The sequence below is a fragment of the Oncorhynchus gorbuscha genome, linkage group LG21 (genome assembly GCF_021184085.1).
Source record: "Oncorhynchus gorbuscha isolate QuinsamMale2020 ecotype Even-year linkage group LG21, OgorEven_v1.0, whole genome shotgun sequence".
Taxonomy (NCBI): Eukaryota; Metazoa; Chordata; class Actinopteri; order Salmoniformes; family Salmonidae; genus Oncorhynchus; species Oncorhynchus gorbuscha.
In genome coordinates, this window is record NC_060193.1 from 9,325,251 (window position 1) to 9,397,339 (window position 72,089).

Consider the following 72,089-nt stretch of genomic DNA (forward strand, 5'->3'; position numbering starts at 1 on the left):
TGTTAACAATTGTTGGAAATATGCCTTGTGTCATGCACAAAGTAGATGTCCTAACCGACTTGCCAAAACTATAGTTTGTTTACAAGAAATTTGTGGAGTGGTTGAAAAATGAGTTTTAATGACTCCAACCTAAGTGTATGTAAACTTCCGACTTCAACTGTATGATCCAGATACCTACATCACATCTTACACCCTGGGGTTCGACACTTCCCCTACACTACCACCACACCATGTCTTGGAGGATGTATATTGGTGTAGAGTAAAGTTTCCCCTAGAAGCTGATCCTGTGTCAGTGTTCTATTTTCCCCACTAATGGTTAAGGTGATGATTTGGTGACGGGAAGCTGATCCTAGACCTGTACCTAGGGGAAACTTCATCTCGGAGTTTTAACACTACCACACCACGTCTTAAGAGTGTATATTCATGCATTTGTTGTTGTTGTTTATTATTACATGTTGTGTACAGTGATATCCATTTGGTATAACTGGAATCCATCCTTGTGGTGTAAATATGTCCTGAGAAGTTCATCCATATGTCAAATAATGTCATCTATATGTCAACTAATGTCAACTTTATGTCAACTAATGTCAGAAGTAAGAGCTGTGAGAGGGGCAGCAACTTGACGAAATTACGAATGAAACGCCGATAGAAATTAGGAAACCTAAAAGCGCTGCAACTCGACATGACAGCTTGGACCTTAGAATCCATCTGACTAATGTCAACTTTATGTCAACTAATGTCATCCGTATGTCAACTAATGTCATCCTTATGTCAACTAATGTCAACTTTATGTCAACTAATGTCATCTGTATGTCAACTAATGTCATCTGTATGTCATCTACAGTATATGTCATATGGCAAAGTTCATCCAAATACAATTGTGACCATTTTTTTATTTTTAAAAGTGTCTTATTGCCTGTTTGACCAAAGCTTGCACGAGGACACACAAACAAGACAGCGCTGCTCCGTTGATGAAAATATTACCGCTTAAGAAGAGCTGACCATACTTAGTGTAGATTGCTGTTTTAATTTCAATGCCAAAGGAATATGTATACTTGTTTTGTTGAAAGCGACACAGAACATCCATGCGGTGTTGGGTTTTACTGTATGTGTCCCAAACGGGACCCTCTTCCCTACATTGAACACTACGGGCCCTGGTCAAAAGTAGTGCACTATGTAGGGAAAAGGGTCCCGTTTGGGACGAGGCCTGTGTATATTGACATGTATTACAGCCTACTGTACTGTTTATCGTTGTATTATAAAATCTCGCAATTATAGGGTTGGGACCAATCCAAACGTACAGTTAAATTGAAAATTAACTTAGTCAGGTTAGGATTTACTCCTGAATCTAGAATTATACGGCTGTGTATTTTGTTTTCTATGTTATTTTTATTTGATTTATTGCAAAAAATCTTTTTGTAAAAAAAACATGTGAGACGAGTACCATAATTAATAATACTATTTCAACTACCGTGTGTTCCGAGTCGTGTGTGTGTTCATGACTGTTTACCTAACTTATAGTTAGGTAAACAGAGTGGAAATGAAGAATAGTGAGAGAGACTGTGTGTGTGTGTGTGTGTGTGTGTGTGTGTGTGTGTGTGTGTGTGTGTGTGTGTGTGTGTGTGTGTGTGTGTGTGTGTGTGTGTGTGTGTGTGTGTGTGTGTGTGTGTGTGTGTGTGTGTGTGTGTGTGTGTGTGTGTGTGTGTGTGTGTAATACACTGAACAAAAATATTACCACAACAAACAAAAATGTCAAAGATTTGACTGAGTTACAGTTCATATGAGGAAATCAGTCAATTGAAATAAACCCATGAGGCCCTAATCTATGGATTTCACATACAGATATGCATCTGTTGGTTACATACACTTGGGGCAGCAGGGTAGCCTAGTGGTTAGAGTGTTGGACTAGTAACCGAAAGGTTGCAAGTTCAAATCCCCGAGCTGACAAGGTACAAAATCTGTCGTTCTGCCCCTGAACAGGCAGTTAACCCACTGTTCCCAGGCCGTCATTGAAAATAAGAATTTGTTCTTAACTGACTTGCCTAGTTAAATAAAATAAAAAAAATACACTACATTACCAAAAGTATGTGGACACCTGCTTGTCAAATGTCTCAATCCAAAATCATGGGCATCGATATGGAGTTGGTCCCCCCCTTTGCCACTACTACAGCCTCCACTCTTCTGGGAAGACTTTTCACTAGAACATTGCTCTGGGGTGTGTGTGTGTGTGTGTGTGTGTGTGTGTGTGTGTGTGTGTGTGTGTGTGTGTGTGTGTGTGTGTGTGTGTGTGTGTGTGTGTGTGTGTGTGTGTGTGTGTGTGTGTGTGTGTGTGTGTGTGTGTGTTGCTTCCATTCAGCCACAAGCATTAGTGAGGTTGGGCTATATGACTAAAGTATAAAGTATATGGACACCTGATTGTTGAACATCTCTTTTCAAAAACAGGGGCATTAATATGGAGTTGGTCCCCCCCTTTGCTGCTATAAAAGCCTCCACTCTTCTGGGAAGACTTTCCACTAGATGTTGAAACATTGCTGCAGGGACTTGCTTCCATTCAGCCACAAGCATTAGTGAGGTTGGGCACTGATGTTGGGCGATTAGGCCTGGCTCGCAGTGAGCATTCCAATTCATCACAAAGGTGTTCAATAGGGTTGAGGTCAGGGCTCTGTGCAGGCCAGTCAGGTTCTTCCACACCGATCTCGACAAACCATTTCTGTATGAACCTTGCTTTGTGCATGGGGGCATTGTCATGCTGAAACAGGAAAGGGGCTTCCCAGAACTGTTACCACAAAGTTGGAAGCACAGAATCATCTAGAATGTTTTCTGTAGTGTTAAGCTTTCCCTTCACTGGAACTAAGGGGCCCAAACCATGAAAAACAGCCCCAGACCATTAGTCCTCCACCAAACTTTACAGTTGGCACTATGCATTGGGGCAGGTAGCGTTCTCCTAGCATCCGTCAAATCTAGATTTGTCCGTCCGACTGCCAGGTGGTAAAGCGTGATTCATCACTCCAGAGAACGCGTTTCTACTGCTCCAGAGTCCAATGGCGGCGAACTTTACACCACCCAATGCCGACGCTTGGCATTGCACATGGTGATCTTTGGCTAATCGGCCATGGAAACCGATTTCATGAAGCTCCCGATTTAACAGTTCTTGTACCGACGTTGCTTCCAGAGGCAGTTTGGAACTCGGTAGTGAATGTTACAACCGAGGACAGATGGTTTTTATGTGCTTCAGCACTCACATTCTGTGAACTTGTGTGGCCTACCACTTCACGGCCAAGCCGTTGTTGATCCTAGACATTTCCACTTTACAATAACAACACTTACCGTTGACCGGAGCAGCTTTTGCAGGGCAGAAATATTTTTAAATTTATTTTACCTTTATTTAACCAGGCAAGTCAGTTAAGAACAAATTCTTATTTTCAATGACGGCTTAGGAACAGTGGGTTAACTGCCTGTTCAGGGGCAGAACGACAGATGTATACCTTGTCAGCTCGGGGGTTTGAACTTGCAACCTTGCAGTTACTAGTCCAACGCTCTAACCACTAGGCTACCCTGACTTGTTGGAAAGGTGGCATCCCATGATGGTACCACGTTGAAAATCACTGAGCTCTTCAGTAAGGCCATTCTACTGCCAATGTTTGTCTATGAAGATTGCACGGTTGTGTGCTTAATTGTATACACCTGTCAGCAACGAGTGTGGCTGAAATAGCCAAATCCGCTAATTTGAAGGGGGGGGGTGTAGCTCAGAAGACCAGTCAGTATCTGGTGTGACCAGCATTTGCCTCATGCAGCGCAACACATAGAGTTGATCAGGCTGTTGATTGTGTTACAGTGGGGCAAAAAAGTATTTAGTCAGTCACCAATTGTGCAAGTTCTCCCACTTAAAAAGATGAGAGAGGCCTGTAATTTTCATCATATGTACAATTCAACTATGACAGACAAAATAATAAGAAAAAAATCCATAAAATCACATTGTAGGATTTTTAATGAATTTATTTGCAAATTATGGTGGAAAATAAGTATTTGGTCACCTACAAACAAGCAAGATTTCTGGCTCTCACAGACCTGTAACTTCTTCTTTAAGAGGCTCCTCTATCCTCCACCCGTTACCTGTATTAATGGCACCTGTTTGAAATTGTTATCAGTATAAAAGACACCTGTCCACAACCTCAAACAGTCACACTCCAAACTATGGCCAAGACCAAAGAGCTGTCAAAGGACACCAGACACAAAATTGTAGACCTGCACCAGGCTGGGAAGACTGAATCTGCAATAGGTAAGCAGCTTGGTTTGAAGAAATCAACTGTGGGAGCAATTATTAGGAAATGGAAGACATACAAGACCACTGATAATCTCCCTCGATCTGGGGCTCAACGCAAGATCTCACCCCGTGGGGTCAAAATGATCACAAGAACGGTGAGCAAAAATCCCAGAACCACACGGGGGGACCTCGTGAATGACCTGCAGAGAGCTGGGACCAAAGTAACAAAGCCTACCATCAGTAACACACTACGCCGCCAGGGACTCAAATCCTGCAGTGCCAGACGTGTCCCCCTGCTTAAGCCAGTACATGTCCAGGCCCGTCTGAAGTTTGCTAGAGAGCATTTGAATGATCCAGAAGAAGATTGGGTGAATGTCATATGGTCAGATGAAACCAAAATAGAACTTTTTGGTAAAAACTCAACTCGTCGTGTTTGGAGGACATCATGCTTTGGGGCTGTTTTTCTGCAAAGGGACCAGGACGACTGATCCGTGTAAAGGAAAGAATGAATGGGGCCATGTATCGTGAGATTTTGAGTGAAAACCTCCTACCATCAGCAAGGGCATTGAAGATGAAACGTGGCTGGGTCCTTCAGCATGACAATGATCCCAAACACACCGCCCGGGCAACGAAGGAGTGGCTTCGTAAGAAGCATTTCAAGGTCCTTGAGTGGCCTAGCCAGTCTCCAGATCTCAACCCCATAGAAAATCTTTGGAGGGAGTTGAAAGTCCGTGTTGCCCAGCAACAGCCACAAAACATCACTGCTCTAGAGGAGATCTGCATGGAGGAATGGGCCAAAATACCAGCAACAGTGTGTGAAAACCTTATGAAGACTTACAGAAAACGTTTGACCTCTGTCATTGCCAACAAAGGGTATATAACAAAGTATTGAGATAAACTTTTGTTATTGACCAAATACTTATTTTCCACCATAATTTGCAAATAAATTCATAAAAAAATTTTCTGGAATTTTTTTCCCTCATTTTGTTTGAAGTGTACCTATGATGAAAATTACAGGCCTCTCTCATCTTTTTAAGTGGGAGAACTTGCACAATTGGTAGCTGACTAAATACTTTTTTGCCCCACTGTATGTGGAACGTTGTCCCACTCCTCTTCAAATGGCTGTGCGAAGTTGCTGGATATTGTTGGGAACTGGAGCATCCCAACCATGCTTAATGGGTAACATGTATGGTATGCAGGCCATGGAAGAATTGGGGAATTTTTAGCTTCCGGGTACTATGTACAGACCCTTGCGAAATGGGGCACATGCATTATCATGCTGAAACATGAGGTGATGGCAGCGGATGAATGGCACAACAATGGTCCTCTGGATAGGCCAATGGGCCTCAGGATAGGCCAATGGTCCTCAGGATAGGCCAATGGTCCTCAGGATAGGCCAATGGGCCCCAGGATAGGCCAATGGGCCTCAGGATAGGCCAATGGGCCTTTCCATCTCTGCGTTCAAATTGCCATCATTACAATTACATTGTGATTGTTGTCTGTAGCTTTTGCCTGCCCATACAATAACCCCACCATGGGGCACTCTGTTCACAACGTTGACATCAGTAAACTGCTCGTCCACACAACGCCATACACGCTGTGTACCATCTGCCCGGTACAGTTGAAACTGGGATTCATCCGCGAAGAGCACACTTCTCCAGCGTGCCAGTGGACATCAAAGGTGAGCATTTGCCCGTTGAAGTCGGTTACTACGCCGAACTGCATTCAGGTCAAGACCCTGGTGAGGAAGACGAGCACACAGATGATCTTCCCTGAGATGGGAAAATCATTATTATCTGGCAAAAGCTCTGGTGGACATTCCTGGAGGCAGCATGCCAATTGCACGCTCCCTCAAAACTTGAGACATCTGTGGCATTGTGTTGTCACAAAATGGCACCATTTAGTGGCCTTTTCTTGTCCCCAGCACAAGGTGCATCTGTGTAATAATAATCATGCTGTTTAATCAGCTTCTTGATATGCCACTCCTGTCAGGTGGATGGATTATCTTGGCAAAGGAGAAATGCTCACTAACAGGGATGTAACTTGTGATAGTTGTATCCTCTTTAGATTCTCTCCTCTGTCAACATTTCAGTGCATTTTAGAATGGTGTTTTCCCGTAAAAATGCATTCTGGAACATTTGTGCGTTGTCCTTCCGCCGTGTTCACATTGCTGCGCCTAGAATGTGAAGAAATAACAGTTGATCAACATTCTGATCTGTTCCATCAGCCTTATTAATTGATTCAGTCTATACCTCCCACGACACTATTTTGATAATGCATCGTGGGGATTAAGAAGTGAGAATACGCAATGCCCATAAAAGGGTACCCAGTATACCTTCAACTAGTGGTGTCAGCTACTACAGGACTAGTAAAGGCCTAGTGCACTACTTTTTGCGAGGGAAGTATTTTGTATGAATATTTGTTTTAATTCAACACCTCTACTTCCCACAGCTATGGAATCACTATTAGTGTAACAGGGTTCTGCCTGATTAGAGAAAGAGGTGGAGAAAGAAGGGAAAAGACAAATGAAAGAAGCCCCCCTTGGACTAGTTTGACCCTGCAAGGCAGAAAAATATGTTAGTTTTCCTAAATGTGGGTGGGGGAGGGTAACGGGAGGGAGAAACAGCTGATTATACTTCCACAGACATGATGAACCTGACACACACTCTCTCTTTTCACTCCGTCTCTCTTTCTTCTCCTTCATCCATCTATCATACAAGCCTTAATGAAACACTTATGAACATCGGTCTGCTATGAGGGGGTTGTGGAAAGGAAGTGGTCTGACCTAACTCAGGAGGGAGGGAAAGAAAAATAAAGAGGGAGAGACGACAAAGAAGAGGCCTAAAATCCCCACAAGGTGTCCCTATTTCGCGCCCACGTGCAGTAAGAACGGGAATCAACAGTTGTGTTGGTAGGCAACTGCACAGAAGTTATTGTAAGTACAGTATGTTAGTTCCCTTATAGAAAAGTTATCATGTTATTATATTCGGTGAGTTCATATTCAATACAGTAGAATAGGATATTGAGGGGGAGGGGGGGGTATTCAGTATGATAAATGTGCTTTGCCAACAGTTGCTTGTTGCATGTTTGTTGTAAACGGGGTAGGTCAGAAGATCAGATAAGTTGAAAGTTGATCCTTTTAGCGGACCTGGGGATCACCGATAACCTACTCTGTGCCACTAACACGGTTTCTTCAGCTGGTAGCTTGAAACTGTCACGTCAACATCAGTCGGTGTCATGTTCATTAGAAACCAAACAGAATGAAACGGGGAGGGATTTAGCTGAACATGTCCGAAACGTTTATTTTCAGTTACAAAACGTTTTGTTACATTTAAAAACGGTGTGCTCTAGGCTATGAACTGAGCTGTCTGAACAAAAGACATACAAACAACCAACGGGAACAACTTCTATTCCAAAGAAGATGACACAGGTTTATGGAAAGCTCTGAACATTCTGCATATGTTTTGAATCTTAACTTGTAAGAACTGAAGCGTCGTTTTCCGTAGCGGTAGGATTACAAAGAAACCAACCACTTCAAACAATTACAAAAGAAACCAACCACTTCAAACAATTACAAAAGAAACCAACCACTTCAAACAATTACAAAAGAAACCAACAACTTCGAGTTCGCATGAACGTTGCCTAACGGGTTGTACTCGACACGTTCCACCAAAACGTGATTGTACATTATTGAACTTTTGATGTACGGTTTGTCCCGTTTGGTGGGTGGGTGCGACGAGTGACGTGTTTAACACTGCAGTGGCCATGCTGACCAGCCAGCAGCTGACAGCGTTCCCCAACCACTCCCAGTTTTTCAAACGATTGTTTAGTGCTACAAAAGCGAACGCAAAAAACGTACTGAACGCAGACCAGGAAATGTAGTCATTTGTCCACTGTCAACAGAAATAATTAATCAATCGTTGTCACAACTTGGCTAAGCGCACACATACAAAGGTATTGCTGTGATTGTATTTCGTGTAGGGAATGTCAATTTAGTAAAATAGACTTACCTAGAATTTACCATAATTATAACCCGATCCGATCTGGGGGGATTACCATACAATGTTAACACTAGACTAAACGGTAAAGCGTTTAAACTGTGTAACAATAATCAACTGTTGCAGACAATGTTACAAATGTAGCAACATCACTTAGCTTACTGTATCCGCTTATCAGTTGATCATGTGTCTAGAGTTACATTGTAACTTGCTTACTGACTCATTCACGAATGTTGGTACATCAGCAGTTACAAGGTAGCAGCAGCCAGACGTGTGAGAAGCTTCGTATAGATCGATAGATGTTGGTCTCCTGTGAAGTTTAGCCTACTCCGTTATAAGGTAAACGTGTAACATATGTTAACAGTTTCAGGGAAGGGACGTTGTTATTCGTTAGAAAAGTGGAGAGAGTGTGTGGATAATCGATTATCTCGTTGTGTTTTGTTATCGTTTGCCTTTAGCATAGGATATCAAGAAATCTATTGATTGAGCAAAATGTTTTGACTTCTCTATAGCGATATATAGGGCATTGGGTTGCAATTGCTAAATACTTCCCGACAACTACATTTGTGTAAAGGGGAAGTAGCCTACGATATGTCAAACCGTATTTAACTTCGTTCTCTTGTCTGGTGAACTAGACATTAGTCCAGCCGGGGAGAACAGTTGTAGCGAGATTATCATTGTTTTTCAAGGCAATGTTTCGATATTGGAAGAATTTATATAGAAAATACACCTCGAATAACGACCGAGGTATATGCAACTTTAAGTTAATACTTATGGAGATGTTAATTGAAAGAAACGTATAATCGAAACATTTTTTACTCCATTTATAGGCGCTAGAATGGACAACGCCGGGTTTTGCAACGAGACCTATGAAAGCCTTCACAACCCGGCAAGCGATGATGAGTTGGTCGATATAGCTGGAGCCACGCTCGATTTCTCCAGCACGGAGGACGTGCCACCTCTAGACCCCGAATACGGCTCAGGTACGCGCCTACACTACCGGGGGAGAGAACTAGACGCTATGAAATTATATTAGGGGAGTCATTGCTGTGTCTGTTTGTGAGTTACAACTGTTTGTATTTTGGGTCTTCTCAAGTGGGGTTAATTCAAGACATGACAGTTGTCTACAGAGACTACTTTGATAAACTATCGACCTCATGAAGCTCAGCTGCATGGTTCTTCATTCAAATCCATGTGTAACCTATCTCCTCTCTGACAGTAGCCTAACGCTGCCTGGATACTGGTGATTCTTTGATGATATCACAGCTCCTATTAAGCCTTATTTGAAACGTGTCTTTCTGTTTCTGTGGTCAGGCCAGGGCTCATATCCATAAAGCATCTCACTCCGAATAGGACTGCTGATCAAATTTTCTTGATCACGTACACATGATTAGAAGATGTTATTGCGAGTGTAGCGAAATGCTAGGAGATGTTATAGCGAAATGCTAGGATCAGTGGACGGGACGTGGTGTGTACCTAACATAGCAGACATAAAATAAACTCCTGGAACTAGGTCCCCCACTTTCTGGGCTGCGTTCAGTACCTTTTTTGCTTTCTGGAACATTAAATGGAAAGGAAATGGCGCTGTACAGAACGGCCAGTTTAAAAAAAGAACGTGGAGAGGTTGGGGAATGGTGTCCACAAGGCCCATACATCAGCACTCCTACTCTGAGGCTTTGTGGATAGTACCCATGTGTCTGGTCTGGGGTCAGATTCTAACCCTTTCACCCCACTCATTCACAGAGAAGCTTCTCTCCACTATGTAGTATTGTCTTCTGTCCTCACATGAATAATTTAGTGTCTTCTGTCCTCAGATGAATCATTTAGTGTCTTCTGTCCTCAGATGAATCATTAGTGTCTTCTGTCCTCAGATGAATCATTAGTGTCTTCTGTCCTCAGATGAATCATTTAGTGTCTTCTGTCCTCAGATGAATCATTAGTGTCTTCTGTCCTCAGATGAATCATTAGTGTCTTCTGTCCTCACATGAATCATTAGTGTCTTCTGTCCTCAGATGAATCATTAGTGTCTTCTGTCCTCAGATGAATCATTAGTGTCTTCTGTCCTCACATGAATAATTTAGTGTCTTCTGTCCTCACATGAATCATTTAGTGTCTTCTGTCCTCAGATGAATCATTTAGTGTCTTCTGTCCTCAGATGAATCATTTAGTGTCTTCTGTCCTCAGATGAATCATTTAGTGTCTTCTGTCCTCAGATGAATCATTTAGTGTCTTCTGTCCTCAGATGAATCATTTAGTGTCTTCTGTCCTCAGATGGAATCATTTAGTCTTCTGTCTTCTTTAGTGTCTTCTGTCCTCAGATGAATCAATGAATCATTTAGTGTCTTCTGTCCTCACATGAATAATTTAGTGTCTTCTGTCCTCAGATGAATCATTTAGTGTCTTCTGTCCTCAGATGAATCATTTAGTGTCTTCTGTCCTCAGATGAATCATTTAGTGTCTTCTGTCCTCAGATGGAATCATTTAGTGTCTTCTGTCCTCAGATGGAATCATTTAGTGTCTTCTGTCCTCAGATGGAATCATTTAGTGTCTTCTGTCCTCAGATGAATCATTTAGTGTCTTCTGTCCTCAGATGAATCATTTAGTGTCTTCTGTCCTCAGATGAATCATTTAGTGTCTTCTGTCCTCAGATGAATCATTTAGTGTCTTCTGTCCTCAGATGGAATCATTTAGTGTCTTCTGTCCTCAGATGGAATCATTTAGTGTCTTCTGTCCTCAGATGGAATCATTTAGTGTCTTCTGTCCTCAGATGGAATCATTTAGTGTCTTCTGTCCTCAGATGGAATCATTTAGTGTCTTCTGTCCTCAGATGGAATCATTTAGTGTCTTCTGTCCTCAGATGGAATCATTTAGTGTCTTCTGTCCTCACATGGAATCATTTAGTGTCTTCTGTCCTCAGATGAATCATTTAGTGTCTTCTGTCCTTAGTATTTCCAATATATATTCCTAATAAAATATTCCTTGCTCTCTGATATGTAAATCGCCAATTTAAACTGCTCTTTAAACTTCATACTCCTTTGGAATAAATGTTCATCTGCGTAGCCTAGCGACAGCTCCCCTATCACCCGTCTGTTACCGTGGTAATTGTCAGTCAATTACACCAGATTACGCTGTTACAAGACCAAGACTAAATGTTGATTTCCACGGGGTCAGGTGAGGGGGAAGGTTGGAGAGAGATGGTGAGGGGGACAGAGGCAGACCGATAGAGGCTGAGTTTAATGCAGTACTTTTTCTCTCTCTATTAAACTCAATTCAACATGCTTTATTATTGGCAAGAAATAAGTATATATTTGTGTTGCCAAAGCAGCATTTTGAACTGTGCGATTTGTGGCCTTCTCATTCATCTAAGCCTGTACAAATCACCCTCCTTCCTTCCTCAGTTCAGCATGACCTCCCCTCTTACGACATCTCTTACTGGAACCTACCCCTCCCCTTGTTTCTCTGGGATCCTGACTAACACATTGGACTCGTTTCATTTTAGGGGCTACAGGCTGTTATATGAGGGAAATGTAATCAATACCATATTTCTTACTCGTCCATTTATAGATCTGTGAACACTGACTGTAAAGGGCCTAGAAAGCAAGGGACTGGTCTACCAAGAATCAAAATGAAACTGAGCCAGGCAACCACATGAGCCTCCCCACGTCTCACTAGTGTCACAGCTCACTGGGTCACACAGCCCATGTCACACAGCAGCCATTACGCAAAACCCCAACCTTAATCTATTAGAAGCTATTTCCCAAGCCCCTCAACCTATCACAGGCTGGTTCCCAAGCCCCTCAACCTATCACAGGCTGGTTCCCAAGCCCCTCAACCTATCACAGGCTGGTTCCCAAGCCCCTCAACCTATCACAGGCTGGTTCCCAAGCCCCTCAACCTATCACAGGCTGGTTCCCAAGCCCCTCAACCTATCCTGGTTCCCATCAACCTAGGCTGGTTCCCAAGCCCCTCAACCTATCACAGGCTGGTTCCCAAGCCCCTCAACCTATCACAGGCTGGTTCCCAAGCCCCTCAACCTATCACAGGCTGGTTCCCAAGCCCCTCAACCTATCACAGGCTGGTTCCCAAGCCACTCAACCTATCACAGGCTGGTTCCCAAGCCCCTCTCACCAACACACGTTCTATACTATGAGCATGTTTTCCAGTGTAGCGAAGTGTCTCCCAGTTAGTATTAGCCAGAGTGTGGCTGGTGGATTCCCAGGGAGATGGATTGGGAGTCTTGGGGATAGAAAGCATATGAGAACCTTTTGATGGAAGGGAGTAAGATTAAGGACCCTGTCTTTCAAAGATCATTCGTAAAAATCAAAATAACTTCACAAATCTTCATTGTGAAGTGTTTAAAACACTGTTTCCCATGCTGAATTAATGAACATGCACCCGTGGAACGGCCGTTAAGACACTAACAGCTGACAGACGGTAGGCAATTAAGGTCACATTTATGAAAAAACTTAGGACGCTAAAAGAGGCCTTTCTACTGACTCTTCAAAACACCAAAAGAAAGATGTCCAAGGTCCCTGTTCATCTGCGTGAACGTGCCTTAGACATGCTGCAAGGAGGCATGAGGACTGCAGATGTGACCAGGGCAATAAATTGCAGTGTCTGTACTGTGAGACTCCTAAGACGGCGCTACAGGGAGACAGGGCGGACAGCTGATTGTCCTCGCAGTGGCAGACACCTGTAAAAACACCTGCACAGGATCGGTACATCTGAATATCACACCTGCAGGACAGGTACAGGATGGCAACAACAACTGCCAGGAACGCACAATCCCTCCATCAGTGCTCAGACTGTCCAAAATAGGCTGAGAGAGGCTGGACTGAGGGCCTGTTATAAGGCAGGTCCTCACTAGACATCACCATCAACAATGTCGCCTATGAGCACAAACCCACCAGACAGGACTGGCAAAAAGTGCTCTTCACTGACTAGTCACGGTTTTGTCTCACCAGGTGTGATGGTCAGATTCATGTTTATCGTCGAAGGAATGAGCGTTACACCGAGGCCTGTACTCTGGAGCGGCATCGAGGTGGAGGGACCGTCATGATCTGGGGCGTTGTGTCACAGCATCATCGGACTGAGCTTGTTGTCATTGCAGGCAATCTCAACGCTGTGCGTTACAGGGAAGACATCCTCCTCCCTCATGTGGTACCCTTCCTGCAGGCTCATCCTGACATGACCCTCCCGCATGACAATGCCACCAGCCATACTGCTCGTTCTGTGCGTGATTTCAGTGTTCTGCCATGGCCAGCGACGAGCCCGGATCTCAATCCCCCCCCCCCAAGAAATATTGCTGAAAATAAATGCAGACGACAGTGAGAGGATGTTTCTTCTTTTTTTTTTTTGCTGAGTTTATTCTTGTTTATGCCCTTAGCTTTGGCTTCTAGGTCAGTTGGACGCTACTTCTAATTTTTTACTTCCTTGGCTAGTTCCTCTTTTCTACCTGACTGGATCTTGTAGAAAAAGCAGTTTATTCCTCAGTCACATGTTTTGCTAAAGTGGACAAATAAGAATTACAGTAGTACGCATGACTTGGGTAGTGTCCCAAATGGAATCGGACTCCGTGATTCGTGCACTACATTTGACTAGAACCCTGTGGCTTCACTTGTAACCAGGTCCACTACCTAGTGCATTGTTACTAAAAGGCCATACAGTGTCAGTTGAGACGTGATCCTGTTTTGTGAGAGGTGTAAAATAAAAAGGATAATTTTCTAACTAAAATCTGATCTTACTGTCCTACATACTGACCACATCGCTCCCGCTCCATCGCTCGTATGTTTGATTTTTGTCCACCCACACCAGATGAGATCAGGACACGCAGGTTGAAGTATCAAAACAAACTCCGAACAAACTATATTAATTTGGGTACAGGTCGAAATGCATTAGCAATTTAGCGAGCTAGCTTGCTGTTGCTTGCTAATTTGTCCCGGGATAAAAACATTGGGTTGTTATTTTACCTGAAATGCACAAGATCTTCTAATCTGACCATTAATCCACTAATTAAAGGGTACACTGTGTTTGTTTTCTCGCCATCTCTCCTCCTTCAGGCTTCTTCTTCTTTGGAATTATACCTCACACTAATTATCAATGAACCTACCAGGTACAACCCCAAATCCGTTAACACGGGCACCCTCATAGATATCATCCTAACCAACTTGCCCTCAAAATACTCCTCTGCTGTTTTCAACCAAGATCTCAGCGATCACTGCCTCATTGCCTGCATCTGTAATGGGTCTGTGGTCAAACGACCACCCCTCATGACTGTCAAACGCTCCCTAAAACACTTCAACGAACAGGCCTTTCTAATCGACCTGGCCCAGGTATCCTGGAAGGATATTGACCTCATCCCATCAGTAGAGGATGCCTGGGTAGCTTTTTCAAAGAGAAATTTGCATCCTGTAGCACAAACTCAAAAGTTCTGGGACACTGTAAAGTCCATGGAGAATAAGAGCACCTTCTCACAGCTGCCCACTGCACTGAGGCTAGGAAACACTGTCACCACCGATAAATACACTATAATTGAGAATTTCAACAAGCATTTTTCTACGGCTGGCCATGCAATCTGGTTTCTGAGCTAGTCATGGGTGCACCTCAGCCACGCTCAAGGTTCTAAACGATATCATAACAGTCATCGATAAGAGACATTACTGTGCAGCCGTATTCATCGACCTGGCCAAGGCTTTCGACTCTGTCAATCACCACATCCTTATCGGCAGACTCAACAGCCTTGGTTTCTCAAATGACTACCTCGCCTGGTTCACCAACTACTTCTCTGATAGAGTTCAGTGTGTCAAATCGGAGGGCCTGTTGTCCGGACCTCTGACGGTCTCTATGGGAGTGCCACAGAGTTCAATTCTCGGGCCGTCCCTCTTCTCTGTATACAGCAATGATGTCGCTCTTGCTGCTGGTGATTCTCTGATCTACCTCTTCCCATTCTGTAAACCTCTGGCCCTTCTTTGGACACTGTGTTAACAAACCTCCAGACGAGCTACAATGCCATACAACTCCTTCCGTGGCCTCCAACTGCTCTTAAATGCAAGTAAAACTAAATGCATGCTCTTCAACCGCTCGCTGCCCGCACCTGCCTGCCCGTCCAGCATCACTACTCTGCACAGTTCTGACCTAGAACTACAAATACCTAGATGTCTGGCTAGACTGTAAACTCTCCTTCCAGACTCGCGTTAAGCATTTCCAATCCAAAATTAAATCTAGAATTGGCTTCCTATTTCGCAACAAAGCATCCTTCACTCATGCTCCCAAATATACCCTCGTAAAACTGACCATCCTACCGATCCCCGACTTTGGCGATGTCATTTACAAAATAGCCTCCAACAATCTACTCAACAAATTGGATGCAATCTATCACAGTGCCATCCGTTTTGTCACCAAAGCCCCATATACTACCCACCACTGCGACCTGTATGCTCTCGTTGGCTGGCCCTCGCTTCATACTCGTCGCCAAACTCACTGGCTCCAAGTTATCTACAAGTCTCTGCTAGGTAAAGCCCCGCCTTATCTCAGCTCACTGGTCACCATAGCAACACCAACCCGTAGCATGCACTCCAGCAGGTATATCTCAACTGGTCACCCCCAAAGCCAAATCTTCCTTTGGCTGCCTTTCCTTCCAGTTCTCTGCTGCCAATGACTGGAACGATCTGCAAAAATCTCTGTAGCTGGAGACTCATATCTCCATCACTAGCTTTAAGCACCAGCTGTCAGAGCAGCTCACAGATCACTGCACCTGTACATAGCCCATCTGTAAGTAGCCCATCCAACTACCCCATCCCTATACTGTATTTATTTATCTTGCTCCTTTGCACCCCATTATCTCAACTTTTACATTCATATATATATATTCTGCACATCTACCATTCCAGTGTTTAATTGCTATATTGTAATTACTTTTCCACCATGGCCTATTTATTGCCTTTACCTCCCATATCCTACCTCATTTGCATATACTGTATATAGACTTTATCTACTTTATTATAGACTGTATGTTTTGTTTATTCCATGTGTAACTCTGTATGTGTTGAACTGCTTTGCTTTATCTTGGCCAGATTGCAGTGGCAAATGAGTACTTGTTCTCAACTGGCTTACCTGGTTAAATAAAGGTGAAATAAAATAATAAATGGTGTTTGGCAACCAACTTTAACCTGCGGAACCCCTCGCCAACAGCCAATGAAATTGCAGGGCGCAAAATACAAATCAACAGAAATCTCATAAATCAAATTTCTCAAACATACAAGTATTAGGCAACATTTTAAAGATTAAAATTCTCGTTAATCCAGCCACAGTGTCTGATTTCAAAAATGCTTTACAGCGAAATCTCTACAAACGATTATTGTAGGTCACCACCAAGTCACAGAAAAACCCAGACATTTTTTCAGCCAAAGAGAGCAGTCACAAAAAGCACAAAGAGATACAATTAATCACTAACCTGCTCTTCATCAGATGACACTCATAGGACTTCATGTTACACAATGCATGCATGTTTTGTTCGATAAAGTGCATATTTATATCCAAAAATCTCATTTTATATTGGCGTGTTATGTTCAGTATTTCCAAAACATACAGTGATTTTGCAGAGAGCCACTTCAATTCACAGAAATACTCATTAGAAATGTTGATGAAAATTCAATTGCTATGCATGGAATTTTAGATCCACTTCTCCTTAAAGCAACCGCTGTGTCAGATTTTTTTTAAAAACTTTATGGAAAAAGCATCATCCTAGTACAGCGCTCAGAGCACAAAACAGCCAAATGAAATATCCGCCATGTTGCACAGTCAACATTAGTCAGAAATAGCATTATAAATATTCACTTTCCTTTCATGATCTTCATCAGAATGCACTCCCAGGAATCCCAGTTCCACAGTAAATGTTTGATTTGTTCGATAAAGTTCATAATTTATGTCCATATACCTCGTTTTGTTAGGGCGTTTGGTAAACAAATGGAAATGAGGGTGCAACTTTCAGCGGAAAGGTCAGACAAATTCCAAAAAGTTATATTACTGGTCGTAGAAACATATCAAACTATGTATAAAATCACTCTTTAGGATGTTTTTATCATAAATGTTCAATAATGTTCCAACCGGAGAATTCCATTGTTTGTAGAAAAGCAAAGGAACGAGAGCTACCTCATGTGAATGCGTGTGACTGAGATCGAGGCTGCTGCCAGACCTCTGACTCATTCCCCTCTCATTCGGCCCCACTTCACAGTAGAAGCATCAGACAAGTTTCTAAAGACAGTTGACATCGAGTGGAAGCCTTAGGAAGTGCAACATAACCAATATCCCACTGTAACTTCAATAGGGTCTGAGTTTAAAAACTACAAACCTCAGATTTCCCACTTCCTGTTTGGATTTTTTTTTCTCAGGTTTTTGCCTGCCATATTAGTTATACTCAGACATCATTCAAACAGTTTTAGAAACTTCAGAGTGTCTTCTATCCAATACTACTACTAATAATATGCATATATTAGCATCTGGGACTGAGTAGGAGGCAGTTCACTCTGGGCATGTCAGTCGCTCTTCATCCAGATGTGAACATGCTGCCCCCTATCCCAAAGGAGTTTCAAGGTGCTTTACCACCACCAACTGGACTTGCAGCGCGTCACAAATAGAACCGCGTTTTATTTTAGCGCCACGCAGACGTTCGCCAGCGTGCAATGATTGAATAACATGTATGTGTTTATTTTGCAAACGCTCGCACGCGTAACGCTAGCTGTGTGGTATTCATGTTATAGAACGCTCGCACGCGTAACGCTGGCTATGTGGTCTTCATGTTATAGAATGATAATTGCCTGAAATGGTTGTTTTCTATAATATTTGTCATTACACAACTGCATTATTGTATTTTATTATGTCTTATCAGTAGTGGTACATAGATTGCATATTGCTACCATTTACAGTCCATTATCCACCCATCTCGTGTGTGTGTGTGTGTGTGTGTGTGTGTGTGCTGGAGGTCCGGAGTCCATGTGAGTCACTGCTGCACTGAGTTTTTTAGGTTGTTGCAATGAGATGAATTGTTAATTTTTAAACTTCTCTTCTGTCAGCTGATTCAGCATACTGAGCTGATGTTACTGAGGAGCTTTATCACTCAACTCATTGGGGCTGTTTCGCCGGAACACATTTTGTTGTAAAACTGACTTTGAATGGAGAATCTATTCAGGCTCAGCCTGTGCCGGGGAAACCTGTAGGGTTTCACTTCAAGTTAGAATCATTAACACAAAAAAATAGTTTATTTTTTAAGGTCGTGTGTGTGTGTTTGCTCATCTGTGGTCCTGGACTGAGCTGTGGCTTTCCTATAACCTAGATTTTGGGGTTCAGATCAGCTATTTTAAAACTGTGGGTTGAAGCAGAGGCTGCTGTGATGCAGGTCTTCTGCTGGGTAGCCCTTCATCTGGTGTGTGCAAGCGTGGGATTTGATTTCAGGTACTGTAGGTGGGTCTCTTCCTTCAGCTAACCTCCTGTAAAGCTTGGTCTGCTATACTGTAGGTGGGTCTCTTCCTTCAGCTAACCTCCTGTAAAGCTTGGTCTGCTGTACTGTAGGTGGGTCTCTTCCTTCAGCTAACCTCCTGTAAAGCTTGGTCTGCTGTACTGTAGGTGGGTCTCTTCCTTCAGCTAACCTCCTGTAAAGCTTGGTCTGCTGTACTGTAGGTGGGTCTCTTCCTTCAGCTAACCTCCTGTAAAGCTTGGTCTGCTGTACTGTAGGTGGGTCTCTTCCTTCAGCTAACCTCCTGTAAAGCTTGGTCTGCTATACTGTAGGTGGGTCTCTTCCTTCAGCTAACCTCCTGTAAAGCTTGGTCTGCTGTACTGTAGGTGGGTCTCTTCCTTCAGCTAACCTCCTGTAAAGCTTGGTCTGCTGTACTGTAGGTGGGTCTCTTCCTTCAGCTAACCTGTAGTAAAGCTTGGTCTGCTGTACTGTAGGTGTGTCTCTTCCTTCAGCTAACCTCCTGTAAAGCTTGGTCTGCTGTACTGTAGGTGGGTCTCTACCTTCAGATAACCTCCTGTAAAGCTTGGCCTGCTGTACTGTCTCTTCCTTCAGCTAACCTCCTGTAAAGCTTGGTCTGCTGTACTGTAGGTGTGTCTCTTCCTTCAGCTAACCTCCTGTAAAGCTTGGTCTGCTGTACTGTAGGTGGGTCTCTACCTTCAGCTAACCTGTAGTAAAGCTTGGTCTGCTGTATTGTGTGTCTCTGTGTATGTAACTGGTTTAGGGTAGTACTTGAGTTCTCCATTCAAGTCTGGTTTACTAATGATCAAATACATGTACTTGCAATTTTACAAATGAAACTATTTAGCAGGTCACATTTGCAAGCACTGACAAAATGTCAAACTCTTAAGATGCCAGCCAGGCAGACAGACATACTTTCTCTTCCCTTTAGAAACCAGCCAGGCGTGTCCTGTCATCACCTGATATAGTTGAACCCCACAGTGACAATAGAACCACAGCGTGTTTCCATCTCCACGTTGTTAAGCTACAGCCTACCTTTCTTCAGCCTCATTGTGATCTGATCATGGATATGACACGTTTGTGTTCCTCTTTATTACAGTAGAATCAGGTTGTAGATGAGGTATGTTCCAGAAGATAATACCCACGGACAGTGTTGAGCCCTCAGCTTTATACAGTGTCTTCAGAAAGTATTCAGACCCCTTTTACTTTCTCCACATTTTTGTTATGTTACAGCCTTGTTCTAAAATTGATTAAATACATTTTTCCCCCCTCATCAATCTACACACAATACCCCACAATGACATCACAATACCCCATAATGTCATCACAATACCCCATAATGACAATGTCATCACAATACCCAATGTCATCACAATACCCCGCAATGTCATCACAATACCCCGCAATGTCATCACAATACCCCGCAATGTCATCACAATACCCCGCAATGTCATCACAATACCCCGCAATGTCATCACAATACCCCATAATGACAAAGCGAAGACAGGTTTTTAGAAATGTTTGCAAATGTCTTAAAAATAGTAAACATTTACCTCCAGAGAAGACTGTGAGAAACTCCCCAAATACAGGTGTGCCAATAAGACTCCAGGCTGTAATCGCTGCCAAAGGTGCTTTAGCAAAGTACTGAGTAAAGGGTCTTAATACTTATGTAAATGTCATATTTCAGTTTAAAATTGTATAAATTTGCAAAAAAATGTCTACAAATTGTATCATGGGGTATTTTGGAATAAGGCTGTAATGTAACAGAATGTGGAAAAAGTCAGGGGGTCTGAATACTTTCCGAATGTACTGTTGAAAGTAATTACAGCCCTGTCTGTCCACTATAAGTTCAGTCCATGGCCTGAACGTTTTGTTTAGATTCCTAGACAGGAAGTATATAGACGACACAAAAGACCGTAAAATACACCTGTGAACATAGTGCATTCAGAAAGTATTCTCATACCCTTTGACTTATTCTATGATAACAAACTGAAAACATGTTTTACAAATTTACTGAAAATGAAAAACATTTACATAAGTGTTCCCACCCCTGAGTCACTACATGTTAGGATCACCTTTGACAGTGATTACAGCTGTGAATCTTCCTGGGTAAGTCTCTTAAGAGCTTTACATACCTTGAATATACAATATTTACACATTATTCTTTAAAAAAACAACAAAAAAAATTATGTGAAGGTGGTTGTTGGTCATTGCTAATCAGCCATGTTCAGGTCTTGCCATAGACTTTCTAGCAGATTTAAGTCAACTGTAACTAGGCCACTCAGGAACATTCAATGTTGTCTTGGTGAGCAAATCCAGTGTATATTTGGCCTTGTGTTTTAGGTTATTGATCTGCTGAAAGGTTAATTTGTCTCCTAGTGTCTGTTGGAAAGCAGACTGAAACAGGTTTTCCTCTAGGATTTTTGCCTGTGTTTAGCTCTATTTATTTTTACATATCTTTAAACTGCCTAGTCCTTGTTGATGCCAAGCATACCCATGACATGATGCAGCCAACTCCATGCTTGAAAATATGAAGAGTGGTACTCAGGGATGTGTTGTGTTGGATTTGCCCTCAACATAATGCTTTGTATTCAGGACATAAAGTTAATTTATTTGCAAAATATTTTACTTTAGTGACTTATTGCAAAACAGGATGCATGTTTTGGAATATTTTTATTCTGTACAGGCTTCCTCCTTTTCACTCTAATTTAGGTCAGTGTTGTGGAGTAACTACAAGGTTGTTGATCCATCATCAATTTTCTCCCATCACGGCCATTAAACTCTGTAGCTGTTTTAAAGTCAACATTGGCCTCATGGTCAAATCCATGAGCAGTTTCCTTCCTCTCCGGCAACTGAGTTAAGAAGGACGCCTGTATCTTTGTAGTGACTGGGTGTATTGATACCCCATCCAAAGTGTCATTAATAACTGCACCATGCTCAAAGGGATATTCAAAATCTGCTTTGTTTTATTTTTTACCTTTCTGCCAATCGGTGCCCTTCTTTGCAAGGCTTTGGAAAACTGCTCTGGTCTTTGTGGTTGAATCTGTGTTTGAAATCCACTGCCCAACTGAGGTAACTTACACTTCTCTATATGTGTGGGGAACAGAGACCACTGCCCAACTGAGGTAACTTACACTTCTCTATATGTGTGGGGTACAGAGACCACTGCCCAACTGAGGTACCTTACACTTCTCTATATGTGTGGGGTACAGAGACCACTGCCCAACTGAGGTACCTTACACTTCTCTATATGTGTGGGGAACAGAGACCACTGCCCAACTGAGGTACCTTACACTTCTCTATATGTGTGGGGAACAGAGACCACTGCCCAACTGAGGTACCTTACACTTCTCTATACGTGTGTGGAACAGAGACCACTGCCCAACTGAGGTACCTTACACTTCTCTATATGTGTGTGGAACAGAGACCACTGCCCAACTGAGGTACCTTACACTTCTCTATATGTGTGGGGAACAGAGACCACTGCCCAACTGAGGTACCTTACACTTCTCTATATGTGTGTGGAACAGAGACCACTGCCCAACTGAGGTACCTTACACTTCTCTATATGTGTGTGGAACAGAGACCACTGCCCAACTGAGGTACCTTACACTTCTCTATATGTGTGGGGTACAGAGACCACTGCCCAACTGAGGTACCTTACACTTCTCTATATGTGTGGGGTACAGAGACCACTGCCCAACTGAGGTACCTTACACTTCTCTATATGTGTGGGGTACAGAGACCACTGCCCAACTGAGGTACCTTACACTTCTCTATATGTGTGGGGAACAGAGACCACTGCCCAACTGAGGTTACTTACACTTCTCTATATGTGTGTGGAACAGAGACCACTGCCCAACTGAGGTACCTTAATCTTCTCTATATGTGTGGGGAACAGAGACCACTGCCCAACTGAGGTACCTTACACTTCTCTATATGTGTGGGGAACAGAGACCACTGCCCAACTGAGGTACCTTACACTTCTCTATATGTGTGGGGAACAGAGACCACTGCCCAACTGAGGTACCTTACACTTCTCTATATGTGTGGGGTACAGAGACCACTGCCCAACTGAGGTACCTTACACTTCTCTATATGTGTGGGGAACAGAGATGAGGTAGTAATTTAAAAAATCATGTTAAACACTATTATTGCAAACCGAGTGAGTCCATGCATCTTATTATGTGACTGGTTAAGCACATTAAGTACATTGTTACTCCTGAACGTATTCAGGCGTCATAACAAAGGGGTTGAATACATATTGACACATGTTTCAGCTGTACATTTTGTGTTTAATTTCTAAAAAGACAGTTCCACTTTGACGTTATGGGGTGAAGTCCGTTGAATCCGTTCTTCAGGCTGTAACACATTAAGTCATAGTGTACTTTCTGAAGTGCACTAGTTTTGACCCAGAGCCCTATGGGTCCTGGTCAGAAGTAGTGCACTATAAAGGGAATAGGCTGCCATAACTTCCACTCTGTTGACTGACGATGGTGGTGGTGTTTTCAGTTTTTTTTATTTTATTTTACCTTAACTGACTTGCCTGGTTAAATAAAGAACATATTCTTATTTTCAATGACTGCCTGGGAACAGTGGGTTAACTGCCTGTTCAGGGGCAGAACGACAGATTTGTACCTTGTCAGCTCGGGGGTTTGAACTCGCAACCTTCCGGTTACTAGTCCAACGCTCTAACCACTAGGCTACGCTGCAGTGGAGTAACCACTGTGCTTTCACCAGGGACCGTATTGTGTTTCGCACAACAAGCTGAAATCGGGCTGCATCCTGTGTCACTTCCTGTTGCCGTTAGAGAGATGTTGATTAGAGTTGTTGTTGTGGTTATTGTCGCGGGCGCTAACTCTGTTGGAAAAGGCACTCTGTTCTTCAAAAGGGCTGTGGTTTAAAGAGAATCTCCTCGACGCCTCCTCTAAACCCATTGGAGGAGAAGGTCAGAGGGGTGGGAGCTCTGGCTTTCTCATCCAATGGGTTTTGAGAAGGAGGTGTGAAGACAGACCGAGGACTTGAGATTGTCCCGTAGGGAATAGGGCACCGTGTGTGACACATCCTCTGTCTGTGGTTTGTGGAGTTTTTGTGTCTTGGGAAATGTGTCTTGGGAAATGTGTCTAAGGTCAATCACACACATGTTATTCTAATAATGTGTCGTATTGTTTTATTATAATTGCGTTATTGATATGAGTACAAAACACATTATTTTCTAATAATGTTCTTTCACATTTTATTTAGTTGGTAACGTGTGTGTGTGTGTGTGTTAACAAATCCCTCTCTCCCTCCCTCCAAGGCTACGGTAATACCGGTTACTCTAATGGTATGACCAGTAACGGGGCTGGTAGTAACGGTAAGCTGATGGACCTACTAGATGAGCCGGTACTGGGGGTAGGGACCTACGAAGACTTCAATACCATCGACTGGGTCAGAGAGAAGAGCAAGGACCGCGACCGCCACAGAGAGGTGGGTTCATGGTCACAGCTCTCTCAATTAATCTTTCATTGGTTCCTCACAGCCATCTTCTCAACACTCATTGGACAAGGAAGCCCATGGCCCTTCCCCTCTGACCTTCTCCAATGAGTGCTGGGAAGGAGGTGAGGAGAGACAGTGAATTGAGGAAGAGACCTTTCAATTTAAAAAAAAAATTAAATTACATTTAACCAGGTTAGTCTCACTGAGATTAAAATCTATTTTACAATAGATACCTGGCCAATATAGCAGCACTCTGAGTGTGACACATTTACAACACAAAACAGTTTTAAGAACATCAATTTCATTGAGCAGGCGAGATGCTTTGGGACGGTGTAGTGCATCTAGGTGAAAACATCGACCACCGTAGTTTTAACCCTCGCTATGAACTCATCCGAAGAGACAAGCGTCTGTAATTTAATGTCCTTTTGTAGCTTCTTCCAGCTCGACACGGGCCTTAGACACAGTCAACAAAACGCGCAGATAGTTGTCATTTGACCAATATAATATAGGTTAAATGGGATCTGTCTCATCAGTATGACATTAGGAATGAAAATGTACCAATGACTTTGTCTCCTAAGAGCTAAGGAAGGCCGGCCTGTGTCATGTTGCCATGGTCACTACAGTAACCGTAGCTGATCTTAGAGGAAATAAGGGTGATGGCCTAATCTACAAGGCCTTTGCATAAGAGGAAAAATGAAAACTGACTCCCTCTCTTCTCCAGATCACCAGTAAGAGTGAGCAGTCTACCTGGGCCTTGCTCCACAGCATCAGTGATGCCTTCTCCGGCTGGCTCCTCATGCTGCTCATAGGACTCTTGTCAGGTGCATGTGACTCTCTCATCGTCCTATCACTCTTCCTATACAGTAGAATATTCCTCTTTGTTCCACTCTCTTTCTCAAACTCTATCCCTTCTTTCATCTCCCTCTCTTTTTCTCTATCCCCTCTCGCTCTGTCCTCGCTCTGTCCTCGCTCTGTCCTCGCTCTGTCCTCGCTCTGTCCTCGCTCTGTCCTCTCTCCTCTCGCTCTCTCCTCTCGCTCTCTCTCCTCTCGCTCTCTCTCCTCTCGCTCTCTCTCCTCTCGCTCTCTCTCCTCTCGCTCTCTCTCCTCTCTCCAGGTGCTCTAGCAGGCTGTATAGACATCTCGGCTCACTGGTTAACAGACCTGAAGGAGGGTGTGTGTCTGTCTGGCTTCTGGTTCAACCATGAACACTGCTGCTGGGGCTCTAACCAAACCACCTTTCAAGAGAGGGACAAGTGTCCACAGTGGCAGAGCTGGGCTGAACTGCTGGGTGGTAGCTCAGAGGTGAGGAGGGGGAGAAGTCGGGAGGGGTGTGGGTGTGTGTGTGTGTAAGCATTTGTCGATCATTGAAAAATAACTAACTTCCCATATTTGAGTTTCTACTTTTTTCGTGATGCCATTCACAATGGCTTAGTGAATTTTCAGTTGTGTGTGAGCTCCCTCTGGTGGTTGAGACGAAACATTACCTAGTGTTTACTCACCGTGACCAGATTACAGTACTGTTCAACCCTGTCATTCCTCTGTGTGTCCTGTAGGGGGCAGCAGTGTACATAGTCAACTACTTGATGCTCTGTTTTCTACTGTATCTATTCCTAACCCTGTCATTCATCTGTATGTCCTGTAGGGGGCAGCAGCGTACATAGTCAACAACCTGATGCTCTGTTTTCTACTGTATCTATTCCTAACCCTGTCATTCCTGTGTCCTGTAGGGGGCGGCAGTGTACATAGTCAACAACCTGATGCTCTGTTTTCTACTGTATCTATTCCTAACCCTGTCATTCCTCTGTGTCCTGTAGGGTGCAGCAGTGTACATAGTCAACAACCTGATGCTCTGTTTTCTACTGTATCTATACCTAACCCTGTCATTCCTCTGTGTCCTGTAGGGGGCGGCAGTGTATATAGTCAACAACCTGATGCTCTGTTTTCTACTGTATCTATTCCTAACCCTGTCATTCCTCTGTGTCCTGTAGGGTGCAGCAGTGTACATAGTCAACAACCTGATGCTCTGTTTTCTACTGTATCTATACCTAACCCTGTCATTCCTCTGTGTCCTGTAGGGGGCGGCAGTGTATATAGTCAACAACCTGATGCTCTGTTTTCTACTGTATCTATTCCTAACCCTGTCATTCCTCTGTGTCCTGTAGGGGGCGGCAGTGTATATAGTCAACAACCTGATGCTCTGTTTTCTACTGTATCTATTCCTAACCCTGTCATTCCTCTGTATGTCCTGTAGGGGGCAGCAGCGTACATAGTCAACAACCTGATGCTCTGTTTTCTACTGTATCTATACCTAACCCTGTCATTCCTCTGTGTCCTGTAGGGTGCAGCAGTGTACATAGTCAACAACCTGATGCTCTGTTTTCTACTGTATCTATACCTAACCCTGTCATTCCTCTGTGTCCTGTAGGGGGCGGCAGTGTATATAGTCAACAACCTGATGCTCTGTTTTCTACTGTATCTATTCCTAACCCTGTCATTCCTCTGTATGTCCTGTAGGGGGCAGCAGCGTACATAGTCAACTACTTGATGTTCATGTTGTGCGCTCTACTGTTCTCCTTCCTGGCTGTCATTCTGGTCCGGGCCTTCGCACCTTACGCCTGTGGATCAGGAATACCAGAGGTGAACACAGACAGACGCATTCAGCCTTTAGCTCAGTGGGCTAACTAACACAGTTTTGGTTCAGACAGAGAGACAGACTCATTCAGCCTTTAGCTCAGTGGGCTAACTAACACAGTTTTGGTTCAGACACTGTCAGATATGACACAAGTGTTACAAAAGACTGAAGCTTTTTTTCTGAAAGAATATTTGTTTGTCTCTCCTGGCCTCTCATTGAAGTCCAATTCTATTGAACCTTTTAGAAACTCAGACCCCAGTTTTACTTCCGTAAACAAACCCAGAGTGCTAAAACGGCTCAAGGAGATATTTCAGGAAAATACAAAATAATATTAAAAACAATTGGGATACAAAAAAATGGATGTTGATGTGTGATTTACTTAAAGCACAATGACACGTAACAGCCCTTCTGAAGTGACTAATACCTCACCAAACGTACTCTGAAAACGTACTCTGACATATCAACATGAACGTCTTGCTTTGAATTTCAGAAACTCACTTTTTTTTTCACTACCAGATGTTTAAAGCCATACCGTGATCGTCTCGTGCTCTTGTCTGTATTTTTGAGAAAACAGTCCCAAATAGCATCCTATCCTCTGTAAAGGACACTGAAACGAGTGCCGTTTGGGATGCGGCCAGTTTGTTTTGGAGTGAAGACCATATCTGTGTTATTGGGGTCGTCACTGACCTCTTGTCCTTCGAAATTGGGTTAAAACACTTTCAGTTGTAGCCACAACTACTGACACACACATACACACATACACACATACACACACATACACACACATACACACACATACACACACATACACACACATACACACACATACACACACATACACACACACACATAAACGTACACGTACACATAAACGTACACACTAGCATCATAACGCTGGCAGACACACTGTCCATTAATATGTTTGGCTCATAGAATCAGATCTGTTCCTTGTGTTTTTGGCGGCAGAACACACACACACACACACACACACACACACACACACACACACTCATTTACAGCAAACAAACACACACACAACGTGCCAAAAAACGACTGCATTTTTATTTCCCTCGTGATATTGGGACAAAAGTCACCAAAGCAAAACAATGAATCCCTTCATGATGTAATGGGGAGATGTGCAATGAATCCAGGCTGTATCACAACCGGCTGTGATTGTGCGCCGCCCTATTTGACGCCCAATTGGCCCAGCGTCGTCCGGGTTTGGCCGGGGTGGGCTGTCATTGTAAATAAGAATTTGTTCTTTAACTGACTCGCCTAGTTAAATAAAGGTTACCTTTTTTTTTATGTCTCAAATCGCACCCCATTCCCTACATTGTTCCCTATTTATCTGGTCACATATAATAATGAATAGGGTGCCATGTGGGACACAGACCCTGTAGGAGAAAGAGACGGTCCCATTGGGAGTTGACTGACATCTCAAACTGAGGTAACAGCAGTGTGAAAGCCTGTCAAAGGTCCCACATTCAAGAGAGATGTTTTAAAACCCATTATTGACACATTGGTACTGTTTTGCAACAACCACACCATTTTTTAAAATAGATGACCACATGTTCATCTCGCTCGGAGTGATCAAGTTAGCATATCTTTGTTCTGCAAAATGTCTGGTTGTGCTTTTTGGTGAGTTTTTGTTAGTTTGGGTTTTTCGATTAGTTTTCTACCATTTTAAACACAACCGACTGAAACAAGGATCGACCACCTGAATGTGACCAATCATAAACTTGTTTTCATATTTCGTTGAAAAAATGATTTGCTACGGCGTGCCCTAATGAACTTGACCCAATTGTCTTTGCTTCCTTGCTTCTACAGATGCCTCAGTTGGTTTTCTCCATGACCTCCAGACCCTAACCCCCTCTCCCCTCTCTTATCTCCCCAGATAAAGACCATCCTCTCTGGGTTCATCATTAGAGGCTACCTGGGGAAATGGACCCTAATCATCAAGACAATTACCCTGGTCCTGGCTGTCTCTTCTGGTACTGCTCTCACACTCCCTCTTTCTCTCTCGCTCTCTCTCACGCTCTCTCTCTCTCTCTCACGCTCTCTCTCGCTCTCTCTCACGCTCTTTCTCTCTCGCTCTCTCTCGCTCTCTCTCGCTCTCTCTCTCGCGCTCTCTCTCTCTCGCTCTCTCTCGCTTCTCTGCTCTCTCTCGCTCTCTCGCTTGCTTTCTCTCTCTCTCTCTCGCTCTGCTCTCTCGCTCTCTCTCGCTCTCTCTCTCGCTCTCTCTCGCTTTCTCTCTCGCTCTCTCTCGCTTCTCTCGCTCTCTCTCGCTCTCTCTCGCTTGCTCGCTCTCTCGCTCTCTCACGCTTGCTCTCTCACGCTCTCTCTCGCTCTCTCTCACGCTCTGCTCGCTCTCTCTCGCTCTCTCTCGCTCTCTCACGCTTGCTTTCTCTCTCGCTCTCGCTCTTTCTCTCTCTCTCACGCTTGCTTTCTCTCTCACGCTCTTTCTCGCTCTCTCACGCTTGCTTTCTCTCGCTCTCTCGCTCTCTCACGCTTGCTTTCTCTCGCTCTCTCGCTCTCTCACGCTTGCTTTCTCTCTCTCTCTCGCTCTCTCACGCTTGCTTTCTCTCTCGCTCTCGCTCTCTCACGCTTGCTTTCTCTCTCTCTCTCGCTCTCTCACGCTTGCTTTCTCTCTCTCTCTCGCTCTCTCACGCTTGCTTTCTCTCTCTCTCTCGCTCTCTCACGCTTGCTTTCTCTCTCTCTCTCGCTCTCTCACGCTTGCTTTCTCTCTCTCTCTCTCTCACGCTCTCTCTCTCGCTCTCTCACGCTTTCTCGCTCTCTCTCGCTCTCTCACGCTTGCTTTCTCGCTCTCTCACGCTTGCTTTCTCGCTCTCTCACGCTTGCTTTCTCGCTCTCTCACGCTTGCTTTCTCGCTCTCTCACGCTTGCTTTCTCGCTCTCTCACGCTCTCTCACGCTTGCTTTCTCGCTCGCTCTCGCTCTCTCACGCTTGCTTTCTCTCTCGCTCTCGCTCTCTCACGCTTGCTTTCTCTCTCTCTCTCTCGCTCTCTCACGCTTGCTTTCTCTCTCTCTCTCTCGCTCTCTCACGCTTGCTTTCTCTCTCTCTCTCGCTCTCTCACGCTTGCTTTCTCTCTCTCTCTCTCGCTCTCTCACGCTTGCTTTCTCTCTCTCTCTCTCGCTCTCTCACGCTTGCTTTCTCTCTCTCTCTCTCACGCTTGCTTTCTCTCTCTCTCTCTCTCTCTCTCACGCTTGCTTTCTCTCTCTCTCTCTCGCTCTCTCACGCTTGCTTTCTCTCTCTCTCTCTCACGCTTGCTTTCTCTCTCTCTCTCTCGCTCTCTCACGCTTGCTTTCTCTCTCTCTCTCTCGCTCTCTCACGCTTGCTTTCTCTCTCTCTCTCTCGCTCTCTCACGCTTGCTTTCTCTCTCTCTCTCTCGCTCTCTCACGCTTGCTTGCTTTCTCTCTCTCGCTCTCTCACGCTTGCTTGCTTTCTCTCTCTCGCTCTCTCACGCTTGCTTGCTTTCTCGCTCTCTCACGCTTGCTTGCTTTCTCGCTCTCTCACGCTCTGCTTGCTTTCGCTCTCTCACGCTTGCTTGCTCTCGCTCTCTCACGCTTGCTTGCTTTCTCGCTCTCTCACGCTTGCTTGCTTTCTCGCTCTCTCACGCTTGCTCTCGCTCTCTCACGCTTGCTTGCTTTCTCGCTCTCTCACGCTTGCTTGCTTTCTCGCTCTCTCACGCTTGCTTGCTTTCTCGCTCTCTCACGCTTGCTTGCTTTCTCTCTCTCGCTCTCTCACGCTTGCTTGCTTTCTCGCTCTCTCACGCTTGCTTGCTTTCTCGCTCTCTCACGCTTGCTTGCTTTCTCGCTCTCTCACGCTTGCTTGCTTTCTCGCTCTCTCACGCTTGCTTGCTTTCTCGCTCTCTCACGCTTGCTTTCTCTCGCTTCTCGCTCTCTCACGCTTGCTTTCTCTCTCGCTCTCTCACGCTTGCTTTCTCTCTCGCTCTCTCACGCTTGCTTTCTCTCTCGCTCTCTCACGCTTGCTTTCTCTCTCTCTCTCGCTCTCTCACGCTTGCTTTCTCTCTCTCTCTCGCTCTCTCACGCTTGCTTTCTCTCGCTCTCTCACGCTTGCTTTCTCTCGCTCTCTCACGCTTGCTTTCTCTCGCTCTCTCACGCTTGCTTTCTCTCGCTCTCTCACGCTTGCTTTCTCTCGCTCTCTCACGCTTGCTTTCTCTCGCTCTCTCACGCTCTGCTTTCTCTCGCTCTCTCACGCTCTGCTTTCTTTCTCTCGCTCTCTCACGCTCTCTCACGCTTGCTTTCTCTCGCGCTCTCTCGCTCTCTCACGCTTGCTTTCTCTCGCTCTCTCACGCTCTCTCACGCTTGCTTTCTCTCACGCTCTCTCACGCTTGCTTGCTCTCTCGCTGTCTCTCGCTTGCTTTCTCTCTCTCGCTCTTTCACGCTTGCTTTCTCCCTCTTTCACGCTTGCTTTCTTCTCGCTCTCTCACGCTCTCTCACGCTTGCTTTCTCTCGCTCTCTCACGCTCTCTCACGCTTGCTTTCTCTCTCGCTCTCTCTTGCTCTCTCACGCTTGCTTTCTCTCTCGCTCTCTCACGCTTGCTTTCTCTCTCTCTGTCTCTCGCTCTCTCACGCTCTCTCACGCTTGCTTTCTCTCTCACGCTCTCTCACGCTTGCTCTCTCTCGCTCTCTCACGCGCTTTCTCTCGCTCTTCTTGCTCTCTCGCTCTCTCACGCTTGCTTTCTCTCTCGCTCTCTCACGCTTGCTTTCTCTCTCCCTCTCTCACGCTTGCTTTCTCTCTCTCTGTCTCTCGCTCTCTCACGCTTGCTTTCTCTCTCTCTCTCTCTCGCTCTCTCACGCTTGCTCTCTCTCTCTCTCTCTCTCTCTCTCTCTCTCTCTCGCTCTCTCACGCTTGCTCCCTCTCTCTCTGTCTCTCGCTCTCTCACGCTCTTGCTCCTCTCTCGCTCTCTCACGCTTGCTCCTCTCTCTCTCTCGCTCTCTCACGCTTGCTTTCTCTCTCTCTTGCTCTCGCTCTCTCACGCTTTCTCTCTCTCGCTCTCTCGCTCTCTCTCTCTCTCGCTCTCTCACGCTTCTTGCTCTCTCTCTCTCTCTCTCTCGCTCTCTCACGCTTGCTTTCTCTCTCTCTCTCTCACACATGCTCTCTCACTCTCTCGCTCTCTCACGCTTTCTCTCTCTCTCGCTCTCTCACGCTTGCTCTCTCGCTCTCTCTTGCTCTCGCTCTCTCGCTCTCTCTCACGCTTGCTTTCTCTCTCTCTCTCTCTCGCTCTCTCACGCTTGCTTTCTCTCTCGCTCTCTCGCTCTCTCACGCTTGCTTTCTCTCGCTCTCTCTCTCTCTCTCGCTCTCTCACGCTTGCTTTCTCTCTCTCTCTCTCGCTCTCTCACGCTTGCTTTCTCTCTCTCTCTCTCTCTCGCTCTCTCACGCTTGCTTTCTCTCTCTCTCTCTCTCTCGCTCTCTCACGCTTGCTTTCTCTCTCTCTCTCGCTCTCTCTCACGCTTGCTCTCTCTCTCTCTCTCTCGCTCTCTCACGCTTGCTCTCTCTCTCTCTCTCTCGCTCTCTCACGCTTGCTTTCTCTCTCTCGCTCTCTCACGCTTGCTTTCTCTCTCTCGCTCTCTCACGCTTGCTTTCTCTCTCTCGCTCTCTCGCTCTCTCACGCTTGCTCTCTCTCGCTCTCTCACGCTTGCTTTCTCTCTCTCGCTCTCTCGCTCTCTCTCGCTCTCTCTCGCTCTCTCTCTCTCGCTCTCTCTCGCTCTCTCTCTCGCTCTCTCACGCTTGCTTTCTCTCTCTCTCTCTCGCTCTCTCTCGCTCTCTCTCTCTCTCTCTCTCACGCTTGCTCTCTCTCTCGCTCTCTCGCTCTCTCTCTCTCTCTCTCTCGCTCTCTCTCGCTTGCTTTCTCTCTCTCTCTCTCGCGCTCTCTCTCACGCTTGCTCTCTCTCTCTCTCGCTCTCTCTCTCTTCTCTCTCTCGCTTTCTCTCGCTCTCTCACGCTTGCTCTCTCTCTCGCTCTCTCACGCTTTCTCTCTCTCGCTCTCTCTTGCTCTCTCTCGCGCTCTCTCTCTCTCTCGCTTTCTCTCTCGCTTTCTCTCTCGCTTCTCTCTCGCTCTCTCTCGCTTTCTCTCGCGCTCTCTCTCTCTCGCTCTCTCTCTCGCTCTCTCTCTCTCGCTTTCTCTCTCGCTCTTCTCTCTCGCTTTCTCTCACGCTTTCTCTCACTCTCTCGCTTCTCTCTCGCTCTCTCTCTCGCTCTCTCACGCTTTCTCTCACGCTTTCTCTCACGCTCTCTCACGCTTTCTCTCACGCTTTCTCTCACGCTCTCTCTCTCGCTTCTCTCTCGCTCTCTCTCACGCTCTCTCGCTCTCGCTCTCTCGCTCTCTCGCTCTCTCTCTCGCTTTCTCTCGCTTTCTCTCACGCTTTCTCTCACGCTTTCTCTCACGCTTTCTCTCACGCTTTCTCTCACGCTTGCTTTCGCTCTCTCACGCTCTCTCACGCTCTCTCACGCTTTCTCTCTCTCTCACGCTTTCTCTCACGCTTTCTCTCAGCGCTCTCTTTCTCTCAGCGCTCTCTCTCTCGCTCTCTCGCTCTCTCTCTCTCTCTAGCGCTCTCTCGCTCTCTCTAGCGCTCTCTCTCTCGCTCTCTCTCGCTCTCTCTAGCGCTCTCTCTCACGCTTTCTCTCACGCTTTCTCTCTGTCTCTACACAAACACTGACTTGTCTTTGTCTCTACAGGTCTCAGTCTTGGCAAGGAAGGACCCCTGGTCCATGTAGCATGTTGCTGTGCCAACATCCTCTGTCATCTGTTCACAAAGTACCGACAGAACGAAGCAAAACGACGAGAGGTGAGAGAAGAGAGAGACGGCTGTTTGAATCATCTCAGTAGAGGTGGAATAGATAATTGTTAATTTTGTTAGAATCATGGTTGTATCTTAATACTGTGCAGAGGCCTCCTCTTATTGTCTCCATTACCTTCATCTGAATATGTTGTGTTAGTATATAGTGATCTACCCATCTGTCCTAGGTGTTATCTGCAGCCGCAGCAGTGGGCGTGTCTGTGGCCTTTGGCGCTCCTATAGGAGGAGTGCTGTTCAGTCTAGAGGAGGTAAGGGAACCGATGTCCAACTCTTAACCTGAATTAGAATAAAGTAAAACAATCAGGTATAAGCCTGGAGATTTCACCAATGTTACTTTTTCTTCACCAATGTTACTGTAAGTAAGAGACTTGAACAAAGGCTTACTACTGTGTGAAACTAGTCCTTTTGACCGTGAAGGAGACTTCCTTCTCTCTTCTCCCTCTGCCCAGGTGAGCTACTACTTCCCTCTGAAGACTCTGTGGAGGTCGTTCTTCGCTGCGTTGGTGGCAGCCTTCACTCTGCGCTCCATCAACCCGTTCGGTAACAGCCGACTGGTCTTGTTCTACGTAGAGTTCCATACCCCCTGGCACATGGTGGAGCTGGTCCCGTTCACCCTGCTGGGCATCTTCGGTGGCCTCTGGGGGGCGCTCTTCATCAGGGCTAATATCGCCTGGTGCAGAAGGCGTGAGTAGGAGGGAGGGATGAGCGAGAGACTACTTATAATGAATGAGCCTGTTTCTCTCCTGTTCCAGTTTTGATTGACTAACTGATTGAATGATTTGTTAATTGTCACAATAATGAAGTGATGAACTTCCTCCTCTCCTCAGGTAAGACCACTCGTCTGGGCCACTACCCGGTGCTGGAGGTCTTGGTGGTAACTGGAATCACAGCCCTCCTCTCCTTTCCGAACAATTACACCAGGATGAGTGGGTCAGAACTGATCTCAGAACTGTTTAATGACTGTTCTCTACTGGATTCCTCACAGCTGTGTGACTACAACAGCTCTGAGAACAGGTACTAACTGGGGGAGGGAGTTTTTTTTTTTTTTAAACGTTGTCAACTAATATTTACTTATTTAATTCCTTCAGGTCTGACTCTGGTGTGTTTAGTGCCAGCCTCGCTGATAGGGGGTTCAGTAACACACTCCCTGATAGGCCAGCTGGACCAGGTGTGTACACAGCGCTATGGCAACTGGCTCTGGCACTCTTCTTCAAGATGCTGGTCACTGTGGTTACCTTCGGCATGAAGGTAGGTGTGGGATAGGTGGGTTGTGTGATGATACATTTTAAAAAATATATTGTTTTACTTATATTTATTGATTTATTTTACCCCCTTTTTTCCCCAATTTCGTGGTATCCAATTGTTAGTAGTTACTATCTTGTCTCATCGCTACAACTCCCGTACGGGGTCGGAAGAGACGAAGGTTGAAAGTCATGCGTCCTCCGAAACCCAACCAAGTTACTGCTTCTTAACACAGCGTGCCATCCAACCTGGAAGCCAGCCGCACCAATGTGTCGGAGAAAACACCGGGTGACCTTGGTTGGCGCTCACTGCGCCCGGCCCTCCACTGGAGGTGCGCGATGAGACAAAGACATCTGTCGCGACAGAGCCTGGGCTCGAACCCAGAGTCTCTGGTGGCCTTAGACCACTGTGCCACCCGGGAGGCCCGGTTTACATATTTTTGATAAAATTAATCTGTGATATATTCTCTAATAACCTTGTCCGAGCCAGAACGGCCCATAGGGTAGGAGCCTATCTCCTGTTTCTGTAGTGAGGCAGCTTGTTGTACAAGTACACCCCATGGCTAGGACACCAGTAACAGCAAGAAGGACAATCATTATTTGACAATTGGTTCCATGCTCATCTCTCCAGGTCCCTTCCGGTCTCTTCATCCCCAGTATGGCTGTAGGGGCGATAGTAGGCAGACTGCTGGGAGTTGCCATGGAACAGATGGCGTTGACCCATCATGACTGGCTCATCGTCAAGGGCTGGTGCTCATCAGGGGCGGACTGTATCACACCAGGGCTCTACGCTATGGTGGGGGCGGCAGCATGTCTAGGTGAGGAGGTCACTACAGTACTATGGTGGGGGCGGCTGCATGTCTAGGTGAGGAGGTCACTACAGTACTATGGTGGGGGCGGCTGCATGTCTAGGTGAGGTCACTACAGTACTATGGTGGGGGCGGCAGCATGTCTAGGTGAGGAGGTCACTACAGTACTATAGTGGGGGCGGCTGCATGTCTAGGTGAGGAGGTCACTACAGTACTATGGTGGGGGCGGCTGCATGTCTAGGTGAGGAGGTCACTACAGTACTATGGTGGGGGCGGCTGCATGTCTAGGTGAGGAGGTCACTACAGTACTATGGTGGGGGCGGCTGCATGTCTAGGTGAGGAGGTCACTAGGGTACTATGGTGGGGTTGATGTATGTCTAGGTGAGGAGGTCACTAGAGTACTATGGTGGGGTTGATGTATGTCTGGGTGAGGAGGTCACTAGAGTACTATGGTGGGGTTGATGTATGTCTGGGTGAGGAGGTCACTTGAGTACTATGGTGGGGTTGATGTATGTCTGGGTGAGGAGGTCACTAGAGTACTATGGTGGGGTTGATGTATGTCTAGGTGAGGAGGTCACTACGGTACTATGGTGGGGTTGATGTATGTCTAGGTGAGAAGGTCACTACGGTACTATGGTGGGGTTGGCTGTATGTCTAGGTGAGGAGGTCACTTGGGTACTATGGTGGGGGGGGATGTATGTCTGGGTGAGGAGGTCACTACTGTACAATGGTGGGGACGGCTGTATGTCTTGGTGAGGAGGTCACTTGGGTACTATGGTGAGGTCACTAGGGTACTATGGTGGGGGCGGCTGTATGTCTAGGTGAGGTCACCACTGTACTATGGTGGGGGCGGCTGCATGTCTAGGTGAGGAGGTAACTAGGGTACTATGGTGGGGGCGGCTGCATGTCTAGGTGAGGAAGTCACCACAGTACTATGGTGGGGGCGGCTGCATGTCTAGGTGAGGAGGTCACTACAGTACTATGGTGGGGGCGGCTGCATGTCTAGGTGAGGAGGTAACTAGGGTACTATGGTGGGGGCGGCTGCATGTCTAGGTGAGGTCACTAGGGTACTATGGTGGGGCGGCTGTGTGTCTTGGTGAGGAGGTCACTTGGGTACTATGGTGAGGTCACTAGGGTACTATGGTGGGGGCGGCTGCATGTCTAGGTGAGATCACTAGAGTACTATGGTGGGGTTGATGTATGTCTTGGTGAGGAGGTCACTAGACCACTACGGTGGGGTTAGACCACTACGGTGGGGTTGATGTCTGGTTGAGGAGGTCACTAAACCACTACGGTGGGGTTAGACCACTACGGTGGGGTTGATGTCTGGGTGAGGAGGTCACTATACCACTACGGTGGGGTTGATGTCTGGGTGAGGAGGTCACTAGACCACTACGGTGGGGTTGATGTCTGGGTGAGGAGGTCACTAGACCACTACGGTGGGGTTGATGTCTGGGTGAGGAGGTCACTAGACCACTACGGTGGGGTTGATGTCTGGGTGAGGAGGTCACTAGACCACTACGGTGGGGTTGATGTCTGGGTGAGGAGGTCACTAAACCACTACGGTGGGGTTGATGTCTGGGTGAGGAGGTCACTAAACCACTACGGTGGGGTTAGACCACTGCGGTGGGGTTGCTGTATGTCTGGTGTTTATCTTAGCGGTTCAAATCACACTTCTATAGATACTGTCCCATCCCACTCTGGGGTCCCCTTTGAGGAATCACTAAACCACTCCCCTGGGGTTGATGTCTGGGTGACCCTCTCCCTCTCCCTCCCCTTTGATGTCTGGGTGAATCCCTCCCTCCCCTGGGGTTGACGACCCTCTCCCTCCCCCTGTTGTCTGGTGTTTATCTTCTTCCCCCCCTTTATAGATACTGTCCCATACCTCTCTCCCTCCCCCTTTGACGAATACCCTCTCCCTCCCCTTTGACGAATACCCTCTCCCTCCCCTCCCCTTTGACGAATACCCTCTCCCTCCCCTCCCCCTTTGATCGAATACCCTCTCCCTCCCCCTTTGACGAATACCCTCTCCCTCCCCTTTGACGAATACCCTCTCCCTCCCCCTTTGACGAATACCCTCTCCCTCCCCTTTGACGAATACCCTCTCCCTCCCCCTTTGACGAATACCCTCTCCCTCCCCTTTGACGAATACCCTCTCCCTCCCCCTTTGACGAATACCCTCTCCCTCCCCCTTTGACGAATACCCTCTCCCTCCCCTTTGACGAATACCCTCTCCCTCCCCCTTTGACGAATACCCTCTCCCTCCCCCTTTGACGAATACCCTCTCCCTCCCCCTTTGACGAATACCCTCTCCCTCCCCCTTTGACGAATACCCTCTCCCTCCCCTTTGACGAATACCCTCTCCCTCCCCCTTTGACGAATACCCTCTCCCTCCCCCTTTGACGAATACCCTCTCCCTCCCCTTTGACGAATACCCTCTCCCTCCCCCTTTGACGAATACCCTCTCCCTCCCCCTTTGACGAATACCCTCTCCCTCCCCTTTGACGAATACCCTCTCCCTCCCCTTTGACGAATACCCTCTCCCTCCCCCTTTGACGAATACCCTCTCCCTCCCCTCCTTTGACGAATACCCTCTCCCTCCCCTCCTTTGACGAATACCCTCTCCCTCCCCTCCTTTGACGAATACCCTCTCCCTCCCCCTCCTTTGACGAATACCCTCTCCCTCCCCCTTTGACGAATACCCTCTCCCTCCCCCTTTGACGAATACCCTCTCCCTCCCCTTTGACGAATACCCTCTCCCTCCCCCTTTGACGAATACCCTCTCCCTCCCCCCCCTTGACGAATACCCTCTCCCTCCCCCTTTTGACGAATACCCTCTCCCTCCCCTCCCCTTTGACGAATACCCTCTCCCTCCCCCTTTGAATACCCTCTCCCTCCCCTCCTTTGACGAATACCCTCTCCCTCCTTTGACGAATACCCTCTCCCTCCCCCTTTGACGAATACCCTCTCCCTCCCCCTTTGACGAATACCCTCTCCCTCCCCTCCTTTGACGAATACCCTCTCCCTCCCCTTTGACAAATACCCTCTCCCTCCCTCCAGGTGGTGTCACCCGTATGACCATATCGCTGGTGGTCATCATGTTTGAGCTGACGGGCGGTCTGGAGTACATTGTTCCTCTGATGGCTGCGATCATGACCTCTAAGTGGGTAGCGGACGCGTTGGGGCGTGAGGGGATCTACGAAGCCCACATCAGACTCAACGGTTACCCCTTCCTGGAAACCAAAGAGGAGTATGGGCACAAGGTCTTTATATTTATTTATTTTCATCAGGGAGCATGAATCACAGATTCTTGCTGCTAATTCTCATCCTAACAAAGTAAGATTGCTTTATGTTGGAAAAGTAGCCTTTTTCTTGTCTTTCATTTAGCCTATATAGAGCTTTGAGGTTCCTCTGATCCTGTCTTAACTCCTCTCAGACCCTGGCTCAGGATGTGATGCGCCCTAGGCAGTCGGACCCTCTCCTAGTCGTGCTCACTCAGGAGGGTATGAGTGTAGGGGAGATAGAAGGGGTGATAGCAGACACTGACTACAGTGGCTTCCCCGTGGTGGTGTCACAGGAGTCTCAGAGGCTAGTGGGCTTCGTACTGAGGAGGGACCTGGTCATATCTCTAGGTGAGTATCTCTGTCTATATGTGACTATCTGTCTCTCTCCCTCTGTCTCTCTCCCTCTGTCTCTCTCCCTCTGTCTCTCTCCCTCTGTCTCTCTCCCTTTGTCTCTCTCCCTTTGTCTCTCTCCCTTTGTCTCTCTCCCTCTGTCTCTCTCCCTCTGTCTCTCTCCCTCTGTCTCTCTCCCTCTGTCTCTGTTTGCATAGTGTGTTTGCCAATCAGTGCCACAGGGTGTGTGTGTTTGCCAATGGACATAGTTGACAATAAGGTGTATCAAGGTTAGACTGTGTGTCTGACCTGTACTTGCCAACGTGTGTCTGTTGATGTGTGATCTTCAGGTCTGTCTGTCTGAGGCCCATTATAAATTACAAGTCAGTGTGTGTTTTGCATATCACTGTGTGTGTACAAAACATTAAGAACACTGTCCTAATATTGAGTTGCCCCCCCCCCAGTGGTGCCCTGAGAACAGCCTCAATTCGTTGGCATGGACTCTACAAGGTGTGGAAAGTGTTCCACAGGGACCTGTCTCCCCATGTTGACTCCAATGCTTCCCACAGTTGTGTCGAGCTGGCTGGATGTCCTTTGGGTGGTGGACCTTTCTTGATACACACAGGAAACTGTTGAGTGTGGAAAAACCCATCAGTGTTGCAGTTCTTGACTCAAACCGGTGCGCCTGGCTCCTACTGCCATACCTCGTTGAAAGACACTTCAGTATTTGGTCTTGCCCGTTCACCCTCTGAATGGCTCACAGACACAATCCATGTCTCAAAGGCTTAAACATCCTTCTTTAACCCGTCTCCTCCCCTTCATCTACACTGATTGAAGTGGGTTTAACAAGTGACATCAATAAGGGATCATATCTTTCACCTGGATTCATCTGGTCAGTCTGTCATGGAAAGAGCAGGTGTTCTTAATGTTTTGTCCACCCAGTGTATAGTATAGTTGTGTGCAGCTATGAATAACTCCTCCCTCCCTCCTTCCCTCCCTCCCTCTACTCCCCCGCTAGACAACGCCCGTAAGCGACAGGAGGGGGTGGTCAGTGCCTCATTAGTGTTCTTCTTGGAACACGTGCCCCCCCAGCCCTTCTCCGGTCCCCCTGTCGTCAAACTACGAGGTAAGAACACACACACACTCAGACGGTATGTTTCTATATGACAGTATGTTTGTATGTTATTATGTTCTCTGCTGTAGGTATCCTGGACCTTAGTCCCTTCACTGTGACAGACCACACCCCCATGGCGATAGCTGTGGACATCTTCAGGAAGCTGGGACTCAGACAGTGTCTGGTTACACACAACGGGTGAGTAGGAAAGTAGTGGTTACTGTACAGCCTGGTCCTAAATCAACCCCTACATCCTAGGCCCTTTGCATACGTGGAGATCTGAGAGGATTTGGGCAAGTTGAAGCTATTGTTGGGGTTGAGGCCGTTGCTAGTTTAAACTGCCCAGCTCTTGGTTCTACCTCTTCCATTTTTCGGCATTGGGAGGTGGTAACATTTGGAGGTGTTTCCACGGCTTGGACCAATCAAAGTCCACTTGATACCCTCGTCATTTTCACCACCATATCCGAGGCTTTCTGTTCCTCCAACCCCAGTCAATCAACGGTGAGGGGCTGCTTCTATTGCCATTTTTAGAGACAGAGACTGAGAAATACTCCATGAAAACTAGAAAAGATCGTCTTTGGGGACGGTAGATTTTGAAATTCAGTCTGTTCGCTTTGTAAATTAATAAATATATAGACTCAATGTAGTTTAGTTTTCCGCGTATTTAATTTCGAAAAGCCCCATGTTGTCACACAGGAGCCTGCAGCCATTAGCTAGTATGTCAGATGACGTTGGAACTTAGCGTTCTATTGAGCAACTCTTATGATGATGACCGTGGTCATAATGACATTCTTTTCACTCTCTGACGAAATATTCTGGAACTTGTCAACCATATATAGATTTTGGCTGGGTATTCTTTTTTTAATGCAATTCTGTATTGAATTCAGATATTGTTTTATAAACATTGAATGCAATAAAAATGGTATGGGTTTAACACCCTTGTGTGTGAAGACATCTCCATTTCCAGGGAATGACTGACAGTAGATCTCTAGCTCTGCCAACTTGCATCACTCCACCACTAGAGGCCAGAGAACAAACACTCATACATATCCCACTCCATCCCTCTCCCCTCAATCAATCAATCAATCAACCAATCAGTCAATCAGTGGTATTTATAAAGCCCTTCTTACATCAACTGATATCTCAAAGTGCTGTACAGAAAACAGCCTAAAACCCCAAACAGCAAGTAATGCAGGTGTAGAAGCACAGTGGCCAGGAAAAACTCCCTAGAAAGGCCAGAACCGAGAGAGGAACCAGGCTATGAGGGGTGGGCCAGTCCTCTTCTGGCTGTGCCGGGTGGAGATTATAACAGAACATGGCCAAGATGTTCAAACGTTCATAGATGACCAGCAGGGTCAAATAATAATAATCACAGTGGTTGTAGAGGGTGCAACAGGTCAGCACCTCAGGTGTAAATGTCAGTTGGCTTTTCATAGCCGATCATTCAGAGTATCTCTTCCGCTCCTGCTGTCTCTAGAGTGTTGAGAACAGCAGGTCTGGGACAGGTAGCACGTCCAGTGAACAGTTCAGGGTTCCACAGCCGCAGGCAGAACAGTTGAAACTGGAGCAGCAGCACGGCCAGGTGGACTGGGGACAGCATGGAGTCATCAGGCCAGTTAGTCCTGAGGCATTATCCTCTTCTCTCTATTTCGCTCAGAGAGGGAGACTTAAATTCACACCGGATAAGACAGGAGAAATCCTCCAGCTATAACAGACTGACCCCCCCCCCTGACAAAAACTACTGCAGCATAAATACAGGAGGCTGAGACAGGAGGGATCGGGAGACACTGTGGCCCCGTCCGACAATATCCCCGGACAGGGCCACACAGATGCAGAGCCTCGGCAGTGAGTTGCTGCACAACAGTTTTTTTTTCAAACATTTTTGAGAGGAATGAGAGCTTCAATATAAGCTTTAAGAAATATATATATATTTTCTGGGTCAAGGTTTGGCTTTTTCAAGAGTCTTTATTACTGCCACTTTTAGTGAGTTTGGTACACATCCAGTGGATAGAGAGCCGTTTATTATGTTCAACATAGGAGGGCCAAGCACAGGAAGCAGCTCTTTCAGTAGTTTAGTTGGAATAGGGTCCAGTATGCAGCTTGAAGGTTTAGAGGCCATGATTTTTTACATCATTGTGTCAAGAGATATAGTACTAAAACACTTGAGCGTCTCTCTTGATCCTAGGTCCTGGCAGAGTTGTGCAGACTCAGGACAACTGAGCTTTGGAGGAATACGCAGATTTAAAGAGGAGTCTGTCATTTGCTTTCTAATGATCATAATCTTTTCATCAAAGAAGTTCATGAATTTATCACTGCTGAAGTGAAAGTCATCCTCTCTTGGGGAATGTTGCTTTTTAGTAGCTTTGTGACAGTATCAGAAATACATTTTGGATTGTTCTTATTTTCCTCAATTAAGTTAGAAGAATAGGATGATGGAGCAGCAGTAAGGGCTCTTCGGTACGGCACGGTACAGTCTTTCCAAGCTAGTCGGAAGACTTCCAGTTTGGTGTGGCGCCATCTCCGTTCCAATTTTCTGGAAGCTTGCTTCAAGTCTCTGGTATTTTCTGTATACCAGGGAGCTAGTTTCTTATTTATTTAACCTTTATTTAACTAGGCAAGTCAGTTAGTTACTTATGACAAATGTTATTTGTTTTCAGGGGTGCGACTGCATCAAGGGTATTACGCAAGGTTAAATTTAGTCCCTCAGTTAGGTGGTTAACAGAATGTTGTACTCTTGACGTCCTTGGGTAGGTGGAGGTAATCTAGGAATCTTTGGGTTTTCCGAGAATTTATAGCACGGCTTTTGATAATCCTTGGTTGGGGTCTGAGCAGATTATTTGTTGTGTTTGCGAACGTAATAAAATGGTGGTCCGATTGTCCAGGATTATGAGGAAAAACATTTAGATCCACAATATTTATTCCACGGGACCAAACTAGGTCCAGTCGATGATGGCTCCGAAAGTCTTTTGGAGTGGGTCTGTTAACTTTCCATGTGAATATAAAAGTCACCAAAAATGTGAATATTATCTGCCATGACTACACGGTCTGATAGGAATTCAGGGAACTCGGTGAGGAACGCTGTAGATGCCTCAGGAGGCCTGTAAACAGTAACTATTCAAATGCGTAGGGGATATGGTCACTAGTGTAACTAGGAGGTGAGGCCTCATTTAACACAGTAAATTCATCAGGCTTAAGCCATGTTTCACATCAAGATTATGGTCAGTGATTAGTTCATTGACTATAACTGCTTTGGAAGTGGGGGATCTAACATTAAGTAGCCCTATTTTGAGATGTGAGATATCATGATCTCTTTCAATAATGACAGGAATGGAGGAGGTCTTTATTCCAGTGATATGGGCTAAGGCGAACACCGCCATGTTTAGTTTTGCCCAACCTAGCTCGAGGCACACACATGTCTCTCTTCTGTCTGTCTCTCCATCTGTCTGTCTCTCCATCTGTCTGTCTCTCCATCTGTCTGTCTGTCTCTCCATCTGTCTGTCTGTCTCTCCATCTGTCTGTCTGTCTCTCCATCTGTCTGTCTGTCTCTCCATCTGTCTGTCTGTCTCTCCATCTGTCTGTCTGTCTCTCTCTGTCTGTCTGTCTCTCCATCTGTCTGTCTGTATTCCTCTATCTCAGAAGAATGGTTTTGCTGGGAATCATCACTTTGAAAGACATTCTAAATTTCTAATGGCTAAGATGTCCAACAGAGACCCTGACTCTATCCTCTTCAACTGAGACCCAGACTCTATCCTCTTCAACTGAGACCCTCCCTCTGTCCTCTTCAACTGAGACCCAGACTCTATCCTCTTCAACTGAGACCCTGACTCTATCCAGGAGGTTGCTTCAACTGAGACATTCTGAAGCACATGGCTCAGATGTCCAACAGAGACCCTGACTCTATCCTCTTCAACTGAGACCCAGACTCTATCCTCTTCAACTGAGACCCAGACTCTATCCTCTTCAACTGAGACCCAGACTCTATCCTCTTCAACTGAGACCCAGACTCTATCCTCTTCAACTGAGACCCAGACTCTGTCCTCTTCAACTGAGACCCAGACTCTGTCCTCTTCAACTGAGACCCAGACTCTGTCCTCTTCAACTGAGACCCAGACTCTGTCCTCTTCAACTGAGACCCAGACTCTGTCCTCTTCAACTGAGACCCAGACTCTGTCCTCTTCAACTGAGACCCAGACTCTGTCCTCTTCAACTGAGACCCAGACTCTGTCCTCTTCAACTGAGACCCAGACTCTGTCCTCTTCAACTGAGACCCAGACTCTGTCCTCTTCAACTGAGACCCAGACTCTGTCCTCTTCAACTGAGACCCAGACTCTGTCCTCTTCAACTGAGACCCAGACTCTGTCCTCTTCAACTGAGACCCAGACTCTGTCCTCTTCAACTGAGACCTGTCCTCTTCAGACTCTGTCCTCTTCAACTGAGACCCAGACTCTGTCCTCTTCAACTGAGACCCAGACTCTGTCCTCTTCAACTGAGACCCAGACTCTGTCCTCTTCAACTGAGACCCAGACTCTGTCCTCTTCAACTGAGACCCAGACTCTGTCCTCTTCAACTGAGACCCAGACTCCCTCCCTCCCCTCTCCACACCTCTGAGGAAGCGGACCTCTGGCAAATGAAGACCTTCTTCAACTGAGCTTGTCTCCTCCCTGTTTCCATCCATCCACTTATGGGAGGAGGACACCAGCCTATAGGAGGGACGACACGGCCTTGTTTTCTCAATAGGTCTCACCTAAAGAAGAGGGCTGGTGGATACAGTGTTATGGACACATTTATACAAAGAGGATGGAAAAATAGGAAAGAACACACTGAAAAGGAAAATGATTGGACGGCAGGTATCCTAGCGGGTAAGAGTGTTGGGCCAGTAACTGAAAGGTCGCTGGTTTGAATTCCCGAACCGACTCGGTGAAGAGTCTGTCAACATGCCCTTGAGCAAGGCACTTACCCTAATAGCTCCTGTAAGTCACTCTGGATAAGTGTCTGCTAAATGACTAACATGTAATAGACCTGCCGAACTAATAGACAGTACTCTTTCCTGCACTGCAACCAGTACTATAGCTGTACACAGAGAGATGATGAGAGATGAGATGGAAGGATGAGGGTGAAGAAATGGCTAATCATGATGTAAAATACAAGGTTCCACTGAGCCTTTAAAAAAAAAAAGGACTGTTGAGGAGAGGTGGTGGGGAAGTGCTGACCAAACTGTTACTGATGCAGTAGTACACCATGTAGGGAATTAGGGATCTCTGTAGGATCCATCTGGATCTCTGTAGGATCCATCTGGATCTCTGTAGGATCCATCTGGATCGCCGTAGGATCCATCTGGATCGCCGTAGGATCCATCTGGATCGCCGTAGGATCCATCTGGATCGCCGTAGGATCCATCTGGATCGCCGTAGGATCCATCTGGATCGCCGTAGGATCCATCTGGATCGCCGTAGGATCCATCTGGATCGCCGTAGGATCCATCTGGATCGCCGTAGGATCCATCTGGATCGCCGTAGGATCCATCTGGATCGCCGTAGGATCCATCTGGATCGCCGTAGGATCCATCTGGATCGCCGTAGGATCCATCTGGATCGCCGTAGGATCCATCTGGATCGCCGTAGGATCCATCTGGATCGCCGTAGGATCCATCTGGATCGCCGTAGGATCCATCTGGATCGCCGTAGGATCCATCTGGATCGCCGTAGGATCCATCTGGATCGCCGTAGGATCCATCGGGATCTCCATCGGATCCATCTGGATCGCTGTAGGATCCATCTCAGGTAGTTAAAACTGAGTCACTAAGTCTGTCCTCCATGTTGTCTTGTCTCTGCTTGTTAGATACAGATGTGTCTACTCATAATCTCTGAGGTGTGTGTGTGTGTGTGTGTGTGTGTGTGTGTGTGTGTGTGTGTGTGTGTGCATATTGCTGAGATAAAGCTAGAACACAAAAGGGAAACATCGAAGTGTAGAATTCCTCCTAAAATAGCCCCCATGACCACATGGGTGTGTTACCATGACAACCCGGTTGTTCATCACTTTGATGTGCGACAGGCGTGGGAAGAGGCTAACGACACACACGGGCTATTAGAATGCTTTTAGCTACAGGATATTAGAGAGAGACTGATCTAAAGACGCTTCACATGGAGATCAGGTTACAGAGCTGCTCAAAGGCACACATTCCTCAAACACCGACACGTGTCTGTGTGTCTGTGTGTCTGTGTGTCTGTGTGTCTGTGTGTCTGTGTGTCTGTGTGTCTGTGTGTCTGTGTGTCTGTGTGTCTGTGTGTCTGTGTGTCTGTGTGTCTGTGTGTCTGTGTGTCTGTGTGTCTGTGTGTCTGTGTGTCTGTGTGTCTGTGTGTCTGTGTGTCTGTGTGTCTGTGTGCGTGTGTGTTGGGTTCAGTGGTAGAGTCAGAGCAGGCCCCCTTGATTTCACGTTGAGTCATATAGGGGTGGATTGGCCTCTTTCAAGGTCTTTCTTTAGGCCCCGTTGTGTGTGTGTGTGTGTGTCCTAGGGAATATTTTACAGACATGGGAATTTGCCAAAATGTACTCTCACGTTTCTGAGAGTTGTACATAAACTATATTGCCTTTCCAAGTTTGTGAAGTTGTTAGTTTAAATAGGACTTTGGGACTTTGAGTTTAATCTCTTCTCTCTTTCTGATTCTGAAATATTTTTTTAGGGATCGTGAATCAAACTGTGTGTGTGTGTGTGTGTGTGTGTGTGTGTGTGTGTGTGTGTGTGTGTGTGTGTGTGTGTGTGTGTGTGTGTGTGTGTGTGTGTGTGTGTGTGTGTGTGTGATGAGCTCATGGGAAGCGTTGTGTTTATAATCAACAATGGTGATCAGATTGTCATAACCATCTCCTTATGTCTGTGTCCCAAATGACACCCTATTCTCTATATAGTTCACTACTTTTGACCAGGGCTTATAGTGGATAGGGCACTGTTTGGGACATATCCCATTCATATAGCCCTGGAGGACTAAATGACCATCTTCATATTCCTCTTTTTATTGCGGTGTTTTTTTCCCTGGTCTTCTCATTTTTATAGAAATGTTGTCATCCCATCCGCCTATCCACCCTCTCCATTCTCTGTCCTTAGACAACCCCTCCCTCTTCTGTCCCCACCGTCTCTCTCTCTCTCACATATTCCAAATATGATGTCACAATGCTGCCTGCCTGTCGAGCCGCGTGAGGTTTAGTCTAGAAGGGATACAGCTTTTGTCAAAATTGACTTTTTCGCAGCAGGTTTACTATAACTTACGCAGCAGGACAGGCAAATTAGGTTAAGGTTAGGAAAATTAGGTTAAGGTTAGGAGAATTAGGAGAATTAGGTTAAGGTTAGCTAAAATGCTAATGAAAATCTACTTTTGATGTAAATTTAACAAAAGCTGTATCCCGTCTAGACATGACCGCTGCGTGACCTTTCTCTCTTGTCTTGTAACAGGAAGTGCAATAAGGTGTGGTCTAGTTTGTGCCGGGCCCTGGCCAGTTTCTTTATTTCTCCATACTGTAGGGACCACTTCCTATGCTACTGCCAGCCTTTGTCTGCTAGTTGGGGTTTAAAAGCACTATCGCTGAGACTACTTACAATGAGCACCTCTGGCAGTTCCTAAGAAGCTTATCAGAAATGAAATGATTTGTCATTCTGAATGTGGAATGTTTGTTTTTTACCATACCCTATGAGGGATTCCCATATTTGTCCCCCTCCCAGAATTCTTGAAGAGTCTAAATTCCCCCTGAAGTCTGGGTAGTGGGCTCGGAGCGCTCTGTAAGAGGCTGTGTGTGTGTGTGTGTGTGTGTGTGTGTGTGTGTGTGTGTGTGTGTGTGTGTGTGTGTGTGTGTGTGTGTGTGTGTGTGTCTGTTTTTGTCTGTCTGGCACCCAATTGGTCTATCCAGGCTGTTGTTGATAAATGTCTTACACCTCGCCACAGACAGGGGTTTTAGGGGGTGAGGAGGTGTAAAAGCTCATTAGAGACACATTTCCTGACTGCCTCTTAGAGCAACACAGACCTCTGTAGACTGATAACTATGGAGGTAATGCCAACACTGTTGATATGACAGGGGGGGGGGGTGTGACAGGATGGGAGGTTGTGAAAAGAGGGGGATTTAAAGGAGGGAATAGTCTTTGTTCACACTCCTGAGAAAATACTGAACAAAGGAGAGAGGGAAAGTTGAGTCAAACAAGGCCCTGTAGCCTTCACTGTCACCCCATCATACCACACTTCAGGACATAGACACGTAATTACGCTGTTCTATGTCTTACATGTAATTGATATGCCTTGATTCAACTTTGTGGCTCATGTAAACTGTCACTTAGAAATCAGAATTCCTTAACGCTCAGTTGAAGTTGGTTGTTATACGGAACAATACCAAGAATTTACCAAAACACTTGGCAGTAAGTGTAGTGTTTTTTTTTGTCTATATTCTAGAACTGTCTAAATACTCCGGGATTCTATTTGACCCCACCCTAGATGACTACACGGTGAAACCATGCACAATATACTAGAAGACCATCTGGCTTAAGGACAATCAATCATTTTTTCTAAAGGGAGAGTCCATTCTGTGTGACCTATTTCTATGTCTGTTGCTCTGTGTGTAATACAGATGTGTGTAATATAGATGGTGCTGTTTGTTATTGACTCTTTTAGATGGGGTTGAAAGGAGAGGTACACACACTCTGGCTCTCTCTCTTTTTCCTATTCTTGCAGGGACCAAATAATTGACTCTCATTCAAAATCCTATTTTCCATAAACCCCTGAGCCTAAAATAGTATTTTTCCTCGTGTGGACTTCTGGTCCTTACAAGGATAATAACACCAAAGCACACCACTCTTTATTTACCCTTCAGAGAGGTTGATATGAGAGGTCAGGGGGTTAGATCCAACAATTACATGAAGGAAAACCCTTGATGTACAAGACTGTGGACCAAAGAGAGCCCCCCCCCCCACCCCTGGGTCTCGTCCATCCAAATCACTAGAGCCCCAAATCCCCAAGACCCACATTTTCTCCAGAAACTCAAAAGGTTTCTCAGAATCCATCCCATCAAAGCACTCTGCTAAGGGGTACATGGGCCCAAATGTGTGTTTTAGCCCTGCTAACACCTTACATTACACATTTTATCCAGAAACTCAACATGTGTTTTTAGCACTCTGAATTTCCTGTTATATGAGCGATGATGACATGTGTTTTACAAAGACCTTACATTACGTACATGTTATATGACATTTGTTTTATCTGCTAAGACCTTACATTACGTACATGTTATATGAGCGATGATGACATGTGTTTTAGCACTCTGCTAACACCTTACATTACGTACATGTTATATGAGCGATGATGACATGTGTGTTTTAGCACTCTGCTAAGACCTTACATTACGTACATGTTATATGAGCGATGATGACATGTGTTTTAGCACTCTGCTAAGACCTTACATTACGTACATGTTATATGAGCGATGATGACATGTGTGTTTTAGCACTCTGCTAAGACCTTACATTACGTACATGTTATATGAGCGATGATGACATGTGTGTTTTAGCACTCTGCTAACACCTTACATTACGTACATGTTATATGGGTGATGATGACGTGTGTTTTAGCACTCTGCTAAGACCTTACACACACTTTTTATATGATTGATGGTCTGTATTGTTTTTTTTGTTCACATGATGTATATGTACCAGTTTGTTTAAATTATTGTATGATTATTTATTTTTGCACAGAAGGAAATGTATGTTTCATTATGATTGTAATGTTATGGGGTTTGTGATCTAAATATATTAAATCTAAATTATGCATTCAGAGAGACGTGTGTGCGTGTGTGTGTGTGTGCGTTGAACCATGAGTGTGTCTGAAATGTGATGTCATTGTTGATCTTAATGCAACGGAATCCAATCTCAACAGATCAAATCAAATCAAACACATGACCCCTTCCCTTTTTCCACATTATGTTGCAGCCTCAATTCTAAAATGTTAAAATATTTGTTTTCCTCAATCTACACACAATACCCCATAATGACAAAGCGAAAACAGGTTTTTAGAAATGTTAGCAAATTTATTTTTAAAAAATTAAATATATAAATATTCAGACCTTTTTGCTATGAGACTCAACATTGAGCTCAGGTGCATCCTGTTTCTATTGATCATCCTTGATGTTTCTACAACTTGATTGGAGTCCACCTGTGGTAATTTAAATTGATTGGACATGATTTAGAAAGGCACACATCTGTTTATATAAGGTCCCACAGTTAACAGTGCATGTCAGAGCAAAAACCAAGCCATGAGGTCGAAGGAATTATCTGTAGAGTTCAGAGACAGGATTGTGTCGAGGCACAGATCTGGGGAATGGGACCAAAACATTTCTGCAGCATTAAAGGTTCAAGAACACAGTGGCCTCCTTAATTCTTAAATGGAAGTAGTTTGAAACCAAGACTCTTCTCTAGAACTGGCCACCCGGACAAACTGAGCAATCCGGGGCGAAGGGCCTTGGTCAGTGATGTGACCAAGAACCCGAGTTCCTCTGTGGAGATAGAATCAGTCCTTTACGGTAGAGTGGCCAGACTGAAGACACTCCTCAGTAAAAGGCGCATGACAGCCTGCTTGGAGTTTGCCAAAAGGCACCCAAAGACTCTCAGACCGTGAGAAACTAGATTTTCTGGTCTGATGAAACCAAGATTGAAATCTTTGGCCTGAATGTCAAGTGTCACGTCTGGAGGAAACCTGGCACCACCCCTACGGTGAAGCATGGTGGTGGCAGCATCATGCTGTGGGGATGTTTTTCAGCTGCAGGGACTGGGAGACTAGTCAGGATCAAGGTAAAAAAGAACGGAGCGAAGTACAGAGATCCTTGATGAAAACCTGCTCCAGAGCACTCAGGACCTCAGACTGGGGGCGAAGGTTCACCTTCCAACAGGACAACGACCCTAAGCACACAGCCAAGACAACGCAGGAGTGGCTTCGTGACATGTCTCTGAATATCCTTGAGTGGCCCAACCAGAGTCCAGACACGAGCCCGATCGAACATCTCTAGAGAGACCTGAAAATAGCTGTGTAGCGACTCTCCCCATCCAACCTGACAGAGCTTGAAGAGGATCTGCAGAGAAGAATAGGAGAAACTCCCCAAATACAGGTGTGCCAAGCTTATAGCGTCATACCCAAGAAGACTTTGGGCTGTAATCGCTGCCAAAAGTGCTTCAACAAAGTGCTGAGTAAAGGGTCTGAATACTTTATGTAAATGTGATATAAAATATTTGTAATAATTTTGTCATGATGAAGGGGGGGGGGAATGTAAACCATTTTGGAATGAAGTTGTAACGTAATAACGTGGAAAAAGTCAAAACGGTCTGAATGCTTTCAGAATTTGCTGTATTTAACCACCATAGATATCCAGGATCCAGACACCACTAACTCGTCGTCTCTGTTTCTCTCTCAAACACACTTCTGATCCAGATAACTGTTTAAATGTTTATTCAGTTTTGGACATCCATTAGCAAGCCTGGCAATTAATTGTCCCACAGTTATGAAGTGGTTTTGTGGCCATACACACGACTCGAATTACCAAAATTCCTCCCCATCGAACACACAAGACTCAGAGGAGAAAAACTGAAATTCCTTCCGATCTGATACACACACACACACACACACACACACACACACACACACACACACACACACACACACACACACACACACACACACTGACAGATAGGAATGTGTGTCATTTGAGTCACAAGGACAGGGTGGAATCCTTTCCCTCTGAGCCGGTCTATTAGAAGGACCAATCTATATAGGCCAAGTCTATACAGACCTAGTCTATTAGGAGGACCAGTCTATACAGACCTAGTCTATTAGGAGGACCAGTCTATACAGACCTAGTCTATTAGGAGAACCAGTCTATACAGACCTAGTCTATTAGGAGGACCAGTCTATACAGACCTAGTCTATTAGGAGGACTCGTCTATTAGGAGGACCAGTCTATACAGACCTAGTCTATTAGGAGGACCAGTCTATACAGACCTAGTCTATTAGGAGGACCAGTCTATTAGGAGGACCAGTCTATACAGACCTAGTCTATTAGGAGGACCAGTCTATACAGACCTAGTCTATTAGGAGGACCAGTCTATACAGACCTAGTCTATTAGGAGGACCAGTCTATACAGACCTAGGGTTAGAATTTCTAATACATAGCTTTCTCTTCTCCTCCCTCTTCGCTGACGAGATACTTCACAAATCACCATTATTCTTGTTATTTTTTTCTGTGGTGTTATTATGATTGATGTGATGTTTACTGTAGGATAAAAAGGTCAGTGGCTAGAATCTTGGTTAGAATGTCGGTCAAACGTTTTGGCTCACGTCTCGAGATCTAGGCGTGATTCCGCCCAGTTGACCACAGCGGCTTGTCCCGATCGCTGGGCACACACACCCATGCACAAACACTCACTGGACGGTTGACCGCAGCGGCTTTTCCCGATCGCTGGACACACCCACCCATGCACACACACTCACTCACTGGACAGTTGGCTGCAGCGGTCCGGCCACCACCACGGGAATGGAAGATGAGGTATTTATTTATGTTTCTCGCTCTAAACGTTGTCCACAGACTTCTGGGAGAGGCACGTCCGAACAAAATGACCGCTGTGGCTTCGCAACTCACCCTACGATGGAGGGAAATCCATGGCTTCGCAACTCACCCTACGATGGAGGGAAATCCATGGCTTCGCAACTCACCCTACGATGGAGGGAAATCCATGGCTTCGCAACTCACCCTACGATGGAGGGAAATCCATGGCATCCAGGAAGACTTTCTGAACTTGTCTTGTTGAAGTGATCAGATTGGTGTGGATCTGTAAGGTGGAGCCTTAACCGTTTGACCCATCTGATCATGGTAAGGAAATAATAGCCTACTTCAAGGAACGAAGTGAACAGACCCAAGTCCACCACAGAACAACCACTGCATAGTATCAGCAGGCTGATGCTGAAGATCGTCCGTCTGTCCGTCTGTCCGTCCGTCTGTCTGTCTGCCTGCCTGCCTGCCTGCCTGCCTGCCTGCAATGACTCAAAACACACCTCCAGGCTGTGTAAGGGCTATTTGACCAAGAAGGAGTGATGGAGTGCTGCATCGGATGACCTGGCCTCCACAATCACCTGACCTCAACCCAGTTGAGATGGTTCGGGATGAGTTGTACTGCAGATTGAAGGAAAAGCAGCCAACAAGTGCTCAGCGTATGTGGGAATTCATTCAAGACTGTTGGGAAAGCATTCCAGGTGAAGCTGGTTGAGAGAATGCCAAGAGTGTGCAAAGATGTCATCAAGGCAAAGGGTGGCTACTTTAAATAATCTAAAATATTTTTTGAATGTTTAACACTTTTTGGTTTTCTACATGATTCCGTGTGTTATTTCATAGTTGTCATGTCTTTGTTATTATTCTACTATGTAGAAAATAGTAAAAATAAAGAAAAACCCTTGAATGAGTAGGTTTGTCCAAACTTTTGACTGGTTCTGTGTACATAAGATTGTCTAGTTTTGCCACTCTATCTAGTTAATTGTTTACATAGTCATGTCTAACAATAAATAATGTATTTTCTAATCTATTTTTGGGTTGATAATTTCTGTTGACTGTAATAAAAATCATATGCATGCATATATAAGTGATATTCAACGAGGGGCTATGAGTTTAAAAACATACTAATAATGAACAACGTGGAAGGTGCGTTCCGCGACGCTCTAGCGGATTGGAACGGACTTTCCACGGAGATGCATTATTTTACAGAGAACGCATAGATCCTCAAATTGACTATCCTTTTTAAACCATGGATATAATTTAATACATTTGCCGCTCGAAATGTGTTCAACATCCACTGAAGTAGCTAGAGAGTTTACTAGATAGCTACAGTAGTCGTCGTGGTCAACAAACAGACTTGCTAGTTTAGTTTACCAAACTATCAGTCCTAGTTTGCTATCAACAATGCCACTCATTTGTTTTTATTCGACTGCGGTTGGCATACCGACCGTCTACTCCCTATCTCCTCTCTCATGAAATATATGTTAATGCTTCCCAATGACACCATGGTTAAATACATAAAGGTTGGCATACCGACCGTCTACTCCCTATCTCCTCTCTCATGAAATATATGTTAATGCTTCCCAATGACACCATGGTTAAATACATAAAGGTTGGCATACCGACTGTCTACTCCGTATCTCCTCTCTCATGAAATATATGTTAATGCGGTGGTTTGAGAATGGTTTGAGAAATACAGACGTTAATATTTACGAACCAAGTACATTGGCAGAACATTAGGGGAGTTTGTCATATAATCCTGAAATGCTTTGAGCACCAGGTAACAATAATAACAATAATAACACCAATAATAACAGTAATAATAATAATAACACCAATAATAATAATAACAATAATAATAATAATAACAATACAGCATCATCATCATCCAGCACTTTATTTACCACAAAATGAACATTAAGTCAAAGTAATGTATATATGTGTATGTACATTCCACCAGTGGCATTATGATATAAAACAAGGTCGAAACAGAGAAACCATTTGTAGAAAGTGTGTTGGAACAGGTAGGACTGAGTCCCATATGGCACCCTATAACCGATTCAGTGCACTCCTTTTAAACGGGGCCAGTGGGACTGAAAACAGTGCATCATATATGGAACAGGGGGCCATTTGGGATGCAGACTAGGAGTGAAATGAAACAAGGATGTACGAAGACCAATAGCGGACGTAGGATTTGGTTCTGAGAACGTGTCCTGTGGTTTATAATGATTTTCTTCCCTCGTACATCACATTTACATTATACACATGCATTCTCTCTCTCTCTCTCTACAGTGAACGGGTAGCAAGGTTATGATCGTTTTGTGTTTTTATATTTGATTTGATTTCTATTCGTTTTTTTTTCAATTATTTCAAAAAATAATTTGTTCATTATTAGTTTTCATTTTTAGTTTCAGTTTCATGTTCCTATAAAAGCGTTGATGGGTACATGTTGTTGTTGTTGTTGTTGTTGTCCACAACACTGTATATTGTTAGGAGGGCTAAAGTTCTGTGAATCCAAGTCATTTCAATGGAATGTATTCACATCCTTGTTGTTGTCATTCACTGTATGTTTCACACACACACACACACACACACACACACACACACACACACACACACACACACACACACACACACACACACACACACACACACACACACACACACACACACGCACAGCGAGGTTCACATCATTGAGCCACATTCCCATGGGAAATAACACCAGAACAGTAATATCACAACTGAGAACTGTTACAATTTACTCAGCATCTTTTCCAAGGACAGGGAGAGACAGTGAAACTAGCCGACAGGTCAGTGATTACATTGATACACTATAATCATATAAGGCTTTGAATCTGTCAGGCTTTCCAGTGCCTATTTAATTATAAAACACACACGGGATCCACTTTGTGTCAAATCGTGTACAACACACATTCAACATAACGACATTGCCGTAGCAACACGGCAGTAGAGACCTTCGATTTAAACTGGATCTGTGTGTGAATGATGCTCGGCTCCTTGCCAATTCCTACAGGGCGTGGGTACTGTATCGAGCTGTGCCCGTGTGTGTGGTATCCATGCCTACACCAGTGGAGGCTGTTGAGGGGAGGACGGCTCATAATAACGGCTGGAACGGAGCGAATGGAATGGTATCAAACACATGGAAACCACGAGCCCGGCCTCCCCGATTAAGGCGCCACCAGCCTCCTGTGGCCTCTAGGTTCAGTTGACAGACAGATTGTTGAAGCTCTGAACATGAATCAGATTAAACAGAGTTCAGCCAACAGGTTTGGTCCTGGTAGTTCTGGTAGATGTGTATGATATACTATTACTGTCCACAAAACAATTACAATGACATATCGATCCAAGGAGGGACTCCATAGAGGAAGACCATGTACCGTGGAACAAGATATCTACAATATATTCTGTTAACATGTAGGTGGACTATTTATTACATTCTGGTAACTTTCACCAAAGGGCCAGGTGTTCCAGAATTCCCAGTTGGTTGTCCTGTGTGGCTCGGTTGGTTGTCCTGTGTGGCTCGGCTGTTTGTCCTGTGTGGCTCGGCTGGTTGTCCTGTGTGGCTCGGCTGGTTGTCCTGTGTGGCTCGGTTGGTTGTCCTGTGTGGCTCGGTTGGTTGTCCTGTGCGGCTCGGCTGGTTGTCCTGTGTGGCTCGGCTGGTTGTCCTGTGTGGCTCGGCTGGTTGTCCTGTGTGGCTCGGCTGGTTGTCCTGTGCGGCTCGGCTGGTTGTCCTGTGTGGCTCGGCTGGTTGTCCTGTGTGGCTCGGCTGGTTGTCCTGTGTGGCTCGGCTGGTTGTCCTGTGTGGCTCGGCTGGTTGTCCTGTGTGGCTCGGCTGGTTGTCCTGTGTGGCTCGGCTGGTTGTCCTGTGTGGCTCGGCTGGTTGTCCTGTGTGGCTCGGCTGGTTGTCCTGTGTGGCTCGGTTGGTTGTCCTGTGTGGCTCGGTTGGTTGAGCGTGACGCCAGCAATGCCAGGGTCATGGGTTTGATTCCTGCCACCAGTATGAAGACGTATCGCTGCCGTAAGTCCTTTAGATAGATGCTTCTGCTTAAATGTCCGATGTTTTGTCAGGATTCCTGGATTGTCTGCTTATTCCTTCATAATCCCAGGAATCTTCCAACTGCCGTTGCAGCTGGCTCGGTACAGTTGCAGCTGGCTCGGTACAGTTGCAGCTGGCTGGGTACAGTTGCAGCTGGCTCGGTACAGTTGCAGCTGGCTGAGTACAGTTGCAGCTGGCTCGTTACAGTTGCAGCTGGCTCGGTACAGTTGCAGCTGGCTCGTTACAGTTGCAGCTGGCTCGGTACAGTTGCAGCTGGCTCGGTACAGTTGCAGCTGGCTCGGTACAGTTGCAGCTGGCTCGGTACAGTTGCAGCTGGCTGAGTACAGTTGCAGCTGGCTCGTTACAGTTGCAGCTGGCTCGGTACAGTTGCAGCTGGCTGGGTACAGTTGCAGCTGGCTCGGTACAGTTGCAGCTGGCTCGGTACCGTTAGTGGGCTGTAGTGGTTGTTGTGGCTCCCATGGTATTGGGAGCGAGGAGGACTAACTAAAGGTGAGTGAGAGTCACTCGGTTAAATTTCAACAATGGTGGAAGTGTTAAAACAACAACTAGACACAAATAGAGATTTGTGTCTAGAGAAGAAATAAACTATTATTATTATGCTTCGCTTTGGTGAACCTCAATTTGACACAGTATGGAACTATACAATCACAATATAGAACTATACAATCACAATATAGAACTATACAATCACAATATAGAACTATACAATCACAATATAGAACTATACAATCACAATATAGAACTATACAATCACAATATAGAACTATACAATCACAATATAGAACTATACAATCACAATATAGAACTATACAATCCCAGTATAGAACTATACAATCACAATATAGAACTATACAATCACAATATAGAACTATACAATCACAATATAGAACTATACAATCACAATATAGAACTATACAATCACAATATAGAACTATACAATCCCAGTATAGAACTATACAATCACAATATAGAACTATACAATCCCAGTATAGAACTATACAATCACAATATAGAACTATACAATCCCAGTATAGAACTATACAATCACAATATAGAACTATACAATCCCAGTATAGAACTATACAATCACAATATAGAACTATACAATCCCAGTATAGAACTATACAATCACAATATAGAACTATACAATCCCAGTATAGAACTATACAATCACAATATAGAACTATACAATCCCAGTATAGAACTATACAATCCCAGTATAGAACTATACAATCACAATATAAAACTATACAATCCCAGTATAGAACTATACAATCACAATATAGAACTATACAGTCACAGTATAGAACTATACAGTCACAGTATAGAACTATACAGTCACAGTATAGAACTATACAGTCACAGTATAGACCTATACAATCACAATATAGAACTATACAGTCACAGTATAGAACTATATATACAATCATTTTATACACAGATACAAACCACCCCACAGATTCTAGGAAGCAGGGGTTAAATTGTAAATCAACCAGCTTTTTGTGTGTGTGTGTGTGTGTGTGTGTGTGTGTGTGTGTGTGTGTGTGTGTGTGTGTGTGTGTGTGTGTGTGTGTGTGTGTGTGTGTGTGTGTGTGTGTGTGTGTGTGTGAGCCCTGCTGCAGTGTGTTTGTTTGTTTTAATCCTCTGAGCCAACCATGGAGTAAAGGAACACTGGAGAAACAATCCCACACTGCTTGGTCACTGACATTTACCAGACTGCAAATGGAGGTGTGTGTGTCAGAGAGGAGTGTGTGTAGGGTGGGGATCTGTGCTGTCTGTCTCTGTCATTTTAGAGAGAGAGAATCTACAGTCGTTTTAGAGAGAGATAATCTACAGTCGTTTTAGAGAGAGATAATCTACAGCCATTTTAGAGAGAGATAATCTACAGTCGTTTTAGAGAGAGATAATCTACAGTCGTTTTAGAGAGAGATAATCTACAGTCATTTTAGAGAGAGATAATCTACAGTCATTTTAGAGAGAGAGAATCTACAGTCATTTTAGAGAGAGAGAATCTACAGTAATTTTAGAGAGAGAGAATCTACAGTCATTTTAGAGAGAGAGAATCTACAGTAATTTTAGAGAGAGAGATTCTACAGTCATTTTAGAGAGACAGATTCTACAGAGTCCTTTTAGAGAGAGAGATTCTACAGTCGTTTTAGAGAGAGACATATTCTACAGTCATTTTAGAGAGACAGATTCTAGAGTCATTTTAGAGAGACAAATTCTAGAGTCATTTTAGAGAGACAGATTCTACAGAGTCCTTTTAGAGAGAGAGATTCTACAGTCGTTTTAGAGAGAGACATATTCTACAGTCATTTTAGAGAGACAGATTCTAGAGTCATTTTAGAGAGACAAATTCTAGAGTCATTTTAGAGAGACAGATTCTAGAGTCATTTTAGAGAGAGACAGATTCTAGAGTCATTTTAGAGAGAGAGATTCTACAGTCGTTTTAGAGAGAGACAGATTCTACAGTCATTTTAGAGAGAGAGAGATTCTACAGTCATTTTAGAGAGAGACAGATTCTACAGTCATTTTAGAGAGAGACAGATTCTACAGAGTCCTTTTAGAGAGAGAGATTCTACAGTCATTTTAGAGAGAGAGATTCTACAGTCCTTTTAGAGAGAGAGATTCTACAGTCGTTTTAGAGAGAGACAGATTCTACAGAGTCATTTTAGAGAGACAGATTCTAGAGTCATTTTAGAGAGACAGATTCCAGAGAGTAATTTTGTCATATACACAAAGTATGAATCCTCTTCCAAACAGTCTTATATCCCATGTTTAAAAGTCCTCAACTCTTCTTCTTCCTCCAAATGGTCTGTACACAACACAGATACAAAATAAAAGTCATTTTTTTCTCATTTCCCAAACGGCCACATGTCCAGTCAGAACCCTCAGAACAGATGGTCAACTCCATACAAATAGAATGAATAGAACAGAACTCATTCTACATTCTGTAATCAACTCCTTCCATTCTATACAGTTAGTTTGTAACCGTGAACACATGGCACAAATCTTGGCTATCACATCATCACAAATGTGTTCTTTTTGTCTTGCACCGTTCTGTTCCATAGATCCACATCCTATTATGTGATTTATATATCAATAAACCAATACATTCTTCTGTCTATTGATCCTCAGTGTCTGTCCAACGTTTTGTCCCTCCTTCACATATAGAATCCTATGGAATCCACTTTGGAGTGTCCAGGGAAGCAGGGGGAGTAGGGATTTAATCCTTGGGGGTTCCCCCTTCCTCCCTCCTCTCCTTTTACCCCGTCCCCCGTCCCCCGATTCGTCACCCTGGCAGTGTCCTGAACCTGTCCTCCCCATCCCCCCATTCCTCACCCTGGCAGTGTCCTGAACCTGTCCTCCCCCCCCCCATTCCTCACCCTGGCAGTGTCCTGAACCTGTCCTCCCCTCCTCTCCTTTCACCCCCCCATTCGTCACCCTGGCAGTGTCCTGAACCTGTCCTGTCCTCCTCTCCTTTCACCCCGTCCCCGTCCCCCCATTCCTCACCCTGGCAGTGTCCTGAACCTGTCCTCCCCTCCTCTCCTTTCACCCCCCCATTCGTCACCCTGGCAGTGTCCTGAACCTGTCCTCCCCATCCCCCATTCCTCACCCTGGCAGTGTCCTGAACCTGTCCTGTCCTCCTCTCCTTTCACCCCGTCCCCGTCCCCCATTCCTCACCCTGGCAGTGTCCTGAACCTGTCCTCCCCTCCTCTCCTTTCACCCCCCCCCCCCCATTCGTCACCCTGGCAGTGTCCTGAACCTGTCCTCCCCATCCCCCATTCCTCACCCTGGCAGTGTCCTGAACCTGTCCTGTCCTCCTCTCCTTTCACCCCGTCCCCCCCCCCCATTCCTCACCCTGGCAGTGTCCTGAACCTGTCCTCCCCATTCCCCCATTCCTCACCCTGGCAGTGTCCTGAACCTGTCCCCCCCATTCCTCACCCTGGCAGTGTCCTGAACCTGTCCCCCCCACCCCCATTCCTCACCCTGGCAGTGTCCTGAACCTGTCCTCCCCCCCCCCATTCCTCACCCTGGCAGTGTCCTGAACCTGTCCTCCCCTCCTCTCCTTTTTATCCCACCCCCCTCTTCTGGTGGTTTCCCACCCTCTCGTTTCCATCCATCTTTACAGGTCCAGACGGAATGCCCCAAAATAACTTGATGAATCCTCCGCATGGACCATGGAGGGGGACGAGACAGAGACAAAGAGTTCATCCCCGGCCCTGAGCTCAAACAGCCCTCCCTGGTACACAGAGTGGAGGGCGTACTCCGCGTCTGGGGCCCAGCACTTGGTTCCTACACCCTTCAGCAGCTGGATGGGTCTCAGGTAGGACGTCTTCTTGTATACACACTGGACCAGCTGGTGACTGGTTGTATGTTGGTCCCCTTCATTAAGGGATGGGTAGCGGAAGTACACCTGGGGATGGATGGAGGGAGGGATGGATGGAGGGAGAGAGAAAGAGAGAGAGTGGGAGGAACAAATAGAGAGGGAGACAGAGAGGGAGGCAGGGAGGGAGGGAGTAATGGAGGGAGGAGGCAGGCAGGGAGGGAGGGAGTAATGGAGGGAGGAGGCAGGCAGGGAGGGAGGGAGTAATGGAGGGAGGAGGCAGGCAGGGAGGGAGTAATTGAGGGAGGAGGCAGGCAGGGAGGGAGGGCGTAATGGAGGGAGGAGGCAGGGAGGGAGTAATGGAGGGAGGAGGCAGTCAGGGAGGGAGAGAGTAATGGAGGGAGGAGGCAGGCAGGGAGAGAGTAATGGAGGGAGGCAGGCAGGCAGGCAGGGAGAGAGTAATGGAGGGAGGAGGCAGGCAGGCAGGGAGGGAGGGCGTAATGGAGGGAGGAGGCAGGCAGGGAGGGAGGGAGTAATGGAGAGAGGAGGCAGGCAGGGAGGGAGGGAGTAATGGAGGAAGGAGACAGGCAGGGAGGGAGGGAGGGAGGGAGGGAGGGGGAGTAATGGAGGGAGGAGGCAGGCAGGCAGGGAGGGAGTAATGGAGGGAGGAGGCAGGCAGGCAGGGAGGGAGGGAGTAATGGAGGAAGGAGACAGGCAGGGAGGGAGGGAGGGAGGGAGGGAGTAATGGAGGGAGGAGGCAGGCAGGCAGGGAGGGAGGGAGTAATGGAGGAAGGAGACAGGCAGGGAGGGAGGGAGTAATGGAGGGAGGAGGCCGTCAGTGAGGGAGGGAGGAGGCAGGCAGGCAGGGAGGGAGGGAGTAATGGAGGAATGAGGCAGGCAGGGAGGGAAGGAGTAATGGAGGGAGAAGGCAGGCACGGAGGGAGGGAGTAATGGAGGGAGGAGGCAGGCAGAGAGGGAGGGAGTAATGGAGGGAGGAGGCAGGCAGGGAGAAGGTAGGCAGAGAGGGAGGAGGCAGGCAGGGAGGGAGGGAGTAATGGAGGGAGGAGGCAGGCAGGGAGGGAGGCAGACAGGGAGGGAGGGATAGCGGTACAGAGAGAAAGGAGAGGTAGAGATTAATTGAATGGTACTTGATTGATGTCTAGAAGGGAAATTGCTTTGTCACAGGCTTGTATGAACATCCAAAACATGTATTAGAAGTCATGAAAATAACATTTTAAGGGCTAAATTCAATCCGTAGCGCTGAAGACGAGCACTACAGAGCGATAGAAATGTAAAGGCCATGTTCCCGTGTCAGTGGAGACGTATACACTGTATTCACCTATACATTTCAACCCTGCTATAGCTCTGAGTCTGAAAACATTAGCCTACCTGTGAGTACAGGTAGTACCGCCCATCCTGGGGCACACGCAGCCTCCCATTGGCTAAGGTCATGTTGTGAAGATGGGCTCCAAAGCTCTGATTGGCCCAGGAACGGATGGCGTGGCGACATGATTGGTGGAGGTCAGGCTGGGGGGTGTGGTACGAAGGAGACCCTGTTGAGGGAGGGAGAGCATGACAGATGGAGAGAGAGAGTGAGAGAGAGAGAGAGAGAGAGAGAGAGAGAGAGAGAGAGAGAGAGAGAGACAGAGTTTGAGAGACAGAGTTTGAGAGACAGAGGGAGAGAGACAGAGGGAGAGAGACAGAGGGAGAGAGACAGAGGGAGAGAGACAGAGGGAGAGAGAGACAGAGGGAGAGAGACAGAGAGGGAGAGAGACAGAGAGGGAGAGAGACAGAGAGGGAGAGAGACAGAGAGACAGAGAGAGACAGAGAGAGACAGAGAGAGAGACAGAGACAGAGGGAGAGAGAGAGACAGAGGGAGAGAGAGAGACAGAGGGAGAGAGAGAGACAGAGGGAGAGAGAGAGACAGAGGGAGAGAGAGACAGAGGGAGAGAGAGAGACAGAGGGAGAGAGAGAGACAGAGAGACAGAGGGAGAGGGAGACAGAGGGAGAGAGAGACAGAGGGAGAGAGAGACAGAGGGAGAGAGAGACAGAGGGAGAGAGAGACAGAGGGAGAGAGAGAGAGAGACAGAGGGAGAGAGAGAGAGAGACAGAGGGAGAGAGAGAGACAGAGGGAGAGACAGAGAGAGAGAGAGAGAGAGAGAGAGAGAGAGAGAGAGAGAGAGAGAGAGAGAGAGAGAGAGAGAGAGAGAGAGAGACAGACAGACAGAGGGAGAGAGAGAGACAGAGAGAGAGGGAGAGAGAGACAGAGGGAGAGAGAGAGACAGAGGGAGAGAGAGAGACAGAGAGGTGACAAATGGAGAACAGAGACAGAGTTGTGTGTGGGAGGAATAAAGGGGAAGGGGGAGAGGTGGAGGGAAGAAGAAACATGGGCAGCGGGAGAGACAAAGATGAGAAAATGAAGGGAGGGAGAGAAGGAAGGAGAGGTAGAAAATAAAGGAGCACGGGAGGGTTAAGCAAACAGTCACATTCCAGCAGGAAGATCAATATCAAATAAGCATGGGCATGTTTCTCAAATGGCGCGCTATTTCCAATGTAGTGCACTACTTTTGACTAGAGGCCAATTGGTTCTGGTTAAAAGTAGTGCACTACATAGGGAATAGGGCGCCATTCAGGACAAAAATGTGTCTTTAATTTGAACAAACTGATTCCTAATGTTCATATTAGTTTAACCACACACACACACACACACACACACACACACACACACACACACACACACACACACACACACACACACACACACACACACACACACACACACACACACACACACACACACACACACACACACACACACACACACACACACACACACACACACACACGAAGAGCAGATATCCTCTGGTGGAAGTTCCAGAATGTTCTATTCTCTCATATATCCAGTATTCTCTCATATATCCAGTATTCTCTCTTCGTATCCAGTATTCTCTCTCATATATCCAGTATTCTCTCTTCGTATCCAGTATTCTCTCTCATATATCCAGTATTCTCTCATATATCCGGTATTCTCTCATATATCCAGTATTCTCTCTTCGTATCCAGTATTCTCTCATATATCCAGTATTCTCTCTCATATATCCAGTATTCTCTCTCATATATCCAGTATTCTCTCATATATCCAGTATTCTCTCTCATATATCCAGTATTCTCTCTCATATATCCAGTATTCTCTCTCATATATCCAGTATTCTCTCATATATCCAGTATTCTCTCTCATATATCCAGTATTCTCTCTCATATATCCAGTATTCTCTCTCATATATCCAGTATTCTCTCATATATCCAGTATTCTCTCTCATATATCCAGTATTCTCTCTCATATATCCAGTATTCTCTCATATATCCAGTATTCTCTCTCATATATCCAGTATTCTCTCTCATATATCCAGTATTCTCTCATATATCCAGTATTCTCTCTCATATATCCAGTATTCTCTCTCATATATCCAGTATTCTCTCTCATATATCCAGTATTCTCTCTCATATATCCAGTATTCTCTCTCATATATCCAGTATTCTCTCTCATATATCCAGTATTCTCTCTCATATATCCAGTATTCTCTCTCATATATCCAGTATTCTCTCTCATATATCCAGTATTCTCTCATATATCCAGTATTCTCTCTCATATATCCAGTAGTCTCTCTTCGTATCCAGTATTCTCTCATATATCCAGTATTCTCTCTCATATATCCAGTATTCTCTCATATATCCAGTATTCTCTCTCATATATCCAGTATTCTCTCTCATATATCCAGTATTCTCTCTCATATATCCAGTATTCTCTCTCATATATCCGGTATTCTCTCTCATATATCCGGTATTCTCTCTCATATATCCGGTATTCTCTCATATATCCAGTATTCTCTCTCATATATCCAGTATTCTCTCTCATATATCCAGTATTCTCTCTCATATATCCGGTATTCTCTCTCATATATCCAGTATTCTCTCTCATATATCCGGTATTCTCTCATATATCCAGTATTCTCTCTCATATATCCAGTATTCTCTCTCATATATCCAGTAGTCTCTCTTCGTATCCAGTATTCTCTCATATATCCAGTATTCTCTCTTCGTATCCAGTATTCTCTCATATATCCAGTATTCTCTCTCATATATCCAGTATTCTCTCTCATATATCCAGTATTCTCTCATATATCCAGTATTCTCTCTCATATATCCAGTAGTCTCTCTTCGTATCCAGTATTCTCTCATATATCCAGTATTCTCTCTCATATATCCAGTATTCTCTCATATATCCAGTATTCTCTCTCATATATCCAGTAGTCTCTCTTCGTATCCAGTATTCTCTCATATATCCAGTATTCTCTCTCATATATCCAGTATTCTCTCATATATCCAGTATTCTCTCTTCGTATCCAGTATTCTCTCTCATATATCCAGTATTCTCTCTCATATATCCAGTATTCTCTCTCATATATCCAGTATTCTCTCTCATATATCCAGTAGTCTCTCTTCGTATCCAGTATTCTCTCATATATCCAGTATTCTCTCATATATCCAGTATTCTCTCTCATATATCCGGTATTCTCTCATATATCCAGTATTCTCTCTCATATATCCAGTATTCTCTCTCATATATCCAGTAGTCTCTCTTCGTATCCAGTATTCTCTCATATATCCAGTATTCTCTCATATATCCAGTATTCTCTCTCATATATCCAGTATTCTCTCATATATCCGGTATTCTCTCATATATCCAGTATTCTCTCATATATCCAGTATTCTCTCTCATATATCCAGTATTCTCTCTCATATATCCGGTATTCTCTCTCATATATCCAGTATTCTCTCTCATATATCCGGTATTCTCTCTCATATATCCAGTATTCTCTCTCATATATCCGGTATTCTCTCATATATCCAGTATTCTCTCATATATCCAGTATTCTCTCTTCGTATCCAGTATTCTCTCATATATCCAGTATTCTCTCATATATCCAGTATTCTCTCTCATATATCCAGTATTCTCTCATATATCCAGTATTCTCTCTTCGTATCCAGTATTCTCTCTCATATATCCAGTATTCTCTCTCATATATCCAGTATTCTCTCATATATCCAGTATTCTCTCTCATATATCCAGTATTCTCTCTCATATATCCAGTATTCTCTCTCATATATCCAGTATTCTCTCTTCGTATCCAGTATTCTCTCTCATATATCCAGTATTCTCTCTTCGTATCCAGTATTCTCTCTCATATATCCAGTATTCTCTCATATATCCAGTATTCTCTCATATATCCAGTATTCTCTCATATATCCAGTATTCTCTCTCATATATCCAGTATTCTCTCTCATATATCCAGTATTCTCTCTCATATATCCAGTATTCTCTCATATATCCAGTATTCTCTCTCATATATCCAGTATTCTCTCTCATATATCCAGTATTCTCTCTTCGTATCCAGTATTCTCTCTCATATATCCAGTATTCTCTCATATATCCAGTATTCTCTCATATATCCAGTATTCTCTCATATATCCAGTATTCTCTCATATATCCAGTATTCTCTCTCATATATCCAGTATTCTCTCATATATCCAGTATTCTCTCTCATATATCCAGTATTCTCTCTCATATATCCAGTATTCTCTCTCATATATCCAGTATTCTCTCTCATATATCCAGTATTCTCTCTTCGTAACCAGTATTCTCTCATATATCCAGTATTCTCTCATATATCCAGTATTCTCTCTCATATATCCAGTATTCTCTCTCATATATCCAGTATTCTCTCTCATATATCCAGTATTCTCTCTTCGTATCCAGTATTCTCTCTCATATATCCAGTATTCTCTCTCATATATCCAGTATTCTCTCTCATATATCCAGTATTCTCTCATATATCCAGTATTCTCTCTCATATATCCAGTATTCTCTCTTCGTATCCAGTATTCTCTCTCATATATCCAGTATTCTCTCTCATATATCCAGTATTCTCTCTCATATATCCAGTATTCTCTCTCATATATCCAGTATTCTCTCATATATCCAGTATTCTCTCATATATCCAGTATTCTCTCATATATCCAGTATTCTCTCTTCGTATCCAGTATTCTCTCTCATATATCCAGTATTCTCTCATATATCCAGTATTCTCTCTTCATATCCAGTATTCTCTCTCATATATCCAGTATTCTCTCTCATATATCCAGTATTCTCTCTCATATATCCAGTATTCTCTCTTCGTATCCAGTATTCTCTCTTCGTATCCAGTATTCTCTCTCATATATCCAGTATTCTCTCTCATATATCCAGTATTCTCTCATATATCCAGTATTCTCTCTCATATATCCAGTATTCTCTCTCATATATCCAGTATTCTCTCTCATATATCCAGTATTCTCTCTCATATATCCAGTATTCTCTCTCATATATCCAGTATTCTCTCTCATATATCCAGTATTCTCTCTCATATATCCAGTATTCTCTCTCATATATCCAGTATTCTCTCTCATATATCCAGTATTCTCTCTCATATATCCAGTATTCTCTCTCATATATCCAGTATTCTCTCTCATATATCCAGTATTCTCTCTCATATATCCAGTATTCTCTCTCATATATCCAGTATTCTCTCTCATATATCCAGTATTCTCTCATATATCCAGTATTCTCTCTCATATATCCAGTATTCTCTCATATATCCAGTATTCTCTCTCATATATCCAGTATTCTCTCTCATATATCCGGTATTCTCTCTCATATATCCAGTATTCTCTCTCATATATCCAGTATTCTCTCTCATATATCCAGTATTCTCTCATATATCCAGTATTCTCTCATATATCCAGTATTCTCTCTCATATATCCAGTATTCTCTCTTCGTATCCAGTATTCTCTCATATATCCAGTATTCTCTCTTCGTATCCAGTATTCTCTCATATATCCAGTATTCTCTCATATATCCAGTATTCTCTCTCATATATCCAGTATTCTCTCTTCGTATCCAGTATTCTCTCTCATATATCCAGTATTCTCTCTTCGTATCCAGTATTCTCTCTCATATATCCAGTATTCTCTCATATATCCAGTATTCTCTCTCATATATCCAGTATTCTCTCATATATCCAGTATTCTCTCATATATCCAGTATTCTCTCTCATATATCCAGTATTCTCTCTCATATATCCAGTATTCTCTCATATATCCAGTATTCTCTCTCATATATCCAGTATTCTCTCTTCGTATCCAGTATTCTCTCATATATCCAGTATTCTCTCTCATATATCCAGTATTCTCTCATATATCCAGTATTCTCTCTCATATATCCAGTATTCTCTCTCATATATCCGGTATTCTCTCTCATATATCCAGTATTCTCTCTCATATATCCAGTATTCTCTCTCATATATCCAGTATTCTCTCATATATCCAGTATTCTCTCATATATCCAGTATTCTCTCTCATATATCCAGTATTCTCTCTTCGTATCCAGTATTCTCTCATATATCCAGTATTCTCTCTTCGTATCCAGTATTCTCTCATATATCCAGTATTCTCTCATATATCCAGTATTCTCTCTCATATATCCAGTATTCTCTCATATATCCAGTATTCTCTCTTCGTATCCAGTATTCTCTCTCATATATCCAGTATTCTCTCTTCGTATCCAGTATTCTCTCTCATATATCCAGTATTCTCTCATATATCCAGTATTCTCTCATATATCCAGTATTCTCTCATATATCCAGTATTCTCTCATATATCCAGTATTCTCTCATATATCCAGTATTCTCTCTCATATATCCAGTATTCTCTCATATATCCAGTATTCTCTCATATATCCAGTATTCTCTCTCATATATCCAGTATTCTCTCTCATATATCCAGTATTCTCTCATATATCCAGTATTCTCTCTCATATATCCAGTATTCTCTCTTCGTATCCAGTATTCTCTCATATATCCAGTATTCTCTCATATATCCAGTATTCTCTCATATATCCAGTATTCTCTCTCATATATCCAGTATTCTCTCTTCGTATCCAGTATTCTCTCATATATCCAGTATTCTCTCATATATCCAGTATTCTCTCATATATCCAGTATTCTCTCATATATCCAGTATTCTCTCATATATCCAGTATTCTCTCTCATATATCCGGTATTCTCTCTCATATATCCAGTATTCTCTCTCATATATCCAGTATTCTCTCTTCGTATCCAGTATTCTCTCATATATCCAGTATTCTCTCATATATCCAGTATTCTCTCATATATCCAGTATTCTCTCTCATATATCCAGTATTCTCTCTCATATATCCAGTATTCTCTCATATATCCAGTATTCTCTCATATATCCAGTATTCTCTCATATATCCAGTATTCTCTCTCATATATCCAGTATTCTCTCTTCGTATCCAGTATTCTCTCATATATCCAGTATTCTCTCATATATCCAGTATTCTCTCATATATCCAGTATTCTCTCATATATCCAGTATTCTCTCATATATCCAGTATTCTCTCATATATCCAGTATTCTCTCATATATCCAGTATTCTCTCTCATATATCCGGTATTCTCTCTCATATATCCAGTATTCTCTCATATATCCAGTATTCTCTCATATATCCAGTATTCTCTCTCATATATCCGGTATTCTCTCTCATATATCCAGTATTCTCTCTCATATATCCGGTATTCTCTCTCATATATCCAGTATTCTCTCTCATATATCCAGTATTCTCTCTCATATATCCAGTATTCTCTCTCATATATCCAGTATTCTCTCTTCGTATCCAGTATTCTCTCTCATATATCCAGTATTCTCTCTCATATATCCAGTATTCTCTCTCATATATCCGGTATTCTCTCTCATATATCCATTATTCTCTCTCATATATCCAGTATTCTCTCATATATCCAGTATTCTCTCTTCGTATTCAGTATTCTCTCTTCGTATCCGGTATTCTCTCATATATCCATTATTCTCTCTTCGTATCCAGTATTCTCTCTCATATATCCAGTATTCTCTCTTCGTATCCAGTATTCTCTCTCATATATCCGGTATTCTCTCTCATATATCCGGTATTCTCTCTCATATATCCGGTATTCTCTCTCATATATCCATTATTCTCTCTCATATATCCAGTATTCTCTCATATATCCAGTATTCTCTCTTCGTATTCAGTATTCTCTCTTCGTATCCGGTATTCTCTCTCATATATCCAGTATTCTCTCATATATCCAGTATTCTCTCTTCGTATTCAGTATTCTCTCTTCGTATCCAGTATTCTCTCTCATATATCCATTATTCTCTCTCATATATCCAGTATTCTCTCTCATATATCCAGTATTCTCTCTTCGTATCCAGTATTCTCTCTTCGTATCCAGTAGTCTCTCTTCGTATCCAGTATTCTCTCTTCGTATCCAGTATTCTCTCTTCGTATCCAGTATTCTCTCTTCGTATCCAGAATTCTCTCTTCGTATCCAGTAGTCTCTCTTCATATCCAGTATTCTCTCTTCGTATCCAGTATTCTCTCTTCATATCCAGTATTCTCTCTTCGTATCCAGAATTCTCTCTTCGTATCCAGTAGTCTCTCTTCGTATCCAGTATTCTCTCTTCATATCCAGTATTCTCTCTTCGTATCCAGTATTCTCTTTTCGTAACCAGTATTCTCTCTTCGTATCCAGTATTCTCTCTTCGTATCCAGTATTCTCTCTTCGTATCCATTATTCTCTCTTCGTATCCAGTATTCTCTCTTCATATCCAGTATTCTCTCTTCATATCCAGTATTCTCTCTTCATATCCAGTATTCTCTCATATATCCAGTATTCTCTTTTCGTATCCATTATTCTCTCTTCGTATCCATTATTCTCTCTTCGTATCCAGTATTCTCTCTTCGTATCCAATATTCTCTCTTCGAATCCAGTAGTCTCTCTTCGTAACCAGTATTCTCTCTTCATATCCAGTATTCTCTCTTCGTATCCAGTATTCTCTCTTCATTTCCAGTATTCTCTCTTCGTATCCGGTATTCTCTCTCATATATCCAGTATTCTCTCATATATCCAGTATTCTCTCTTCATATCCAGTATTCTCTCTTCATTTCCAGTATTCTCTCATATATCCAGTATTCTCTCTTCGTATCCAGTATTCTCTCTTCGTATCCAGTATTCTCTCTTCGTATCCAGTATTCTCTCTTCGTATCCAGTAGTCTCTCTTCATATCCAGTATTCTCTCTTCGTATCCAGTATTCTCTCTTCGTATCCAGTATTCTCTCATATATCCAGTATTCTCTCATATATCCAGTATTCTCTCTTCGTATCCAGTATTCTCTCTTCGTATCCAGTAGTCTCTCTTCGTATCCAGTATTCTCTCTTCGTATCCAGTATTCTCTCATATATCCAGTATTCTCTCTTCGTATCCAGTATTCTCTCTCATATATCCAGTATTCTCTCATATATCCAGTATTCTCTCTTCGTATCCAGTATTCTCTCTCATATATCCAGTATTCTCTCATATATCCAGTATTCTCTCTTCGTATCCAGTATTCTCTCTTCGTATCCAGTATTCTCTCTCATATATCCAGTATTCTCTCTCATATATCCAGTATTCTCTCATATATCCAGTATTCTCTCATATATCCAGTATTCTCTCTCATATATCCGGTAT

The 72,089-nt window shown here is 44.7% G+C and overlaps 2 protein-coding genes across 6 annotated transcripts in view; one reads left to right on the top strand and one right to left on the bottom strand.

Annotated features, from left to right (window-relative positions):
* The first annotated feature begins 7,574 nt into the window (after positions 1-7,574).
* LOC124008073 (H(+)/Cl(-) exchange transporter 5-like) lies at positions 7,575-44,856 on the top strand. 5 transcript variants are annotated; one of them, XM_046318986.1, is made up of 19 exons: positions 8,872-9,009; positions 9,093-9,245; positions 24,030-24,199; positions 24,930-25,029; positions 25,323-25,510; positions 26,723-26,845; positions 28,735-28,831; positions 33,559-33,668; positions 33,848-33,928; positions 34,130-34,364; positions 34,508-34,694; positions 34,769-34,928; positions 35,553-35,739; positions 38,791-38,993; positions 39,167-39,362; positions 40,363-40,470; positions 40,548-40,656; positions 44,095-44,131; positions 44,313-44,856. In XM_046318986.1, exons 1-19 carry the CDS (start codon positions 8,955-8,957, stop codon positions 44,370-44,372), a joined length of 2,559 nt encoding a protein of 852 aa, XP_046174942.1. In that variant the 5' UTR covers positions 8,872-8,954; the 3' UTR covers positions 44,373-44,856. The 5 variants fall into 5 exon arrangements, with proteins under 5 accessions (XP_046174940.1, XP_046174939.1, XP_046174938.1 ...); XM_046318982.1 differs by lacking the exons at positions 8,872-9,009; positions 44,095-44,131; positions 44,313-44,856 and adding exons at positions 8,111-8,218; positions 8,508-8,601 and having other exon boundaries at positions 40,548-40,686; XM_046318984.1 differs by lacking the exons at positions 8,872-9,009; positions 44,095-44,131; positions 44,313-44,856 and adding an exon at positions 7,575-7,694 and having other exon boundaries at positions 40,548-40,686.
* A 16,280-nt stretch (positions 44,857-61,136) lies between these two features.
* LOC124008336 (tumor necrosis factor ligand superfamily member 10-like) overlaps positions 61,137-72,089 on the bottom strand; it is an 85,408-nt gene continuing 74,455 nt past the window's right edge. The window contains exons 5-6 of the mRNA XM_046319504.1: positions 62,814-62,977; positions 61,137-61,514 (exon numbers count right to left, since the gene is read on the bottom strand). Of these exons, the coding sequence (XP_046175460.1) occupies positions 61,224-61,514; positions 62,814-62,977 (455 nt within the window). The 3' untranslated portion in view covers positions 61,137-61,223. The remainder of the gene's footprint in view (positions 61,515-62,813; positions 62,978-72,089) is intronic.

Coding starts and splice junctions, on each gene's coding strand:
- LOC124008073 (XM_046318986.1), top strand. CDS start 8,955: ATGTTTCGATATTGGAAGAATTTATATAGAAAATACACCTCGAATAAC. Junction 28,832..33,558: donor GGTCCTGGCTGTCTCTTCTG/GTACTGCTCTCA, acceptor TTGTCTCTACAG/GTCTCAGTCTTGGCAAGGAA. Junction 33,669..33,847: donor ACGAAGCAAAACGACGAGAG/GTGAGAGAAGAG, acceptor CATCTGTCCTAG/GTGTTATCTGCAGCCGCAGC.